The sequence below is a fragment of the Phymastichus coffea genome, unplaced genomic scaffold (genome assembly GCF_024137745.1).
Source record: "Phymastichus coffea isolate CEN01 unplaced genomic scaffold, Cenicafe_Pcof_1.1 PCOF00001, whole genome shotgun sequence".
NCBI lineage: Eukaryota > Metazoa > Arthropoda > Insecta > Hymenoptera > Eulophidae > Phymastichus > Phymastichus coffea.
The window spans coordinates 16,961,325-17,033,413 of record NW_026706812.1 but is presented as its reverse complement, the minus strand read 5'-3'; the positions used below and the strand labels follow the sequence as shown (position 1 = coordinate 17,033,413).

At 33.7% G+C, this 72,089-nt stretch overlaps 5 protein-coding genes across 5 annotated transcripts; 4 read left to right on the top strand and 1 right to left on the bottom strand.

Annotated features, from left to right (window-relative positions):
- The first annotated feature begins 14,269 nt into the window (after nucleotides 1-14,269).
- On the top strand, nucleotides 14,270-16,644 carry LOC131675427 (activin receptor type-1-like). Its single transcript, XM_058954408.1, has 7 exons — nucleotides 14,270-14,471; nucleotides 14,543-14,698; nucleotides 14,784-14,967; nucleotides 15,058-15,272; nucleotides 15,380-15,999; nucleotides 16,076-16,313; nucleotides 16,380-16,644. Exons 2-7 carry the CDS (start codon nucleotides 14,606-14,608, stop codon nucleotides 16,485-16,487), a joined length of 1,458 nt encoding a protein of 485 aa, XP_058810391.1. The 5' UTR covers nucleotides 14,270-14,471; nucleotides 14,543-14,605; the 3' UTR covers nucleotides 16,488-16,644.
- A 13,319-nt stretch (nucleotides 16,645-29,963) lies between these two features.
- LOC131674044 (small nuclear ribonucleoprotein-associated protein B) lies at nucleotides 29,964-32,895 on the top strand. Its single transcript, XM_058952536.1, has 4 exons — nucleotides 29,964-30,056; nucleotides 30,194-30,372; nucleotides 31,307-31,844; nucleotides 32,624-32,895. The coding sequence occupies exons 2-4, from the start codon at nucleotides 30,370-30,372 to the stop codon at nucleotides 32,734-32,736; spliced, it is 654 nt and encodes a 217-aa protein (XP_058808519.1). The 5' UTR covers nucleotides 29,964-30,056; nucleotides 30,194-30,369; the 3' UTR covers nucleotides 32,737-32,895.
- A 17,570-nt stretch (nucleotides 32,896-50,465) lies between these two features.
- On the top strand, nucleotides 50,466-52,432 carry LOC131672538 (uncharacterized). The gene is made up of 5 exons (XM_058949870.1): nucleotides 50,466-50,650; nucleotides 50,725-50,883; nucleotides 50,974-51,166; nucleotides 51,504-51,751; nucleotides 51,859-52,432. Exons 2-4 carry the CDS (start codon nucleotides 50,782-50,784, stop codon nucleotides 51,713-51,715), a joined length of 507 nt encoding a protein of 168 aa, XP_058805853.1. The 5' UTR covers nucleotides 50,466-50,650; nucleotides 50,725-50,781; the 3' UTR covers nucleotides 51,716-51,751; nucleotides 51,859-52,432.
- A 138-nt stretch (nucleotides 52,433-52,570) lies between these two features.
- LOC131672468 (S-phase kinase-associated protein 1-like) lies at nucleotides 52,571-54,574 on the bottom strand. The gene is made up of 3 exons (XM_058949741.1): nucleotides 54,347-54,574; nucleotides 53,537-53,815; nucleotides 52,571-53,293 (listed from the first exon to the last, which is right to left on the bottom strand). Exons 2-3 carry the CDS (start codon nucleotides 53,813-53,815, stop codon nucleotides 53,039-53,041), a joined length of 534 nt encoding a protein of 177 aa, XP_058805724.1. The 5' UTR covers nucleotides 54,347-54,574; the 3' UTR covers nucleotides 52,571-53,038.
- Nucleotides 54,575-62,316: 7,742 nt separating this feature from the next.
- LOC131672607 (S-phase kinase-associated protein 1-like) lies at nucleotides 62,317-64,396 on the top strand. Its single transcript, XM_058949992.1, has 3 exons — nucleotides 62,317-62,491; nucleotides 63,171-63,446; nucleotides 63,689-64,396. Exons 2-3 carry the CDS (start codon nucleotides 63,171-63,173, stop codon nucleotides 63,968-63,970), a joined length of 558 nt encoding a protein of 185 aa, XP_058805975.1. The 5' UTR covers nucleotides 62,317-62,491; the 3' UTR covers nucleotides 63,971-64,396.
- The last annotated feature ends 7,693 nt before the right edge of the window (nucleotides 64,397-72,089 follow it).

Sequence of the window (72,089 nt, the reverse complement as noted above, 5' to 3'; positions counted from 1 at the left end):
ATATTTTGTGCAACTGTGGCCAAATCTTGAGCATTTATAGTAAAGAGTTGTATTAATGACTTTTGTTATCTTTAATATGTTTGTATAGTGTTAATGTTACTTCGATTATTGCAGTTACTGAATTTGCTTTCTCATTCGTATATACATGTAGTGCTTTGCACTTATCACCATACTTGTTAAAGTTTCTTTGGTTAATATTTAATTCAATGTCTCTTTAATTAGTGGTGAATGCTTTGTAAATACCTGTGACTTTTACTGTAGGATTTTTATTTGTTTTTTTTCTACTTTGATACTGCAAGGTAATTTTGTGCTTAAAGTTCTTGTTATAGTATTTACATTATCTTCACTCGTGCAATTGACAATGATAGTGTCATTTTTCTTGTTCTGTGTAATTTTGTTTGTTTGTATATTTGTACCTTTTATGAGATGTATCTTTTACAGATATCAACATTCCACAGCAACGAAAAATTCAACTAACAAACAGCTACCAAATTTTATCAGATTGGAGCATACAAAAATTTATTTAGTTTTCTCTTTGTTAGAACTCTTTCTATACTATACCTTTCTCAGCGTTGATAAAAGAGTAGTGTATAGAAACGATACAGACACAAATAAATTAAGCCAAAAGCCAATAAGATGCAATATTACAAGTTGAGTTTGTGATCTCTTTGACACACTGGATTGATCTTTTGATCTAAAGGAAATTAAGAAAGAAGTTAGATTTTTTTAGTTTACGTAATAAATTATTTTCAATTTATTAATTTCACAATCTTGAGTTGAAAATTATTACTTGGTCTCTATGTTTAAACCACGTTTCATTTTTTTCAAAGATTGATAATGTAATTTTACTGTTACAAATTGTATTTAATCGACTTCAAATATTAATTTTTAATATTGCAATTAAGTTTGAAATTTAATATTGACCGACTATTTTCAAACGAAGATATGAATATTAAATTTTATACTTGTACAAAATCCATTCAAAACGTCTTATTGACTGTGGCCTCATCCACTGAAGGATTGAAAATGCTGCAAATTCTCCAGATTCAATAGCTCCATCCATCGTTCCAGGCCATTGCTTTGCATATTCACTACCAGCGAAAATTATTCTGCAAAACTAGTTATAGTTTAGAGTATGATTTATAAAGTGTAATTGAATATGCAACAATTAATCACTCAATTGATGCACCTTCCATGATTTTGTAATGACCAACAATTTAGTCTCCACTCTTTTGGTTTGAAAACATTCATTAAACTTCCGCTGCTAATAATAAACTTGTCGAATTTTAAAATTCTACAAGCACAGCATTTATTTATCACTTCAATAAGTGTTGAAACTTGAGTTTCAATATTTGATAAAAATCCTGAAAAATGTAGTTCCTTATCATCGAAACAAGTTGCATCGTAGATTAAAATGTTTTTGCTTGTTTCCCCATGTACGAGTATATTTTTCACAGCGTTATGATACTCGTAAGATGATTCACACATTGCATTAAAAAAAAAATTCTTGTTTTCAATTTCGATTTGTTTTATACAAGAAGGTAAATCTGGCTCAATGACAACTTGACAATAGTTCGTAAAAGGCACAGCAAAAATCACATAATTACATCTGCAATTTAAAATAATAAAGCAATCATATTTCAAAAGCATATATCATTCTAATGTGGTGATGAATTTTGTTAACGTATAGAAGGGAAAATAGACGACCATTATTTTTATTTTGACAAACCGATTAAAACTATTCGTCTTGAAGTAACAATAATTACAGAATAAGGATTTTACTATGATTAAATTTAGCATGCTAGTAATGAATCAACAGCATTAGTTCATACGTTCATATGTATTAAAGCAATACTCGAAGATGAAATAACTAACACTTTTCTTGAAACGATGCTTTTATAGAAACCATGTTTTTCAATTTAGCGTCATATTGATTTTGCTCAATTGAGACGTGAATTTAAAGAATTTTTTATCATGACTGTCTTGTATTGAGGATCTTTATAAAAAAAGTAAAACTTCCTTTTTTATTTGACAAGACGTAGAGTTTGTAGTTAGAAAGTGGAAGCAGAGTTTCTTAGAATATATAACAGTCATAGAATTATAATTTAGCAGAATTTAATCTATGTGACACTTATATTCACCAACAAAATTAGAACTTAAAGGCAGAGAGTGTGAGCAGACACTTGCTTAAAACCTTACTGCAGTTTCAATGTAATGTTTTCTGGCTGGTGGCTTTCCAATATATTCTGTATATCTATTCAAATGATTTTTTGTTATAAGTTGGTAAAATTTGGAATAAAAAATTTTGTTAATTAAAGACTTCTCTTATTTAACGACGTAGATATTTTAGTTTATACATCGTAAATATAAATAACAAACAGTCTTTACTTCAAATTTGAACCTTGTGACTCTGCATCATGATGCTGAGGAAATGATATAATTCGATATAGATCAGGTGATAAAAGTACTTTATATCAATTTTAGCTCAATCAGTGCAGTTTTTCTACAAATTTTTTTGAAATAAGCTTTTGCACATAATCAAATCTCAAAATTAATAAGATAGAATTTCAGACACCTTTCAAAATTCATTTTCCTTTCAGTTTTAAAAAATATCAAACCGAACTTGACTAACAGTAATTCTTTTATCATAATAATAAATCAATATATATATATAGTTTTCTTAGATTATTATTGGATGAAAGATTGTCTATTATGTACATATCTAAAAATATGTGTGATAAAATATCAAAGTATTTGATATCGTAGGAAAATTAATTAAAAATGAATTTCTTTTTCTTCTCCACGTGGTGAGTTATACGAGTAGTAAATATAGAACATCAGTGTTTTCTGTTTTATTATAGAAGTTCAGTTTTGAAAAAAGCAGTTATTTACTTGTAATGAGTCGTTTCCGACCACACATGAGCGCGATCATCATTAAACTGAATTTTAATAACTTCTTCTCCGTAATGTATTTTGTTTTCACTTTCGATTTTACTTGCCAGTAAATGAACCAGGCTCATTGCTCCATCCTGAAATTTTTATCTCTACTCTAAATCTTGCTTATGATATTATAATATCATTTTTATAAAACTCTTGCCATAAATATCTTATATGCAATGTAACTCTTAACTTTTATGTAATAGCGACCGTTATCCCCTAAATTTATTCGCAATCTTTGAATAAAACCCCCAGCTCCACTTAACATGCGTAAGTACCAAAGGGCAGATATATTTTCCAAGTTATGTGTACCTGTTATAAAAATTATTCATAAAGATACTTAATTTATATTAATTTAAATTTATTTTGATCGTAATAATTATTACCGCATGTAATATGAATTAAAGTTCGACATAATTCACGAGATTTAGTAAAAAATATTAAGTTATTTAATACTTCTTCAACGCTCGAATTTGATAAGTTTATGTCATTCATGGTTTCTCTTAAAATATCCAGATTATTATTTTTACAAAAATCGTCCACCTGAAAAATAAGATATATCATTATGCAGCCGAAAGTTTTCTCTATTGATTGTATATAAGCGTATAGCAGTGCTTCAACAGCTGAAGATGTTTATTTAATGGTATTCAATATATTCAATATATTATACATATAAATATTAATCAATTCATATTCTCCTGATTTTTCTAGTTTAAAAAATATAAACTGAAAATAAATTAATAAAACCATAATAATCAGCATTAATTAAAAATATAACGTATCTTTAAAGTAACTTAACTGTTCTCACAAAATAGTAAATTTCGCCTACAATATAAAATGGTATGTGATTCTCCAATGTAATTGAGTTGCAGTAAATCAATCTGCGTGAATCAGATAACTTTTCTAATTTTTTTATTAGATCGAATTGTCTAATCAGTTTACCAATCATATGTTGGGATTCGTGTATATAATAAGATTTACTATGCTCTTCCGACATTAATCGCCCTCCTGAAAAGTCTAGAGTATAAATTATTTTCCAGATGTAGATATGTTTTTAAAGGTAATGAATAATTGAATATAATTATTACGTCTTTTTTCTATAAGTAAAGTATTTAATCCTGCTAGAATTAATCGGTTAGCAGCTGTTAATCCACTCAAACCAGCACCGACGATTATAATATCAAAATCATTATCATCCTCCTCAATTTCGATTTTTTGGTTATCAAGCGAATATGTCATTTTGTTTTCTATCGATATAATATATACAAATTTTTAATTAAATATAATTTTCACTTTTAAATGAATGATTAATATGTTTAAACTGATAATTTTGTTTTTTATAACTGATGTTATTAATTACAAAAAGCCAGTAACTGACGACACCTGAATGACAAGCAAAAGAAAAAATAATGACAATATTTATATTTATGATTATATTTGAAATCGACAAATTTATCCTGAAGGTGGAGCAAGTTGTAATGATGTTACGTGATGCGTCCGTATTTGTGAAAAGTTTAAGTTTATGAAAATAATGACGAACTATGTAGAAGCAACAATAAAAGGTAAAAATAAAAAAACCTATGAAAGTGAGGGCAGACATCTCACTGCTTTTCGTTTGGCCTGTCTCAAATTGTGTCTACGATGACATAGCGTAAGTTATGGTTGCAAGTTCCAACTTATTAAAGAGGACGCACTTAAAGTGTGTAATACTAATCGCGGTACACACGAAATGCCATTCACTCATTGTTACTTCCTTACAACAGCGAATAGGTCAGGAATAAGAAAATAAATCATAAGCGACAGAAAGTTTTTATTAGATTCAGAAGTGTGATCTTAATCTTTAAGTGACACCCGTGGACCAATTTTATTTTATGAGACAAGATTTTGTTTTTGACATTTTATATTTCGCTTTTGTACATGGAAAAATTAGATGCGTGTAATGTTACTGAATTTTTCTGACAAAAGTTCTGTGATATATGAGTTTTGTGTTCTGTGTAAAACAGAAAAGAAACAATTTTTTAAAATGAAGTGAATTATGAAAAATGAAAAGAAACAGATCGATGTCAAGTTGGTAAACAAGTGACAGAGGCAATATGGTGCCGAAGTTCTCATAAAAGTTTGACCAAATTTCCTTAGTAGTGACATTTTAGATATAATGAATCAGTAGCAATGTTACATCCCAAGCAAGCCAGACATCAGACGCTGATATGTTGTCGAAGTATCAGTTTGCGTGTGACTTTTAGTCTTTCTCACGCAAACGGCTATCTGCGCGGTTCCTTGCTTTCGGCAGCTTCGGTACGAATCGACCTCTGTACGGAATGTGCATGTAAGCCGATGCCGTTTCCCGCGAAGAATGGAAGTCGCGTTTAGCTTTCCGTCTAATATGCGCTTTTGACAAAAGCACGTCGCGAAAGCGGGAGAGACAGTTCTCTTTTCTCACGCATTCGCGAGAATTGCTGAATAGAATAAGGAACGATTCGCGAAGCTGATTGAACAATTAGCCCATTGGCCGGTGACATTAGTTAGTACGCCAGTGGGCGAGCCATTGCGGGGCTTTTTCCTCGATTGCAGAGAGAACTTGCGACACTCGGCAACCAGGAGCGAAACGGTAACAAGCTGTGCCGTTGATGCAGGCGTCTAAAATGCCTTTGAGAAATTGTACAACTAATATTATCATAAGGATTTCTGCTGAAATAGTGCCGAACTTCATAAAATTTCTCCAAGTTTTCTGTATTACCATTTCGGTAAAGTCTTCTATTACATTTTTGTTTAGTAGATTTCGAAGGTTTGATTCATCTGCAGGCGTTGTCATGCCATAAAACCTTCTTGCAATATTTTCTAACAATGCTGGTCGTTCGATGGGGAAATTCGTATGATGGTGTAGGCGAAATACCAGTAATTTCAGGCAATGAAACCTGGTTCCTTACTCCAAAAACACATATCCTCAAAAAAAAGGGTACTCCAATGAACTGCAACTCCATAATACATACATACTACAAAGTAAACAACAAATGGATAAAACTAACGTCCAAACCAATGGAAACAATAGCACCACAAGCACTCAAACCTAACACAAACATAAAATGGAAATTTGAATCCATAGATTCATTAGCAACTAGCGGCATATGTTACGTCTCACGACGCATCTTTACTCATTCACATTCTTTAAAAAGTGCAATCCCGAATTTCGTAAAATCAAAACTATGTACACATCCACCAGAAAACTACACGGCAGCAAAATACAAAGACCATACTCAGTATTTCACAACACACATTGAACTCAAAAGGAAAAATTACCCAACTACACAGAAACATCAGCGATTAATTGAGCACAAATCTATGTATATAAGGTGAACCACCTGTAAAGAGTTAGTCATCTTTTATTGTTACTCCGTACACGTCAGTTCGACAATTGACGAATAAACTTTACGTATCGACGCTACAGTCGCGTGCAAGCCTGTTCGACAATTTGGCTAACTATTCAATTATTACCTGGCAAACTATATTATTTGATCTCAATAAATACGCGATCCATTAAAAGTGAGAACGTTCAACTTCATTATTTAACCTATCCAAATACCGAGATCTACGATACTGAAAGTACTCTAGAGACTGTAAGTACAACAAAATAATAAACCACATTCATTCTTATTCATATATCGTATATTCCTCATTACTTGTAAGCCTTAACCAGCCACTAGTATTATATTGGTACGTTTCGCACATTCGCTATTCGTAGTTTATGCACGAGACGTAACACGTATATACTTACAACAAGAATTGGACCAACTACAACAACAAATAATGTTCCCCATGGAAAAAGCATCTCTGTTAAATATTATAGCTAAAGAAATATCAGGAGAAGGAACAACAAAGAACATTTTTACAGAAAATACACTTGCGAAATTGGCTAAAAGCACGTGGAATCACATGTTCAACAAACTAATCACGTGCGGATCAATCTCGTCAGTAATCATAATGATATTAATATTACTGCAAATAATAAAATTGACGATTGATATCATCATCAGAGGATATACGCTGCACATGGTTTATGGCTGGTCTATGAACCTACCATGGGTCTTCTTCAGCTCAATAACCCACCTGTTAGTGATACTAGGACGACAAAACCATGACAGTATGACAAAAAATAATAAACAAAACGCAGAAATTCAACTGGACACAGTACACACAAACCTGAACGACACAGACGTCAAGATACAAATTTACCCTGATACCCACTGTCCTATTCCTCAACAAAGCTTACCTCTCGAATCAACACTAGTCAAATACAAACATGACCTATTTTTAACAAAAGTCTAATTAATTGTCGTGTCGTTCAGTACCCCAAATGCTTTACGTCATGGCTACATTTTAAGCGGGGAGGGAAGCGAGATATTCGCTTTAAGATATTAGGCTAAGACAGCAAAAAAAAAAAAAAATTTTTTTACCTAAAAACAAAAGAAAAAAAAATATTTATGTTTACAAAATTACAATTATGTTTACAAATATAATTACACTTATATACAATTACAATTATATCGATGGTCCACACTTGGACCTATAATTACATTGTAAAAATCATTAAAAACCTCCACACATACTCGACGAAAACTGTTACAATATACTAACAAATCATAAAAAAATAATTCACGAAGATTTCAAGTATCTTCATCTGGACCGTACTTCCCCAAGAAGAAGGCCGCCCGTGTCACTCGGTCGCAATGCCTCAGAGTACGCACTAATTTCCATCTCTGAAACTAACAAGCAAACAGGAACTAAATTAATCAGATATATCAATATACCAATATACAAATATACATTGTAAAACACTTACATCTATTCTCACATATTTCCGGGTCCCGGGTTTAGGCGCGGCTGGTAAAGGCAAGCCCTTTCGTCTGGCTTTCTTTACCGCACGGGAATGCTGCCAACCCGCAAACTAAAAAAAGGAAAATATATAATGATAATAATAACAACAAGAACTAGAAACTAAGTAACAAGAACTACAATCAATTTGTAAAATACTTACGCAGACCATCGAATGACGCTCCCTTGGAAATCCAAACATTGTAAATTATAAGTCAAAATTGAACTGTACAAAGTCGAGCAACCACGCTCCTTATATACTAATTAAAGTGCACACATCGCAAAATTTCTGTATAAACCGCTAGTATCTTTGAATTTCAGAAGTATTTTTATGCAAACATTGCAATGTCTTAGGCTCTAGGGTGTTACGTCTTACGGCGCATCCTTTTTGTAACAAATGCACATTCGTGAAATTCAAAGCTGCTAAACTACTCGCACGTCAGCTGACGAAACGCGAGGTGAATGACACTCCGAAATAAAGTTGTTACGTCTTACGACGCATTCCTTTTGTAACAAATGCACATTCGTAAAAATTCAAAGCTGCTAAACTATTCGCACGTCAGCAAAAAGCTGACGAAATGCGAGGTAAATGACATTCCGAAATAAAGTCACCGAACGGAAGAATTTATATTCAGCAAAAACAAAATGTCAACCATATCGCAACACTGAGCTGAAAAGAGCTGTAAAAGATATAAAAAGAAATGAACAAAATTACTTACGGCAGTTGATCAGTAGTCCGTCAGTCAGTCAATAAGTACCTGTAAGACTCAACTCCGTACACACCGGTCCGACAATTGGTGATTACTTTACTTAATAAACTCGCGACTGTTACAAAGTAATATCGTGCAAGTATTATTCAACGACCTATCCAATACAATTCAACAAGCAGTTAGAGCCTGCTACATTTCTATCAACAATTAAAAACTACGATTATCAAGGTAATGCAATTATCGTATACACATATTTACATTTCCACATACATTTACTATAAGCGAGATATATCCAACCACTAGTCAACATATTGGAACGTCTCATTCATTAGCTATTCGTAGTTGATGCACGAGACGTAACAGTGTCATCAAAAGTCATAGTATTATCAGATGGTGGAATGAATCTCTGGGATACCTGCATTTGTCATCTAGAGGAGACTTCTATGAGAGAAAGACATATTGAGACACAGGGTGACGAAGAATATCTACTTAAGATTAGGAACCCAGAGAGCCCTTTCTGTCCTGACACCATTGAGAACATTAGCTACTCTAAAGAATTGGGTAGATTGATAACAACAAAAATTGAAACGCCAAGGACAATTTTTGATTTCATGAGGAGATTCAATAGAACGGCCAAAAATACATTGAAGAAGGACTTGTTCAACCAAGAGCTTATAAACTCTGAAGCAAATAAAATCATTAAAGCAATACTTCCAACAACTTTAATAAAATTGAAGAAAAAATTTATAAATGATTTAAAAAAGTGTATATTTTATATTTTGAAAAAATTAGTGTTGGGGACAGATGGGCAAAGTAACAAGGAATTTAATTTAACTACAAAATTTATAAATCAAATACACTTTAATTGTAGATAGATGACAACGCAAATTACTAATACAAACTAATTAAACAATAAAAAGTAAACATTCACACATGCACACACTTGATTTTACAAAACGAATGGTACAAAAAAAAACTCGGATAATCTTTAATTTGTACGCGCGCTGATTAGCCAAAGCTTAAGACTTGCCTGGTCAAGCCCTGAGATCAGTCTGACGTTGCTCCAAAAATTTTCTAGCAGAGGCCGCGCCCCTACCCTTTCTTCCACGCTTTTCCGTGCGGTCGGAAGTAAGTGCGACCTATAGGGCCCGTTGTTAAATATCGGTGGCTCATTTTTTGCTATCTCTTTTTCTTTCTCTCTGCCTTTTCTCGCGGGGCGCTGAATAGCCTCGGATTAACCCACGTGTTATGTCCGAGCCGTTAGACTGAATTTCCATCGGTAATAGTCTTATGACAGCCTCAAAACAACAATTGTTTTGAGCTGCTAGCGTGCACGGCCCTGGCTACTGCGAAGCATCAACCAGGCACGTTAGACGAGTCAAGCAGAGAGTAGATAAGAGCTCTCGCGCGCCGAGGTGTCCATGGCTAAAGGTGCCATCACGGTCACGACGCTGGCGACAACAATTTCCCTTCGATACAACAACGCTTTACTTAACCATTGAAGGACGAATCCCCAGCTGACCCCAGACTCCCGAACAGGCGATGCCTTAATCAAACCCCACTCCACTCCGCCAGGCAAGCCGCGCGCAACATTCAACTTTCCTCACAATTTCGCTAATTTTAGTAACATGTTTCAATCAAACTTTTGCCCGAGTTTGCGAGGAGACCCTCAATATCTGGTGCGCATAGAACGTTGTTTCTTTTTTCTTTAAAAACTAAGTACCCGAGAAGTCGCGACCGTTTGTCCCGTACATATGACGACCTCCTGACGGGCACGCCTGATGCCTCTGCCCGCCAGTTTACGACCGACAAGGATCGCCGTTTATCGCGTACAGATGTCGACCTCCTGACGGGCACGCCTGATACCTCTGCCCGCCAGTTTACGACCGAAAAGGATCGCAGTTTAGCAAAAAACCGAAAGGTTTATTGCCGTGATCGTCGCGGCCGTATTTGTTTGGCAGATGGGAAGCACGCGAACCATGCTTCGCTCTCTCTTCGGTTTTTTTTTTTTTTGGCAATGCCATCCGCAACAATTAGTATTTGAAGTAATGTAGCATCTTAAATATAAAATTTAATTTTAAACAGAACAGAAAGGCATAAAGTCTTATCTGTATTTATTTTGAGTATAATCAATTTCAATTTCTTAACTATTAATGAATGATTTTAGGAAAGCGGCGAGAATAGAAGTATTATATTCTCAAATACAGCGTTATCAATTAGCTACTTATACACATTCATTTGCTCGTATCTGAATCCATATTTATTAACGTTAAGTTATAGTAGAGAGGGAAATGTCCTTTTTCTATTCAAGAAAACAATTTACATAGATTCGATGTAGAGATAGTTGATGACGTTCAAGATGAAAATGGAAAATAATATACTGATATTTCATTCCTAGAGTATGATTTTGTAAGTCTTCAAAAGATCCATAAAATCACACGTTCTCCACATGATATAATTCAAAATAAATCCCAATGAATAAGTTTCAAATATTGTAATAATTATTTTTACATTTGTATCGGAATGACTTTTGTACATTTAAGAATCTTAAGATAAATACTTTTATAGTTCATTTCAAATGAAAATATATTCAGTGTGAATTCATTTTTTACTTATTTGATTTTTTTGTAAATTACTTTGAGGCAATAATCTAATTTTTTAATTAAAATTGTGAGTAATTTCTGGATAGGTTTGCCGTTTAGGATATAATTGTTGTTTGTTACAACATTTGAGGAACAAAGATAATGAAAAACTTACGATTAATCAGTCAATATCCAAGGCGAATATTCCATTTGCTTTGAAAGTTGAAAAATTACGTTTGGATTGCAGGACAAAATGAGGTCAAGTAAGAACAGGTGGTATCTTAGGCGTGGATATTGTAGAAAATGTAGGAATTATTTAAATTTCTCATGATTCAATCTTTTATGGGTCTTCTGCATTATTCTCTTTTTTAACTATATGTCTATATCCCTGATTATCGCTTAATTTTTCCAAAGCGATAAAATAGTCTATTATCTAACTAGTGCAGGAAAATAGATTATTGTCTCGTGTGAGATTCAAAACCAGATGATGCAAGAGTGGAAAGATACACTATATATATATAAAAGCTATACACTGCGGCTCACGTACTTTTACTCCTTTCCGAGAAAAATTGTTTAAACTTTAAAGTTTCATATGTTCCTTCAAAACTAACGTATATATCACGAGTACATTCAAATCGTTTTTCTGATTTTTTCAAATGATTATTTATTGATGAAAATTCTAAAATTTTAAGTATATTTCTGATCTTTTGTCAATTCTAAGGAAATAATCGCTGGAAAATTATTGATCAAATCATCTACCTAAATCACTGATTCAAAAATTATTTACATGAAATATGACTCGCGTTTGAGCATTTTTCTCGAAATTTTACGTTTTTCTTTCAAATGTTCATAACTCTCTAAGTTCAAATCATAGAAAAAAAATGCACATGAAAGAAAAAAGTAATACTTTCCGCACAGCGTTTTAAAAATATGTGTTAGTGAACTAAAATTGCTCCAAGTAGGTGTAAAAGCCACTATAATGCAGTGTATATCCTCTAATTACTGTGTCAATGACTAGCTTTTCAATGTGTAAGAGAATAGCAGTATAATTAATTTGACAAAATTAATCTGCATGTAATTACTGTCAGTCAGATGTTTTAGTGTTTTTGTGAGAATATGTTCGCATATGTTTCTTCTCCTGATATTTCTTTTGCTATAACGTTCTGTAGCAACGGTTTTTTCATCGGAAACATTATTTGTTGTAATAATTGATCCAACTCATCTTCAAATATATTGATTTGTAATACCGTTAAATATAAATTTTGTCCATTCAGTTATGAGTAAATTATATAAATTTATTTATATAAGTATCGATATAAATTTGTACACAGCATACTCAGCAACAGTTCGTATTGACGTGTGAATTACACATATAAATCCACTGCCAGATGTAATAATATTAATCTTACTTATTTTCATGTATATCATAACATCAGCTTTCTATAACAGAAAATGCTAATTCAAGATAAAACAAGTTTTTATAAATTGTGTTGAGAGTGGACACGTATTCTTTTGTTGATTTTAATTTTGGTAAAATCATTCTAGTAGATTTTCATATTTTCTTATATCAATTGATTCATATATTAAATCAAGATTTTCTGATAAATCTTCAATGTGCGAATCTAAATCAGTAAATATTCTATCATATTATCATTAAAAGTGTCTTTAAACTTTTCGGTGAGCATAGTGTACATTGCAGTATTCGTGATTTTCATATTCTTTTAGTTAAATTAACGCGTTTGAGAAAAGTATTTTTTATAATTGTAGTTTGATTACAAGTACACTGTGCCCCTCGTATTGTATTGTATATGACATCTATTTGTTTGTTGATTCTTTGAACGTCAAATGTTGACACATAGTATCGAATAAATAATGCTGTATTAGTCTGCGAACTGAAAACTACTCACTACTCTAAATAATTTTCGTTTTTCTCTATCATGACTACTGAATCAGAGTAATATATTAACTTGAAAATTGAATTCTGTTAATATTATTACGTACTGTCTTCAACGTCAAAGCATAATTATAATCATTTTTTGTACATAAATAATGTATGTGAATAATTCAAAAGGATAGAGATAAATATAATACAGCAAATAGTACTTGATGATCGTTCATTTTTTGCGAAAAAGAAAAACGTTAGAGTTTCAATAAGTCAAAGATATATATACTTACCGTATGATTGATAGATAAAGCAAACGATCAATTATCTTTTCATTATTTTAGTAAAATGTTAACTTTCTCAAATTATAAAGGTAAAATTTCAACGAAATGTATCGCATTCATTAATAACAAAAAAATTTTATGCAACGATAATAAATATATAAATTTTTTTTAAATACAAAAATATTTACTAGAGCCCGACATATATACAATTCGGCAAAGTGCTTGCGCGAACGTCTAACACAGCTTGATCTTCATGCGCGCAGTAACTTTGCAAGATCTTGAACTGTAATAAATATTTTTGAATGAGCATGAAAGAAATTAAGTCTTTAAGAAAGAACAAATTTTTTGATTCATGAATAGATTTTATAACTTTATGTAAAAAAAGGGGAAGGCGTATAAAACAATTGAATGCTTGGAAAATGCGCTTTCTTTGTTAATATTAAATTACAATATTTTTAATTCTGATAAAAAATTTTACAATTTTCACTAAGCAGCCGATTTCTCTTGAATTGCAGGTAAATTTGAGAGCTGAACGGTTATTCTAACTGTATTAAAATAAAATGTATAACAATTTAAGCAATTGAATTATGGGCAAACCCGTATATAGAATGGTTTAATGCGTGAATATATGTGTTGACGTTCAAAGAACATTAAAGTTAATATTATATCACACGTTCGGAAAATGGGCCTCGTGACTTTTTCTTAATACAATAATACAGAGTAATACTTCTTTGTATACATTTATATTACGCACATTGCTATCATGCTTATAAAATTCAAGTATTAAACGTATATATAATGTATATTAATACATGTATTACAAGATATAGATAGACGTCTATTTACCACTAGCCATTTAAAAACATTAATAGGATAAACAAGATTTCCAATAGGCTTGCAACAGACTTAATTTCCAATCGAAACTCAAGTACATAATCGGCGGGTTATAATACGTCGAAATCATATTTAGCAGATCGTATATAAGCTTATTGAGTCGTACTATAAGTCGAAAATATTCCTGTCACAGTCAAGCTGCTGATCACTCTGACGAATCTAACTTATTCTTGTTTCATCTGCGTGAAAGTGTTGTGACAGGTCTAGCATTAAATTAGCGAATAGTTTATTTTTATTTTCAACTGTAAAAGAAATATATCGACGCAAGCAATGATAGAATTGATCAAGATTTCTTTTGAAAATATCTAAAACGGTTTGTGAAATTTATGAATACTATCGCTCTACCAATGTCACGTTCTAATGTTAAATAACTATTTCATTTAGTACTAAAACTAGAATCTTAAAGGTATCGGATATAGTTAATTTTGTACATGCAAAAGGAAAATTATGATGCAATCTACTGTTAGTTGTTATGAGTGCGCTAAAGAAGACTGCGATCTTCCTGACGAACGATTGCGATTGTGCAAGACTGAAATTAATGTAAGAGAAAGCTCTCATTTATTTAAAATGCCAATTATTTATATCTCAAATTTTCAAATACCTAAAAATGTTTTCGGTATTTCAGTGCTGGAAATATTCCCACCGAGCATTCGAGGATGAGATACAATATTCTCGTGGATGCATCCGCAGCTTCACGCAGTACGAATTAATGTGCAATAATACCGAGCAGGATAACACCAGACATCATTATCAATGTTGTCTAGGAGAATTTTGTAACAATGGCGATTTTCCGTTACTAGAAAAGTATGGTAAGAATCAATTTTTTACATTGCATAAATGATTAGTATGTACGCTGTTATAACTAATAATAATTTTTATTTGATCAATGATCGATACAGGTGATGGTGTCGGCGCATTAACCATAGTTCTTATAGGACTAACATTGTTTTTCCTAAGTATTTGTGCTATAACGGCTTACCGTACCAAACCGAATAAGAACAATGCATCTTCAGCGCATTCTAGACGACGGCACGCAACAGTAATGTTTACAGCCAAGTCCAACTCTGACTCAATAGACACTGACTTTCCTTCTGTCGACGATAGCTCAAATCAGGTAATAACACAAAATACCAATTCCATTATTAACATTAATATAGTTCGTTTGCGAACTGGAAACTTCTGATTCTCATGTATAATGAATTTTGATACTATTCTTTGCAGGAATACTCCAATGATCCAAGTATAGGGAATGGGTCCGGGTTTGGTACTTCCGTATCAATACAAAATAATTTACCAAAGTATATATCTCTAGTCAAAAGCTTGAACAATAGTAAATATGGTCCGGAGCAATCGTTACTGTATCTCGGATGTAGGCAGGACGAATGTGTGATCGTAAAAACGTACCCGAGGATTGCAGAAACTAGATGGATCCGCGAAATTGAGATTTACACAAAACTATTACATTTCAAACATGATAACATACTTCAATATATTGCTAGTGATAAAAGTGGCCCACAACTATGGATTGTTACGCATTGCCCGTCGAGCGGCACACTTATTAATTACCTCAAGGAGGTACCTTTAACTGAACACGGAATGTTCCAAGCATGTAAAAGTTTGACTGACGGATTGTCGTACTTGCACAAAGAAATAAAAGGTAAAAAAGGTAAAGGGGCAATGGCGCATCGAAATCTCAGTGCGGAAAACGTATTCGTTGAGAAAAATACAGTGTGTGTAATTGGCGGCTTTGAATACGCTGCAACGAATGATTGGATCGCTGAATTTGACTTTCTTGAACATGCCTATAAACGGTATATGAGTCCTGAATTGCTTCGTCCAGAGTAAGTCTCGCATTTACGTTTTGTTTTCGTCATTCATTAGCTCAATGAATTTCATGAAACAATTATATACTTTTAGCTTTCACGATGAAATTTGGAGTTTAACAAGTTTTCAACAAGCCGACATCTACAGCTTGAGCCTTATATTCTGGGAGATATGTCGCATGTACGATACAGAAAGTGATAGTGTTATCTATGTAGCTCCGTTTTCCGAATGGCTTACTAATTATTCACGAGAGCCCACAATTCAGGAGATGCGCGAATTGATTGCCGATGATCGAAAACCTGGAATTCCTGATCATTGGCAAAAGGACCCGGTATGTTGAAAAAGACAATCTTATTACCGTTCAAATCTTTAACTTAAATGATGTTTGACTTTTCAGATAATGAATTCGTTGAAAAGTATGATTGAAGCCTGCTGGGACACGAACGTATCAGAACGTTGGTCGCTTGAACGAATCAAAAAGATGCTTTTGACACTTACAAGATGATAATTTTTTAATTTACTTTGACGATAATCTCATTGAAAAATAGTTCATACCTGTAAAAATTATTTTTGATTCGAAACGACTATTCCAAAACACATTTCTTTAATTTCTAATATTTATTCAATAAACCTTTAACCCTATAACCTATTATCTTATAACACTGTAATAATTTGAATTTTCTAAAACGAAAATTCATATTTCAAGTTATTACCTATTCTTGTCATCTACATGGCAATAAAATTATATGATAATAAAAATTATGATGATGTGACTTGCGTAAGTCTCTACGTTAAGTGATCTATTTATTAACTTATTTTTATAAGACTGAATATTAAAAATTGTTAGTCAATGTCAAATTAAAATAAATATCTATTTATCGAAACACAAAGTAATAATAATAGTAATAATAACCCAATAAATAATCAAATTTATCAACTTTCATTTGTCTGCTCTTTCCTAATCTAATTAGTTGAATTAAGAAAACAGAAAAAAATAAAAATATGTGCAAATGTCATTAATAGTCCAGTAAAAATAGGCCTGAAATGTTTTTGTCACGGAAGTGGATGCATTTTTGATATATGGTAAATTGAGGTCGAAAAAGACGATTCTGAAATTTGCAGAGTTCTAGGTCCAGGGGTTCTATGAGAAAATCACATTTGAAACTTGTTTTCGCCTGTATCTCGCGAACGGCTGAACATACGACAAAATAACATGCACCAATCGAAAGAGCGTGAAATTTTACATTAGAAACAATGTTTAACTCGACATCGATGAGTGGAAAATGTTGGGATAAAAAATAAATAAGAAACTTTACGTGAATAAGGTAGAAGGGGAAGGTGGGGAAAACGTGGTATAGTTTCGCTCTCCTCCGCCGCCCCTCCAAGCGTGCGCAGACAGTCGACGACACTCGGCAATCAATGAAATTACCTAAATCAATGAAAATTACCTAGAAATGAAATTAATGATTAATTTTTTTATCTCGATAACAATTATATTAATGTATAATTTTGGATTATTATTCCGGGCACATAAAAAATAATTAATCTAAAAGCTCTTTGGAATAAAAATATAATCAAATTTAAGGACGAGGACCCAATATCGGACATTACTCAATATCGGCCATCTATCGAATCTCGAATTCATGCACTAAATGACCGCTCGAAGCTCATAAATTATGTTTATAGTGTTAATTTATGAAATTTCCATACATTAAAATCAGTCCGGAACACCAATTCCGATTTCTAGAACCTATTTTGTGCTCGAGAGCAGCGAATTTCTGGAGTCTTCTAAATCTCCTTAGCAGACTATCTCCGATTCAAGACATTCTAATAACTTTACTTATAAGAAGTCATATATCATTTAATTCGGCTTCTCCCGTCTTGTAAAATGTATCTTTCAAAATGCATTTTCAAATACCGGACATTACAAAGCATCTGTATAAACGAGTTATAATTATACTTTTTCATTTCCTTACATCTTTAAGACTAATAGAAATTGCTATTTGAAGCCATTTTCATGTTTTAGATGTAATTTTCAATTTCAAAAATACCTTTTTCACCATAATCCGGTATTATAAATTATAATTATATTTTTTTGATCGCTTACATCTTTCAGTATAACAGGAATTGATATTGAAAGCAATTTTCAGGATTTACACACGATTTTCAATTTCAAAAATACTTTATTCATCAAAGTCCGATATAGGGTACCCTCACATTTTTGTATCGAAAAAATGTAGTTTATTTAAAAGAGCAATAGCTCGAGCTGACCATCTCCGAATTGATGTGTCCAACATTGAGTCCCCGGACCTTATATATTTTATTTCTGGATAATCTAATATTACTCACCAGCGCTATTAACCCTTTAGGTGCAACTGGTTCTGTGTTCACTATAGGTATCATCATATTACTCGTTCTTTTCCATCCCCATAATACTGGATCTAATTCAAAATCAAGCCAAATTTGCATTTGGTAGTATACTCGTTTAGCATGCTCTCTCAATACTGCAGCTGTAGGTGGTAAATATTTTAAAGAAAAATTTTTTTTTTGCTGTTGCTGTAGATTTCGAAAAAATTGTATATCTTAACTCCTGCAGAGATTGGCTTTCTTTATATGCACCATATAATTTCATGATAAGTTTTTCAGCAACTTTACATATATCATCAATAGCTTGATTTGGCTTATAGTAGATGTTTATTAATTTTTGCAATTCTTCATCTTTTTGTAATAGTGCGATGATGCTTTTATTGCCTTGGTTATATTAGCACTGGTAGAATCGCACCCGGCAAAGGCATGAGTAAATAGAATATATTTTTGGAATTGCAAGTTTTCTTTACTAGAATATAATTCCTTTTTTGAGTTCGATAGTCTTTAATAAAAATATACATCATAACCGTCAGATTGTGTAATTAGTAAAATTATTAAATCAACATCATTACCAACTACTGCAACCACATTGTCAGTATTATCTTTTAATTCTATAGCCGTTCAAACAATAACTGTATCTGCATCTTCATCAGAAATTTTCGTAGCAATATTGTTTCTTTGCAGATATTTTGCAAGTAAGTCCACAAAAGCAAGTTTATTACAAATGTTTAAGAGAAATTTCTTCTGACTGATAGGTATTATTTTATCTTGAGAAATTTGTACATCAGCTCCAAAATTTTTTTTTTCTACAATATCTTTCGTATAATTTTACTCCAATTAATTCATTGTTATATCCATCAAAAACGACTGTAATATTTTTTCCAAAGTGCCTGAGATATAATAAATATGATTTATAAACGTCTTGATATGTCGAGTTGTGGGGCCAAACTACAGTATTCAATAGCCAGCCCCCATCTATTACACAAATCGTATCTGAATCCATTAACTGTAATTTATCATTACAAGATTTTAGCAAATCGTATATTTTCGATTTCTGTGATTTTCTCATCAAACCTTTTTCATTAAATAAACTTAAGGGAAAGGTGTAAGTTCATATGCAAAAGCTTCAAGTGTTTTTTGGGGATCCTCACGAACAGTATTACAAATCCTTTGAAATAATAAATGTGTATCTATAGTAGATAATCCACTATCATTTTCAAGGTGTGTACCAGTAGCAACACTTGCCAGAGTTTTCACTTTATAAATACGTGACAGTGAAATATTGTTAGTATTTTTACCAACCATATCTTCCATTCCCAACAGCCTCTTTTCGACTCCTTTGTAACAATCTATCTCTGGTCCACCAATAATTCCCGTAGAAAGCGATACTACGCCATGTTTATTTTGGTTGAAAGGATTATGATTCTGAAACCATGTTACAAATTCATTGATATCATTCGTATCCCTTTTCATTCTGCTATCAGAAAGATCGACGTGCTGTTCACTAGTGTACGATTTTAATCCACAATAATTTTCTAAACACTCCATTACATTGAAAACCGACGGCATAGAAAATAAATAACGTGCCACAACGCTAGGAGTGACGCTTCGGCCATGCTTCAAGTCCGTTCCAAAAAATCTATTCAATGTTTGTTCGATAATCATATCGCTCCATACACCAGACCATGCCTTGTCTGATCTACAAATGGTGAAATAGCCATCCTTAGTATAACGTTCAAATTCATAATGGTCCATCGACATATCTAATATTTCCATATCTTGAAGATAAATTTGAGCACATTTTGCATAAGCGCAATGGCCACTGGAATAAAATATTGGTAGCATATCTTTAATACTCTCTAAATGCAATTTCCAGTCGCCTAAGCGTTCTGCTTCTATAAACTGCAAAGCTATGATAACACATTTAAAATATTGTATCCACAATTTAGCAGTTGAGCTCTTTTTCTCCAAAACATCGAGTTTTTCTACCAATTCTCGGGATAAATGTTTCATGAAGTTATTATTCTTAATATTCTTTATCGACAAAGATTTATTCGCAAATTCACCAACATATTCTTCAAAGAGTTCATCTATACCAGCGGTGTTTGTGATTGATTTACAAATGAGGATAGCTATAGCAGAAAAACTTAAAATATGGGCTCGCATTGCTCTTGAAAACGTATGCCCGGTGAGCATTTTTTTACTGATTCTGACGCATATTGTTACGTCAAAATTCACGAAAAATGTAGAAAGGGGGACTTAGCTGATTTGAGTCGATTCGGCAGCAATATCGAGTAGACTGGCAGAAGATCCGAAAGGGCGTGGTGGAGTTCGTCGACGCCAAGTAGTCCTTAATCGCTCAGGTAGGGCAGATTGCCTCTGCGAAACTCGGGTCCTAGGTTCGGGTTGGAATGTCGCTGTCACCGTTTCTGTTTATTGGATGGTGCTGGGCAGGAGTCCCAGCAGTGATGTCGATGGTTCTTGTACTAATCGCTCGATAACTTGATCGATGAGGAAGGTATCGCACGAAATTAATAACGCGAAAAATAGAATTCAATGTCGCTTTATTCCGTGAACATCTTAATCAAGTAAAAGGTACGAGGAAGATACAAAGATATACGATAATAGAACTGTACGCACGCAAGTAGCGAAGAATGTAAAGTTAAAGGGAACGTCCGACCGAGTCAAGTGATGGGTACTGACTAACTTTTTACTGCTCTCCGAGTTGACTCGGACAAGGGTTCCGCTATTCCTTGGTTGGATGCAGTCAGCATTTTCTCCTTGGAAAGCAGTTTGATCTTGCGAAGCGTCTAGACTTGATAAGCTCATCTTCCAGATGGATTTGGTAGCACCCGGGTCGTCTCTGTTAAGGTGAGCGCGGAGTGCAAATTGGCGGAATGACGTTTATACTACGAGTTGCTACTGTGCGAGTATATATGTGTTATGTAAGCGATTCTGTTACTGAAATGGTGTATGCGTGCGTGTGTATTCTCTAGACATTAATTATAAACAGTTAACGATAATGATAGGGCGAGTTGGTGTCCTTATATCTATTATCCATTTTATATGTCGGTGTATAGTAGAAATTTCCACTATGCGGATTATATAACATTTTATATTTTATTATAATAACATTGTATTAGATTATATTATAGTAACATTGCTTATCGGGGTAATACTAATACTAAATAATAATAATACTAATGCTAATAATGGTAAGTGGTCATTCAAAGAAATCATATGGCCAATAGATTGCTTTTTATTCGGAAGGTGACTCATAAAGAAAAGGAACTCGCGCACGAAAAAGGGCAGCCATCGTAACAATATACCATCGATCACATTTCCTCAAGTCCACTTCCGTCCATGATGTAACCAATTGCTCCTAAGTAGGACATTAATAAATTAAAACCTCCTAAGCGAACAATGACGTTTCTCAATTCATTAAACATCGATTGTGTAATAATACAACGGGCTTTCCAGTACAATAGTTGATCAAATGTGACAAATGTGGTTTTTTTACTGATCTTATGAGTTTCCGTAGCTGCATAATGTAATGCAGTATTCAAGGTTGTTAATTTAGAAGGCGGCAGATTAATAAATGGTAAAGATATTATATTAGAGAGTGAACAATCGATATCTGCTGATATAATCTCCATGAACCCTTTCCAAGATGGTAGCTTTTTATTTTGTAATGCTTTACCCCATGCATATGCTGCATAACGTACTGAAAAAATTGGTGGATTTCGGAGGTGAAGCGTCTGTACAGATTTGAATTCTATGTTTTCTAATGCAGCTGATTCTATTACGCTGAAGGGTATTGTTTGAATTTTTTTCCTCTTTGATATTTCTTCCGCGGTTGGCATTTTCGTACATTTTTCAGAACCACTCTCTACTATAACATGAAAATCAGGCGTATCGACTGCGATACCCCCTAAACAATGAAAAGTTTCGCGACCATCTAATGTTCCAACATTGTGATCGGTATTATCGAATATAAATTGAACAAATGCACTATCAACATGATGAATCGGCGGGTTGATGATTGATGAGGCTTCATATAATTGAATAGATGAATATGATGCGCATACTCCAAATTTCGAAAGAAGGTCAATTACGATTCGCGATCCCGTTTTTCTATAAACATACAATCCTAGAGCCAGCTGTAAATTCGAAAGAAAAGCTCTTGGACGTGTGTAAGTCACTATACTATGTGCAATCATGTCGATTTTCTCTTGATTTTCTTCGACACTTCTCTTTCTTCCTTTACTATTTAAAACGCCGTCGAGGAAGTTTTTTAATAATTGTGGAATTTCTGAATTCACGTTATCAAGAAATTTTTCAGCTGGTGGGTACAAAGAATTTTGATATTTTGTGTTCAAAATTTCAGACCGCAGAATTTCAGCAGCAAAATTTATGACGGCGTTCTTTTCGAAACCGCTTATTGACTTGTTACTGACCCAATCGCTAGATATTTGAGTGAAATTAATTTTTTTATAGTAAATAAATGTTTCCCGACCAGGATGTTTCAAAATAAAAATATCATCGTTGTATTTATCTTGCAATCTATTATAATAGTTTATTACTGATTTTTTTTTCATTCAAACCATGCCATTCCGATAAAGTAAATTGAAATTTGCCACTTTTCTCAATGTAACTACATATATTATCAATTACACGATCTCTTTCAATGTCAACATTAGAAGGTACGGGTTCTTCGTCATATGGATCGGTTATTTGTTCTGAATGTTCTTCTTCTAACGATACTTCCGAAGGTTTACGCCAGAAATTAATATAACACACATAATGGTATTGAAAGAATTTTTCCTTAAAGGACGTGTTACGAAGTCAATTCCATACTGCTCCACCAAGTTCATCATTTTTTGTAGAAGCTACTTTTAAAATATTCTGGTAAGTATATAAATGTTGTAAAGTAGAAACTTTTTTGTGATAACGGTCTAATAATTTATTGCAAATAAAGCAAAATCCATCAATATTAAAATCATTTGAATCGTTAGAAGTTGTGGGTGAATATAAGGAAGGTATGGAAGATTCTCTTATTCTTTTTGTTATGTCGCGACTACGTAGCCGTGACGTGTAGTTTTAGAATATGTATGATCATTCATTTATTAGTAATTATTATAGTGACAGGAATTTACCTGGGTTATTATTTGGAGTCAAATTGGCTGCTTAGCTCTATCTCGATGAAGTATATATGAGGTCGGTTGGTAATGATGCACGAACACTCGATTCAAGTAATTATTTATTTATTCAAAGACAGAAATGATTTCTCAAAAATAACAATAGGTGAATTATACGTTATTCGGCTGTCGCGCGTCGCGAATCAGCTCGTAAGAACTTTAACAAATTTTAATGTTATTGAGTAGTTGCGCGTCGCGAATCAACTGGCGAAAAGTCGAGTCTTCTGTTCTTATATTGACTCTTCGGCCCATATTAATGTGTTAAGTAATCAAAAAAATCAAAATATCGGGCGCCCCAAATTTTCGGAATACTCATCTTTTAATTTCGCTGAGTTTGTATTTTGTAAAAATGCCGTTCGTCGTTTATACATTATTTCGTTTTTCAATTGATTGCTGATGAAATCAAAATGAAGAAATAGTTACGTCTCGGGACGTAACACCTCCGTGGCTAGATCGTTGTATATCGGTGTGATATCAACGCAAAATAAACAGAGAGAAATGAGAGAGAGAAAAAAAAAAAATAAATAAATAAATGTGCGTTACTTTTAGTTATTCGGCAATCGATTGAATACCCTTTAATTTTACCTTAATAGTACTTTTAATATTACGCGGACAATAATACTCCGTATCACGGTATAGTAGAGCTTCATTTCAGGATTCGATATGTATATATATAACAGATTTGTGTTTTTAACTAATGTGATTCTAATGTGAAAATTGGGATATGTTGCTTCTTTCTGGTGGAAATTTCTTTAGGAGTAGGGACGGGGGGTGTGGTGTTTGAGGTCTGATTCGTGAATGGGGTTATTGCTTGTGGGTTCTCATTTTTTTGTTTGTCTATTACTATTTCATCCAATGCATATTCTTCTTCTTTCGATGGAGTTTGGTTTCTCTGTTTGAGCAGTGGTTTGTTCAGTGCCACCAGTAATTGTGTTATTGAACTAAATATGGCTCCTAGCAAATATGCAGAAATTCCATATATAGAGTGTAGAGTGTAGCCTCTGATTATTACATTGATTAAACTTTTACCGCATTGAAATATAATGGCGGTCATTATGATGGCAGAACTTATAGAACCAAATTTAGTTAGTTTGGTGATGAACTTATTCCATGTGCTTCCAGCGATGTTGGTTAGTGTTTGTTCTGTCAGTATTAGGTTTGATACTAATCCTCCCTCTACACTTTAGTCGCCTCGCATACTTCTTGCGATTACGTTGAGGAGTGATGCTTTCTCCATGGGAAAGAGGATGTGATTTTGTAGTTTTTGTAGGTCTTCTTGGGAATAGATCCCACTGGTCGCCAATGATTCTAGTTCCGTCGGTTTCCATGTTATTTTGGTGGTCGGTTTCAAGGTCAGAACTGCGTTGGTTGTTCTTCTCGGAGTTGGTGTCAAATTTATCCATTCGTTTCCTATTTTGTAGTATTGGGGAATGATTGTGTTACTATATGCATAAGCCATTACTTTGGCATTTTGTTGATTGACCATAATATTTTGGTCTATGAATAAAATTGCATTTTTAGACCGTTCAGAACCAAGAAGTGTACCAACAGAATGTATTAGAAAATATAAATTTGGATTGATAGACCCAGAATAATAAGTTTTGGACACTATACCCAAATCTGATTGATATGGGAAATAAGAATCTATAACAGCTAACTCTTGTCCCTCATGGATAATTTGGATCAATTCGTCGGCCAATTTTTCTGTGTACATCCAGTCAGCAAGGAATGCTTCATCCCGGATACTAAGCAATTTTGTTATATAACCGATAGAGAGCATTCCCACACAGTCCTTATACCTAGACCTCAGTGTTCCAATTCTATATGATGCATACTTACTCGTCGATTTCAACGCAGAATAACGTTTTCTACAGCTTTCGTGAAAATTGACACTTTATTTCCCTTCCCATAGTATGTGTTTTTCATCTTCTCTACTTTTACTTTTATCTATAAAAGTTTTTAAACCTCGACAATGCACTTGTACGATTGCATCTATATTATTTTCTAGGGGTTCGTCAAAGATAGTGCACGTGGTTCCATCTTCCATTGTTAAAGAAAACTAAAAATTATTATACATTCTGTAATAAATCTACGATAAATAAGATTTGACGAAATATTTATAGCAAAGAATCTTATGGCATATGAAATCTAACATATAACTGACATAACTAATATAAAGGTAGTTTGCTCTTATTGAAATAATGAATAACTCTGAGTATTGATCAGAAATGTTTATTCTTTTATAAAACATAGTTAAATTAATTGTTATTCTCTGAGGATGGTAGACTAACTTGATTATAGCGAACTACTGATTGAACATTTTCGGATCGGACAGTAGTTACATTGTTTCCCTCTCTTTGGGTGGACGATTCTGCCGGGGTTTCGATAAATCTTTCATAGAATGCAAGATAATTTGGACATAATCTAAGTACGCACTCTTTAGAAGCACATACACAATTTTTACAAACACAATGGAAGCTTAAATAAAATACAAAGTATTGCAATTGTGGCAATAGTATACATAGTATTGTGACGTCTGGGTCACTCTCTCAGGTACGTCTGAGGCGGACGTTTTCTCAGGTGCTCTATTTGGTTTGCGTGCGTACGCTTAAACCGGGACGAGCAATTGGAGTATTAGAGCTTTTCTATTTCGCGTTTCGCGTTGAAAGAGAGAAAAATAAAATTGGACTACAAGTCTCCCATCAAACACCAGGATCCAATGGAATCGGGACTTGCATATGAATATCCCAGACCTTGCTGGAATTGTCACATAAAAGAATTTAATTTTTCTTTAACGGCGCGACTGTCTTATAGAAAAGTATCCCAATCCTTGTTGAAATACTCTTCGAAGACTTGTTTTTTCGAATTCCGGTCTAACTATTTTAATAGAAAGGAAGAGGAAAGATAGCAATAAAAAATTTTGTTTAAACTTACTTTTGTTTTATTTAATGGAGTTGACTGGTACTTGGAGAGTCTGGACCTGACACTTGGTCGAACTTCGTACAATGTAGTAAAACTTATGAAGCTTGCGAGGAGCGAGAGAGTGGGCGATTTTCGCTTGCGCACGCCCTTTTAAACCCTGGGGGTGGTTGGGAAGAAAATCCCTCTTTCAGTCCCTTAAAATTTGGGAAGAGTGGAAATGCCAGTAAATTCTAATTGGCTGACTGAGATTTTCCCTCCTTTTCTCTTTCGGATTTCGGGCCCTAATTGGTTCAGGGGCGTGGTGAGAATTGGGGGCGCGCGTTCAAGAGTTTGGGCCCTATCTCGTTAGATGGCTCTCCAAGCACCATTTTCATTACAGATTTTCTTATAATTATTAATTTATTTGTTACGTAAAATTGTTACAATCAATTCTTAATAATAACGCAAGTTTCTTAATATTTAACATATTACGAGATTTCGATAAATAAAAATGTACGTAACATCACGAAACTATATAAAAATTGTATATGTACTCTGTGAATGTTGAGTCAATAGCAATAGGCTCATTTTTAATGCTGTCAAATATGTAATATTGTGTCCATCCTGACATGGGTATTGGTGTAAATTTATACACAGTATAATCAGCACCAGTTGGTATCGGTGTATGAATTACATATATGAGTCGAGTACCTGAAATAATAACATTAATCTTACTTAGTTTCATGTAGAATATGTATTATATATGTAGAATAATTTTCTCTTAACGGAAATGGTAATTGTGGGTAAAACAAATTTTTATAAATAGTATTCAGAGCGGACATAAAATTTCTTGGGGATATTAATCTTGAAGACACAATCCCCAATTTTTCATCATTGATTAAGTCATAAACTAAATCAATGTTTTCTGTTAAGTCCTCCATGTGTATATTTAGATCATATATACATTCCAGCATATTGTTATTAAAGGCCACTCTGAAAGTACTTTGAAAAAAAAAGTTGCATTGTAGCATTCAGTGTGGTACGCATTGGTATGTAATTTATATAGTCTATAGGGCCAAATTTTAATAAGGCCTTATTTGCCATTGCTTCGGTCCAATTATAGGGTAATAGAAAGTGAAGCCTATTTAAGCGATGGTGCTTAGGGCCAAGGTTTTTCGTTTGGAGGACCAGTGCGTCTTTCGAGTGAGTACAAACGCGTACAAATCGCTAAAAATTTTGATAGTGCAAACAACAAAAAATTTTTACTATTCCTCGCATGCCCCAAACAAACACACTTACTCTCGGAACAAACGTATCATAACGCTATATTATTGAAGGTTATGATTAGGGATTGTGTATGATGTTACAATTAGGGATTGTGTCTCCAAGATTAATATCCCCAAGAAATTTTATGTCCGCTCTGAATACTATTTATAAAAATTTGTTTTACCCACAATTACCATGTCCGTTAAGAGAAAATTATTACATAGTCTACATGAAACTAAGTAAGATTAATGTTATTATTTCAGGTACTCGACTCATATATGTAATTCATACACCGATACCAACTGGTGCTGATTATACTGTGTATAAATTTACACCAATACCCATGTCAGGATGGACACAATATTACATATTTGACAGCATTAAAAATGAGCCTATTGCTATTGACTCAACATTCACAGAGTACATATACAATTTTTATATAGTTTCGTGATGTTACGTACATTTTTATTTATCGAAATCTGTATTATTTCATCTTAAATTTTAGTATGTAAAGCGGGTAGAAGGACAATAACTATATAATCGGACTTCACGGACTGTCGTTATTGCACATAACTCCATTCATTCATATACTCTCTTTAAAACTTTTACTAATGTCTCTCTCTTGTATATCTTAAATCCCAACTCTCCCAGAGTTGTGATCAGGGAACACGAATTCGGACATCGGGTATTCCTCCGAATCCCGATGTACTGTTCGCGGGAACAAGTATTTAAGGACTTGGCAACCTGTGGGACTCTGAACTATATGTATTTTACGCCTATCACGACATATGGTTCGCATTTCCATTTGACCTGCAGTGTGCGATTTGTGTCCAAGGGTTCTGCTGCTGAGGCTGTCCGACTATACCATAGGGTATATGGAGCCAAGTTAAACGAACTAGAAAGGATTGTCCCCCTGTCCCTGCATAACAAGAACCAGTACATTCTTCATGCACAATGCAAAAGCATTGTCATGAAGAAGGATTTCGAAGTCCATAAAAACCTATGTAACATGCAAATAGGTAAGGATTGGATGAAACATTGGCTATGTGACAAATCCTTCGAAAAACGAAGCTTTTACCTCCATCTACGTCAGTGTTAATATGAGGACTGGGTGGAACCAGAGCAGTCCGAAGAATCTATGGGCCAAAACCTGGTATTCACCACCATGCTGGAAAACATTTTGGACGAGTTGGCAGCAATGCCCATAAACGCTACCAACCTTTAACTTTAATTTTCAATCCTTAAAACTCTTTTTTTTTTCTCCTATCTTTATAAAAAAAAAAAAAAAAAAAAAATATAATAAAAAAAAAAATATATATATATATATATAATATTTACCAAATGGGTGTATAATTTATACCCATGATACCGTCCCCGAAATAAATAGTAACATTAAATAACGCGTAATAAACTACGTTACGTTAACGATTTATAAGAACGCACGTTCGGAATATTAAGTTTTAGCTAATTAAGTATATATATCCTAAATCATATATATATATACACATATATGTGTTTAACTATATACCTATCTTAAATCGGTAAGCGATCCCTATGATAACGTTTTGAATACGTTAAAATAGGAGGATAATATTATACGATTAGTGTAGAAATCAGGAATAAGACTGATAGTACACATTCGCATTACTTAACAAAACAAAATGGACCCTACCAGCAGCACGCAGCGTAAATGTTCTTTGAAATCACTCTGAAGTTCAGAACATCAGAACATTATACCTCTTTAAGGCTCCACAAAGCAAGCGAAGCAAGATTCAACACCTATAGACATCCGTGTTCTATATGTGAATACCTGTTTTCACAACCCGAGATAGTAGAATCTTCAGATTTTATAACATATAGAATTTTGATAGAGTCTAATATATATGAGACAATAGAGTGTTCTACTGTATTGTCAGGAGAAATCTATTACTGCCTAGAAAGTTATTCCGAAATAAGAGATGGCAGATTTAGACTTACCCGATGGAACCACTGTTAAAGGGTGGATACCATCTTGCTCTTTAAGTCATACACTTGTTCATACCTTTGAGATGACAGGTATAACTCTGCAGGATTTCTGCAAACAGCATAGTGGAGCAGAATTTGACTTTGAGACTTTGAAGGTTAACTTCAAGAACTACGCCCTCGTACGCGCACATATGCGCATATGTGGCGAGGGCCTCAGAGAGGAACATACGTCTAGTTCGACACTTTGCCGATACGGGGCGCTTGAACCAGTCGCTCAGATCTGGCACGCACAAAAGCATTGCGGTTAGCAATCTCAACTAATGGTGGCAGTACAGTGGCCGTAGAATTAGCGTCAGTAAATAAGCCGGGTTTGATCTGTAAGTATGACTATTAATATTTTATTAATATAAAATAATAATAATATAAAAGCTATAAATATTATATTGAAAAGTTTAAATGCAATATCTACTTTGGTAAATTAGAACTTATGATTTATCTGGTTCTTTTGTTCCAGGCTAAATTGTGGCATCAAAAATAATTTATAAAGCTAACAAACCTTAAGTAGCTGTAGTCCATCTGTAACGCAGTAAATGTATTGAAATCAAGTTTTTCTTTCATACTCGTGTATAGTGTATGAAAAATATATTCTGTTAAACATATTCCAGACAAATAAACTACAAATAATTCATCATGGTAAGTTTAAATATACTTTTTAAATTTTTTATAAGATATTAAGTTACCATATTATGTGGAAGCACTTAGCTCTTGGCGCTTAAAAAAAGAGCTGTTGGCACGTTTTTATATACATAACCTTTATTTCGTTTTTTCTGACTAATTATTTTAATTATCTGTAAATGTAATTAATAGTTTGAAATTAAAAATTAATTTCAAATGTTTAAAATTGTATCTACTGTGAATAGTTGTAAAAATATATTATTTTTCTAATTAAATTGAACTATTAAATATGAATATGTTTGTCGCAATGTCTACTTATGAAAGAGATGTTTAATTATTTTGCTGAAAAATATTTAAAATATTCAATGTTTCCATTTCATTGTAAATCATTTGTCTCTTAACTTTTTTATAAATGATTTTTATTATGTCTGTTAAAAAAAATCTTTAGAATTTGTAATTTTCCTTTAATTGACCATGTTCTTGTATGTAAATAAAAGATCGTTAATGCTTGATTGTTGTATAGATAAAATGATATTGTCTATTTCTCATTGTATATTATTATTAATATATATATGTATGTTCATTAGTTTGTTAATAATTTTTTTTTAATTAGTGATTCCAATTCTACTTAAAATTACTTTTTATAATTAATAAGAAATCATTTTTGTATAAAGGTCTAAAGCTACCTAAATAATATACTTATTAACTAAAAATATTAGAATAAGTAGTGGAATTTTAAATCAGATTGATAGTAAAATACTTGAAAGTAATGTTTACTTTTGCAAATAATATTAATGTTCTTAAAATAATTTTTAAATCTATCTTGATAAATAACAATTTCTAATTATTGTATTTTAATAAATAAATTGATAAAAATATTAAGAAATTTTAAGATAACATAAGAATTATTTGTATTATATTTTTGTACTGATATTCTATTTTAATTTTTCAGACTATCGGAAAGAATAATAAGATGTTGCAGCATATCAATTACAGGGTACGCATAATTCTTCAAGACTCAAGAACATTTATTGGGACATTTAAAGCATTTGATAAACACATGAATTTAATACTTGGAGACTGTGAAGAATTCAGAAAACTAAAACCAAAAAACACAAAACAACCAGAAAGAGAAGAGAAAAGAGTCCTAGGGTTTGTGTTACTGAGAGGAGAGAATATAGTGTCATTAACAGTTGAAGGTCCACCACCTCCAGAAGAAGGATTGCCACGAGTTCCAATTCCTGGAGCTGCTACAGGACCTGGTATGGGTCGTGCTGTTGGTCGTGGAATGCCAGCCAATATTGCTGGAATCCCAGCTGGTTTGCAAGGACCAGTCAGAGGCATTGGTGGACCGTCTCAGCAGATTATGACACCTGGAATTAGAGGTCAAGTGTCAGCACCACCTCAAATGCACAGTGGACCATCACCAGGAATGCCAGGTCCTGGAGGACCCCCGCCGGGAATGCTAGGACCACCTCCTGGAATGATGGGTGAATACCAACAATTTCATTAATCACTTATGCAAATCATTTAAGTTTTTATATAATATATACTAGCATGCAATTTATCTCTATAAATGTTCGATATGCCTTCTACATTTTTTCTCTTAATTACAAATGGTATTGATAATTAAAGTATTTTAGAAATTGATAAAAAATTCTCCATTTTACTTCTCAATTAATACTCTTATTACTTTATTAATAACCTAACTAAAATTTTTTATCACTGTTTTCGATGTACGAAAGTCCTTGTACACATGAATTCTATTATGTGTGAAATTATTTAATAGTTTTGATTCTAATTTCTCTCTTTCCCTTTCTCTATATCTTTAAACTGTTTGGCTCTTTCACTCACCATCAATAGAGTATGATGCTTTTTCCTTGCCCCCCATTTGTACTTTTCTCTTTATAAACTTCCCAGAAGCATTGACTTACAGCATTCTAAAGCTGTCAATTTTTCACTTCTATAGTATAATCTTAACTTGTCTGAAGGACTCTAATCCTATTTTTTTTATCTATAGTTTAAGATGAGTTCTGAACTACTAAAGTTGCTTTGTTAATTTTGGTTTGGTATATACACTTTTTGAAAAAAGTCATTGGTGATTGCAAAAGATTGAACCCAGGCCTTTCACATAGAGATTCTGTTCTATGAGCTTTCTTAGTTCGTTAAATTATTTAATAATTTTGTAATATTTATTCAGTTTGATTTATTTTAATATAAACTTGATCCAACTGATTTCTCATAATATATCTTTTCATAATATTTGCAGGATTACCGCCAGGTATGCCTCCAATGGGACGCCCTGGACCACCAATGGCACCACCAAATATACGAGGACCCCCTCCTGGAATGATGCGTGGAGTTCCTCCTCGACCATACTAATTTATCCTTTGCTCATTATAAAATTAGAATTCAATTCAAATATTGAAAAGTTGAGTAAATATTTTAGAGTTAATAAATTCGTGATTGCTAAAACTGGAATATTGTATTCTTCTCATTCACGCAGTGTAAATGAGTTATAAAGATATAATCAGATAAGATTCAATAAATTTTTTCATCATATCTCTTATTATTTTTTCTATCGAAAAAATACACATATCTCTAGTTGGATATTTGTAATCTTTTAGGTACAAACTTGATTATTGAGTGGATTTGTTAGTGTTATTTACACTTGTATAAGCAATTGCAAGTCTGAGGTGAATCGAAAAATTATAATAAATTAATAAGTTACAATATCGTAACATATCATGAATAAGAAAGTTAATCTTTCAATTACCAGTATAAGTCATAGACTAACAAGCGTAAGTGTAAAATAAATACAGTCATTTATTTCCTAACAGCATGCGTAAAATGTTCGTTTTCCATACTGTCACTTTCATACTTGATTTGAACAAGTTTAAATTAGTATATTTCGATACCAGTGCGATCAAAAAGTAATTTCAGCCTCGTGTGGACGTTTGCACCCGAACTAAGCGATGTGGAATCACTTTCTCGCATGTATCTAACTTTATTATTCGATACATGTGTGGAATAAAATTTTAAACATACTTGATTTCTTGAGTGTACGTAAAGTCAAGTACCCACGCACGAATGGTCGAAATTAATACATTTCGATACTGCAGTGCAAAAAAGTAATCTTAGCATCGCGTTTACGCTCGAGCGAAGCGAGAGTGAAAAGGCTACACGAAGATAGAATCGCTTTCTCGTACATGTACCTAACTTTACTTTTCAATAACATGTTTGTGGGACGAAATTTCAAGCACTTTCGATTTCTTAAGCGTGCATAAAGTCGAGTTTCCGAGCATGGAATGATGAAAAAAATGAACATCTTTGCCTCTACACCCTTTCACTCTTTCAGTCGTCTCCGCATTTCGTAATTTGTTAGGAAAAATAGTATGCGATACTTGTGCGCTCGTAATAAATGTCTTCAGGACAATTAACGTAGCTCATCTACTGTAATCACCTACTTCACGCACGCGTATCGTAACGTACACTTTTTAAATTGCTATTAATTATATATATATATATATATATATATATAAACAATTGATTATGCTCAATATTGGGAATTTCATGGTTTAACCGCATAACATAAAGTCGAAATAAGTAAAAATGATAAGCGACAAATGTAAATAAACTGTATATCACAGAAAGCACTTTTATTCGTGTATTATTACAATGATTATACGTGGTGCTATGTGATGATAAAATAGACACGATGTGTTAGATATTAAATAATATAATCACTACAGTTTGTATACGTGCGGTAGAAGTATAGCTTATAAGATTTTGAAAATGTATAATAGCCACTCGACAACAAGCGGTTGTCATATGTAACAGACAGTTGCCAAAATTTATGATACGTCTGTAACGGTTGCCGAGTTGCGTTAATTTACGATGGCATCAGATGGTATATGCAGGACAATTCAAACTACTTGAAAAAAGGACTGACGAGAAAGTCAGTTACAACTGCTGATGAAGTTAGTTGTTCGCTGTACATTAAACGAGCAACATTGCTCTTGAAATAAACCAGTATTTTTCCATCCATATTCAAATATTTATTTAAACAATCGCATCATTATTCTTACTAAAACACGAATCTTGTCTATTACGAATTAGTTTTCGTGAGAACGTACTAATGTTTAGTATAGTGATTCATATCACAGGAATTAAAATACTGATAAATATTTGAAATGAAAATTTGAATTATTATTTTTATTTTTGTTATTATTGCTGTTTTTCTTTTTATTTCTTATATGAATACTGTCTTTAGCTTTCCCAAAATGATCTTATTCAATTGTTCATAACAATTGTTCATAACACTTTTACAGAAAGTATTAATTTTAAAAAGTCCTTGTTACGTCTTGTTTTTGTGTTATAATTTGTGTATCCGCGCAAATAGCGAATTGTTTAAGGAATATTACCTTCAATAATGTGGAAACAATAAAGTTAAAAAGAATATTATTAATAAAATAAAATAATAAACAAAAATGTAACTTTAGGTAATGAGATTTTAGCTCTCATTAACTATAGATATGTTGGATGAATTCCGTAAGTTGAATTTACTATTTTTGTTCGGTTGGTGTTGTATATCAATAATAACTTGGAGATTGGAACTTAATAACAGATTTATTCATAGAAAAATACGATATGGCTCTTAGTTTTATTTTAATAAAATAATCTTGCATAGCAACGAAGAAAATAAACAAAAGTATGTTCTAATGTTTTTCAAATGTTTACAACAATACATTAAATTCCTCCCCCTTAGATAAAATATCATCTTTAATTTATTATTACAAATCAAGAATGTCCCTCGGCTTAACAATTCTAGTAGAACGTCGCAAAATGGTTGGTGCTGGTATTATAACACAGGTCTTAGGTTCTACACATTCGTTTCGTACCATTTTACAAGATTTTTAACTACTTGAATTTTCTGTAGTTTTTTCTAATTGATTATCACTCTTAACCTTTTCCAAATTATTCTCATGCACACTCAAATTATCATTATGATTCAAATCACTCTCACCAACAATAGTTTTGTTACATTTTTCTGGTGTTCGAATACTATTACTATTACTATTATTCATCGACAAATTACAAGCTCTCTACATGACGTTTCCATACTCGTTGATCATCGGTAGCAACGTTGTAAGTAACAGGACCAAGTTGCTCACTTCAGCTTTTCTCCAATTACCTTTTGCATAATCTTTAGTTATCACAACATCTTCATCGAAGCTCACGTCTCTGTTACCTTTAAAAAATTTTCTCTGATCTTGTTGCTTATGCGAAACATGATTACTAACCTTTTTTTTAAGTAAGTCCCAACAAGTACGAAATTTTCTTCCCATCTGTAATTCAGCTGGACTCATACCTGTCGTACAGTGTGGAGACGAACGATAATAGAATAAATATTTAGCAAGAGCTTCTTTTTTCGTTGAAACTTCTGAAACCAAAAGTTTAAAATTAGCCTTGAAAGTTTTTATTGCATTTTCAGTTGCTCCGTTACTGGAAGGATGGTTAAGTGCAATTCTTTGATGAATCACTTCATTAGAACACACGAAATCTTCTTACTCTTTTGAACAAAAACTCGTACCATTATCAGTAACTAATGTGTGAGGAATACCCTAAGTAGCCAAATAATTTCTAAAAACATCAATTATAGATCTTGTGTTAACATTATTCATTTCACGAATATCAATCCACTTTGAATGACTATCTAAAATTACAAGGTACATTTTTCTAAATATTTGTCCACAAAAATCTGCATACAACCGAAAATTCGGACTCTCCAGCCAACTCTAAACATGAAGTGACGCTTTTGGTGGATTTGATGCATTTTTCAAACAAAATTCACAACGTTTACATTTATCTTTGATCTGAAAATCTAACGCTGGTCACCAAATATAAGAGCAAGCCAATATTTTTATGCGTACACTACCCATGTGTAAACTGTGAAGTTCATTCAGCATTTCTTTTCTAAGAGATGCTGCACACATACATGATGACCCCACATTACACAGCCATTTTCTAAGGTTAATTCCCGTTCTTTGCTTTTGAAAATTAACAAACTATCACGCACTTCTTTAGACCAACCTTGAAATAAATATTTTGTAACTAAATTCAAAATTAGATCTTTGTCAGTCTCAGTGCGAATAGTATCTAACGAAAACGTTTTTACTCCTTCATTTACGAGAACATTTCATTCCTTTATTTACAGTTTATTACTATTCTTCATGAGCGAACGTTTGTCGATTATAGTAGATATACAATACATCTTGTCAGTAACTGAGGTTGGAGAACTTTTTTATTTTTAACAATGTGGATGTGTTTGGCAAGAGTTTGTGCGGTCAAACTACTTATACTCTAGAAAGATTTTGCAATGAAATATTTGCAAAGATATTCTATCCTATTTACTATGAGGGGCATTTTAGATTCTGCTGATATTAGGTTGTTTGGTGTGCTATTTCTGTATCCTAGTGCTGCTCTGATTGCAGTTCGCAGAATAACTTTAAGCTCTCTATCAATTCACGCCGTTTTGGAAAGTACGCAAATGAACCAAATTAGGTCTATAATTGAATACAGTTATAGACCTAATATAGCTCTTACACAAATGCAGTAGAGTTATAGGGGGTGCTTCCCACCACGTACCTCTTAAAAATTTTATCACTGTTAGGGTGAGAAGGACGAAGAGAGTGGAAGTTTAAAAATATTAGATATAAGAACGCCGGATTTATTTAACTCACAATAAAACAATTTAAAGATAACAAATAAACCGGAAAGCTCGGAATCAAAGTAAGTTTACAATTAAAACTAACGATACAAATTACATTTATAAAGATTCGAAATCTCAATCGCAAACTAAATTAGTCAAAATTAAGAAAGGATTAACGTTATGTCGGCACGGAAATCGTATCTCTAAATTTTACAAAGTCCAATTAACGGAAGTACAAATAACGCACGCGAGCTCAACGATAAGCGACTTGCCTTTTTAAGAGCCGGGTCTAGAATGATTGAAACGCGTCGCCGCGCCAGCTGAGTCCGATGCAAAAAGTTTTTTCTTATCTCAATTCCCTTTCCTCGCACGAAGGTCGAAGGCGTGAACTTATTGACCTCCTGCCAATGGGGTTTCATTATTCACGTATCAACTGCTCCTTACTCCAGTTGATTGGCTCGAGTCGAAATCTGTGATGATTCCGACCGCGCGCTAAAGATTGTGCCGTGTTTTGGTGGCTCGTGTTGCGTTGTTTGATATTGCCGGCTTTCGGCTCAAACAACGGGGGTGACGGACGCTCAATGTCCGTCGTCGGCAATCAACTTTGATAGGTAACCTTTCAACCAGTGTGATTGCCACAATGCATTTGCCATCTTTTTTAGCGATGTATGTATTTTGGCGAGTTTGGAGGCAGTGATCATAGCAATGTTAAATAGTAAAATTTGATTCTAAATCGTAACTCAGCTTGATGCGGCGCACGCTTCTCTCACACGCTTATTTGAAAGTAAACAATATTCGTAATGTTGCTTAAGTTTCGAGTTTCGAAGAGGCTATAATTGAATTTAAACAAAGGGACCAACCGACAAATATCGGCAGATAAAAGATTCTTTTAGAAATAAGAGTGTCGATGCCGCGACGCATGGTCAGTCGATCTTGATTTCGAGTTCGATATCGCACGCGCGCATCGATTAGCAAAACAGTAATGAAATGATCTAAGCGCAATGTCTTTGACCGAAAATTGTTTGAGAGCGTATTTCAAAATAAATCCGTAACAATCACGTTTGAAGCTTTCAAGCATTATTTGATAATCGATTTGGTTTGCCGTATGAATGAGAGTTTGTAGTCAAAAATACCTCCAAGAAAACGAACTGTTTCACATGATTTTAATTAACATCCGTCTAAGTTAATGTCAATCGTTCCAGGTAGGATATTTTTGTTATTGAAGTGCATGAACTTAGTCTTGTGCACTGTAAATTCCAAATTGATTACATCTAAATTTATTTTAATTTTTTTTATGGCATTAGTTAAAATTCGTTTACCCCTTTTAACTGAACTGCATTTGATATAAAGAGCAATGTAGTCCGCAAATTGGGTTACATTAACGCTTTTTTGTAGACCTGTGAGTATTTTCGCTACATATAATATATGCAATAGAGGGCTCAAAACACCTCCTTGAGGAACTCCCTTGACGTAAAGTCGATAGTCATTTTGTAGTATTTCGATAAAAATAAATCTGCCATAAGTTAAAAATTTGATAAAACTTACAGTTTTTTCGAACAATTAATTTCAGCTAATTTTATTAACAAAATGTCAATATTTATACTATCGAAGGCCCCTTGAACGTCAAGGAAAGCCGCCAGATGTTTTTTCTCTATGAACGTCTTATCAATTTTGAGGGTCAGTGTAATGAGGTTGCCGGCACAAGATTTGTTTTTAAGAAATCCACTTTGACTATTGGGTAACAAAAGCTTCTCCTACTCCTTGGTTAGATATCGTCAGCACTTTCTCGTTGGCAACAAAGGAGCTTCCCAGGCCCAGTTGGAACTTTTTAAATTAAAAGTATTTTTTTCATATTTAAATTTTTTAGTGTTTATTCCAACAGTTATTGGATAGTGGTCAGAACCCAAAAGCTCATCCTTGACACAAACAGTAGTGTTACAACTTAGCTCGGGTGTTATTATTAAATCGATATTAAAAAAGTAACTACGATGGATATCTACGTATGTTTTTATATCAAAATTATGTAAATAAGCTCATGGGACTCTATAAGCATTCGCAATTGTCATCAGTTTCATGACAATTCCAGGCTATATTGTGTGCGTTGAAATCGCCAACAAGCAAGAATTGAGAGCGATTGATTACGTTATTTAGTAAAGAATCCCATTTTCTCTGAGTCAATGTACGGCCAGAGATAACAAGCGATAATGTCTATCGGCGAACTTACATTGTTTATACATATACCATACAACTCTACCGTGTTATCAGGAGTCACCAGATCTTGAATTTTGTAGAATGCAAGGTTCTTTCGGACTAGAAACAGTATTCCTCCTGTTTTGTCAGCTGTCTATCTTTTCTTACTCGTAAAAATGCAGGGTGCTGTATTGTATGTTTTCCTTTTAGCCACTATTCCATACAGATAAAAATATCTACTTCTTTCAAAATAAGATCAATTTCAGTTTTTCTTTTTATAAAGCTTTTAGTATTCCAATAGACGATTTTAATATTAAAGTTCTTTAATTTTTGATCCATTTTTTTTACACCTCTGAAACTTCATCCGCACTAGATTCATCGTTACCTTGCATTTCTCGTTTTTCAAACTTACATTGGTTTTCTTTGAGAGAATTTTTCTTTTTTATTTTTTTAATTATTTTGTTTATTCTTGAATTTAGATTTTTTTTCTATAATCATATCTCACGTTTTTTTAGCAACGAAATTAAGCCAGTCGTATCCTTTGTATATTTGTCAGCTTCACCAGCAAAATTTTTGTTTGCATGTGACGTGACTAAAAACTTTACAAAGTCTTCAAAGCTTAGTTATCAAAACAGTTTTCCAACAAATTATTTTTCATATACAAATTAAGACGTATCACATCAAAGAAATTTAATTTTAACGAACTAGAAATTACATGAAAATAATTTATTACACCTCATAAAATTACACATTTATATGTACTTAGTACTTTATAAAAGTAACTTATCGCTTAACAATTGTTTTTCATTAACACTAAATTTTTGTAATGCGGTTCGCCGTAAATGTAATTACCAAGAGAAACTGATTATTTATAAAAAAATCTGCTTATTTATTATTATCGTATATTTAAATGTGATCATACTTTATGATATGATAAATAATATTTTTATTGTTAATTTATTTAAATTAACATTGGTTTTGTAACAGACACGATCGGCGCACAATGCACTGCGCAATGTCCAAGTGCGCATGACCAGCATCATCACAATAAGGCTCCAGGAGGGTATGTTATTGGAATTGGGTTGTGTTTTCTGGGATGCCCACCACGTGCACCGATTTTTACTGTTGACGGCTGACACCGGGGCTATACCCCGCACCGGACCCCCCTCTCATCCGCCAAACTATCGGCGGCGGAGCGGGCGAGGGAGCTGCTTCGGAGGTCCCATAACCATAGGACCTCCGATGACGTGGTCGACACGGACCTACGCCTGGTCGTGACGTCACCAGCGAGTTTCGTCAGAGGTTTCTAATTCTGTCGGTTAATTTATTGATTAAATTTAACGGGGTATTTGTCGCTCGCTATTATAATGGGGGTTAGTCAGTCGCATGCGAATTTTTATAATTCGGTATTTCTTTCATGTTCATTTTCTAATTATAATTTTAATTTTAGTTCGTTGTGAATAAATATATAATGTACGTCGTCTCAATTGTAGCGGGAGTAATAGGGAATCTCATTAATACTGTTATGGATTCTGGGCTAGTGAGATGGCTCTTGTGGTTATCAATCTTTTGTGGTGTCTTACGCATCTTGTGCTTCATAAGTTTTGTAATCATGATCCTAAAGGCTAGACTTTGGATGGTGTTTTGTAAACCTGATACAATAAGAGACTATCAGTCAGTCCTACTCAGCAAATGTCTAGAGTTAAGCAACAATCAAATAGTGTAATCAAAGATATAAAGAAAACATCCTGCAGTTGTCTCTATATCTATTGGCTACTCTCTTAACTAGCTGTCTATCGATGATAGCATATGATTGCACTAAGCCAAGGATATCACATCGATACTCTATTAAGACAGATGTAAAGTGCAAGAGCACCAATTATGGAGACTACCAGTCCTCCCCCTGGGAAGGTACCATTCTCCAGTTACCTAAGGAGATAAGGAAAGAGCACAGAACATGCTCACTTAGGCTCCTCTCTAGGATGATGTACTGCACTTATTATAGGAACCCTACTCAGTTAGAACTGAATTCAGATGACATCTTCCTGGTCAATCACCAGATCAGTGAGCAAGATAGTCTAGATGCCTGGAACAAGAGTGTCTTTCAGTAAATGTGGCTCAAGATACCCCTGAAGGCACCCGGAGTCACTAAGATACTGATAGGAGCTGATTTAGATGCAGAGGGATTCTGCAAGACATCCAAGGAGATAACCAAGGTGGTGAAGGGGTATCTGGACCTACTATGGTCCACAGTAGTGGATTTCCCTGATCTTAAGGTTAACCTAGCAGTGAGGTAGATAGATGGTGAAATATTGGAGTGGAATGCCGGAAGAGGCTCTTCCAAGACAGCTAGTGGAATACTGGCCTTGAGCAACATTCCTGTCACACACACCTGCAGCTGGTCTATTCTATACCAGGGGAGTAGGGAGATGCTGTTCAATCAGAAAGCTGATCGGTATTTAGCAGTAAGAGAACTGAGCAGTGGATTCAAGCTAACCTCTTAGATAACTGTGTGTGGTTTAAAGGTACTTCAGACCGAAGATAAGAGTGACTTCATAGTGAATTCTACTGCTATAGATATACCATGGTTGGACAATAACTTTGATGGGAGACTTAGTAGTGTGATATCATCTGGTCTACTAGTACTCAATCTTATGGTGCAGTCTAGTATATAAAGTACAGGAAGAACCATTATGGAAAATCAATGTATACTAAAGTATATGGTCAGACAAAACACAATACAACTAGCAATTAAACATCCAACTGCTGCTGCCCATGCTTTAACGGGATCTTTAGGTTGGATCCTGATAGTTGCAGGAGAAAGTGTTGTACTCAAGAGATGCAGGGAGGTAGAGGTACAGTTGGCCCCCTCTGATGTGTGCCACACAAACATCCCTATCAAGATAGTGAACTCATCTACTAGTGTGTTTGCAGACCCTATCACCAGAGTAATCAAGATGTCTAGCCACACTATTGACTGCAAAGATAAATCTAACCTTATCTTCAAGATTTGTAGCACTTATTATCAAATGACTCCTGACCCTAAAGTAGCACTGGTAGTGGACCCCTCCCCAGTCGGCTACAACAAGCGAACATGTCATGTACTAGACCAAGTGAAGGATTGTATCCATAAGAGGTTATCTACCACATTGAGTCATCATTGGATCATGTGTGCAGGAAAGAAGAGATAGAATGGCAATTAGTCAAAATAGGAGGAGATAACTTTAGAACAGTACATGATGGAGTGGGTGGGATGAGGTGGACAGACCAGCGTCCACTTCTTCCGGGTCCGGTTGGGACCGAAACCCAACACAGGAGCCCCGCCGCCAAGATCAAGCAGCCTAGCTGAGCTCGTACCCTCGGGAGACGGAGGACCCTCCACCATCTTACCTGGAGGCAACCCGATGCCGAGCTTAATACCGGGAAAGGTCGGAGAGGGAGAGGCCTGACGGCTGACACCGGAGCTATACCCCGCACCGGACCCCCCGCTTCATCCGCCAGACTATCGGTGGAGGAGCGGACGAGGGAGCTGCTTCGGAGGTCCTATAACCATAGGACCTCCGATGACGAGGTCGACACGGACCTACGCCTGGTCGTGACGTCACCAGCGAGTTTCGTCAGAGGTTCGAATTCTGTCGGTTCATTTATTGATTAAATTTAACGGGGTATTTGTCGCTCGCTATTATAATAGGGGGTGTCAATAGTCAAAAAAGGAGTGGAATCACCAGATCAGTGAGCAAGATTGTCTAGATGCCTGGAACAAGGGTGTCTCACGACCACGTGTTGCCGACCGGCGGAAGAAAAACGAAAAACTTCACTGGGAAATGCAACGGAAATGCATGTTGATTACACATGCAAATCCGTTACACTCCCAGACACCAACACCAACACTCATAGAGCACTGACACCCCTGGGGCGAGCAGAAAATCGCCGATGAGGTGGCAGCCGGCAATCAGCTGTGTCGGGCTGCCGAACACCATCGCCGACATCCTGAGCGCCACACACACTCACAACGGTGACCATATATATATATATGGTGACCATATATATATATACAAATACCCGGGAATACGTCACTTAACCGACACGGGAGCGCCCCAGGAGGCGCTCCAACGACCATTACGGGAACATGAGGTGTACACGCGAGAAACCGAGCGGCAATTTTGAAGCGCCGAGATGAACTGAGCATGAGCATGCGAGACCTACTGAGAGCGAGCAAGACAGACTGAGACAGAGCGAGCGAGCGAGACAGAGCGAGCGAGATAAACTAAATAAGAGCGAGCAAAACAGACTGAGAGCGAGCGAGCGAAACAGAGCGAGCGAAATAGACTAAACAAGAGCGAGCGATACAAATTACATGAAATGATGAATAGAATTATATGTAAATGCGAAGATAGGGGCGCTACAATTGAGACGACGTACATTATATATTTATTCACAACGAACTAAAATTAAAATTATAACACAGGCCGACAAAAAATTTTACCAAGAACCCGAGTATAGTTTTCCGAAGGTTTTTTGCGCGCTGAATCCGAATCCGAGGTCAGAATTACTCTGGTGGCTCCGGTTTTCGAGATATCCTAACCTTAAAGTGCAAAAAACGCGATTTTTTCCTATATTTGAGGTTATGTAGCAAAGAAAAGAAATTTTTTTTCAAAAAACTGTATACATCAAATTAAAGTATGAGTTTTCTTCTTTCAAATGCCGTTGAGTATGCTCGGATATCTTTTTTTTTCACGAAGTTACACAAATTTGAAATAAAAAGCACTTGGCTAACTTGCTCTACCCAGCGTCATGTGGGTGTGCCTGCTTAGGGGTTGGGAGGGCTGGTTTTAAAGGGTTGAGGAGGTATTTGGGGATGAAGCCTATCTAGATCATATTAGTACGCATACCTGTGATTAGAAAATGAGTTTTTTTATCAAAAAGCAGTTAATTAAACTTGCTCTACCCAGGGATATGTGGGTGAGCCTGTTTAGGGGTTGGCAGGGGTGGTTTCTACCCGTAAGAGAGCATTTTGTAAATAGAAGCACGATGCTCACAATATTTTTTAGTGTTTTGTCATATTTCCAAGTTTGGTTTAAATTGGTGAGTGGCTCTTTAATATGGTTACTTGTTAGATAGCTTGGGCTGAATGATGTGGTGCTTTTTAAATTTATAAAATTTGAAATTTTCAAATTTGTGTAACTTCGTGAAAAAAAAAAGATATCCGAGCATACTCAACGGCATTTGAAAGAAGAAAACTCATACTTTAATTTGATGTATACAGTTTTTTGAAAAAAAATTTCTTTTCTTTGCTACATAACCTCAAATATAGGCAAAAATCGCGTTTTTTGCACTTTAAGGTTAGGATATCTCGAAAACCGGAGCCACCAGAGTAATTCTGACCTCGGATTCGGATTCAGCGCGCAAAAAACCTTCGGAAAACTATACTCGGGTTCTTGGTAAAATATTTTTGTCAAATTCTGTCGGCCTGTGTAATTAGAAAATGAACATGAAAGAAATACCGAATTATAAAAATTCGCATGCGACCGACACACCCCCCATTATAATAGCGAGCGACAAATACCCCATTAAATTTATTCAATAAATAAACCGACAGAATTCGAACCTCTGACGAAACTCGCTGGTGACGTCACGACCAGGCGTAGATCCGTGTCGACCTTGTCATCGGAGGTCCTATGGTTATGGGACCTCCGAAGCAGCTCCCTCGCCCGCTCCTCCACCGATAGTCTGGCGGATGAAGCGGGGGATCCGGTGCGGGGTATAGCTCCGGTGTCAGCCGTCAAGCCTCTCCCTCTCCGACCTTTCCCGGTATTGAGCTCGGCCTCGGGTTGCCTCCAGGTAAGACGGTGGAGGGTCCTCCGTCTCTCGAGGGTACGAGCTAGGCTGCCTGATCTTGGCGGCGGGGCTCCTGTGTTGGGTTTCGGTCCCAACCGGACCCGGAAGAAGTGGACGCTGGTCTGTCCACCTCATCCCACCCACTCCATCATGTACTGTTCTAAAGTCATCTCCTCCTATTTTGACTAATTGCCTTTCTATCTCTTCTTTCCTGCTCACATGATCCAATGATGACTCAATGTGGTAGATAACCTCTTCTGGATACAATCCTTCACTTGGTCTAGTACATGACATGTTCGCTTGTTGTAGCCGACTGGGGAGGGGCTCCACGACCAGTGCTACTTTAGGGTCAGGAGTCATTTGATAATAAGTGCTACAAATCTTGAAGATAAGGTTAGATTCATCTTTGCAGTCAATAGTGTGGCTGGACATCTTGATTACTCTGGTGATAGGGTCTGCAAACACACTAGTAGATGAGTTCACTATCTTGATAGGGATGTTTGTGTGGCACACATCAGAGGGGGCCAACTGTACCTCTACCTCCCTGCATCTCTTGAGTACAACACTTTCTCCTGCAACTATCAGGATCCAACCCAAAGATCCCGTTAAAGCATGGGCAGCAGCAGTTGGATGTTTAATTGCTAGTTGCATTGTGTTTTGTCTGACCATATACTCTAGTATACATTGATTTTCCATAATGGTTCTTCCTGTACTTTATATACTAGACTGCACCATAAGATTGAGTACTAGTAGACCAGATGATATCACACTACTAAGTCTCCCATCAAAGTTATTGTCCAACCATGGTATATCTATAGCAGTAGAATTCACTATGAAGTCACTCTTATCTTCGGTCTGAAGTACCTTTAAACCACACACAGTTATCTAAGAGGTTAGCTTGAATCCACTGCTCAGTTCTCTTACTGCTAAATACCGATCAGCTTTCTGATTGAACAGCATCTCCCTACTCCCCTGGTATAGAATAGACCAGCTGCAGGTGTGTGTGACAGGAATGTTGCTCAAGGCCAGTATTCCACTAGCTGTCTTGGAAGAGCCTCTTCCGGCATTCCACTCCAATATTTCACCATCTATCTACCTCACTGCTGGGTTAACCTTAAGATCAGGGAACTCCACTACTGTGGACCATAGTAGGTCCAGATACCCCTTCACCACCTTGGTTATCTCCTTGGATGTCTTGCGGAATCCCTCTGCATCTAAATCAGCTCCTATCAGTATCTTAGTGACTCCGGGTACCTTCACGGGTATCTTGAGCCACATTTACTGAAAGACACCCTTGTTCCAGGCATCTAGACTATCTTGCTCACTGATCTGGTGATTGACCAGGAAGATATCATCTGAATTCAGTTCTAACTGAGTAGGGTTCCTATAATAAGTGCAGTACATCATCCTAGAGAGGAGCCTAAGTGAGCATGTTCTGTGCTCTTTCCTTATCTCCTTAGGTAACTGGAGAATGGTACCTTCCCAGGGGGAGGACTGGTAGTCTCCATAATTGGTGCTCTTGCACTTTACATCTGTCTTAATAGAGTATCGATGTGATATCCTTGGCTTAGTGCAATCATATGCTATCATCGATAGACAGCTAGTTAAGAGAGTAGCCAATAGATATAGAGACAACTGCAGGATGTTTTCTTTATATCTTTGATTACACTATTTGATTGTTGCTTAACTCTAGACATTTGCTGAGTAGGACTGACTGATAGTCTCTTACTGTATCAGGTTTACAAAACACCATCCAAAGTCTAGCCTTTAGGATCATGATTACAAAACTTATGAAGCACAAGATGCGTAAGACACCACAAAAGATTGATAACCACAAGAGCCATCTCACTAGCCCAGAATCCATAACAGTATTAATGAGATTCCCTATTACTCCCGCTACAATTGAGACGACGTACATTATATATTTATTCACAACGAACTAAAATTAAAATTATAATTAGAAAATGAACATGAAAGAAATACCGAATTATAAAAATTCGCATGCGACCGACTAACCCCCATTATAATAGCGAGCGACAAATACCCCGTTAAATTTAATCAATAAATTAACCGACAGAATTAGAAACCTCTGACGAAACTCGCTGGTGACGTCACGACCAATAAGCGAATTAGAATAAAATTTGATTTCCGTCTGGATAGAAAAATAGATAAGAGTAGGGGTAGATCTTTCCCATCAATTAATGATAGCTATCTTAGTGGGGGGTGAGAGAGGGTAAATAACGACGAAGGTAGCTATTGCGAGTGTTAGGATCAGACGAAAGAGAAATAGTCATTAATTAATTCGCGCTAACCTTTCGCCAAAATAGTAATTTATTGCGAATATTGGGAGTAGATGAATTAAAACTCGTAATTTAAAGTATTCGCGCTAACTTTTGGCCAAAATAGTAATTTATTGCGAATATTGGAAGTGGACGAATTGAAACCCGTGAATTAATTATTTGCGCTGACTCTTCCGCCATTTTCGTCAATTAAAGACCGACCGGAAGAATATTAGTTTCGACTATTTCGTAGTCTCATAATTATACAGAATCATACTGACCTTAATTAATCCGACCACCTGCTTATGCATTATAAAATAAGCCAATAAAAGTGATCAATTGTTCTTTACATAAATTTTACTTTTGTCACCCTGCCTTATTTGCATGCTGATTATTTTCAGCCGCGAGCGGTTATATTCGGGTAACGCTGATTCGTTATATTTTCGGGTCCCACGATAGGTAACATACGCGCGAATTCGAACGGACTTTCGACCTGAAATCTGAGCTGCCGGCATATCATAAGCGAGGAGACAAAGGGGAAACGAATTGTTGGACACCGAGGCCTGGAGAAGAGGAGATCGCGAGTACTCGCCTGTTTGCCCATCCGGTGCAGTCGCCGTGAAAGCAAATCGGGATACGCGACGACCGATAGGCCCTACCCCCGACGATCGCCTTAATTAGACGGCGGTCTGGCGCCCTAAAAATCCGGGAGTAATGAGCCGGCCAGGCCTTGTGGCGGAAGAAATTCGGTAACGCGGTTAAAACCCCCGAAATTTCCCAATTTCTGTAATGTGGTTCGCCGTAAATGTAATTACCAAGAGAAACTGATTATTTATAAAAAAATCTGCTTATTTATTATTATCGTATATTTAAATGTGATCATACTTTATGATATGATAAATAATATTTTTATTGTTAATTTATTTAAATTAACATTGGTTTTGTAACAGACACGATCGGCGCACAATGCACTGCGCAATGTCCAAGTGCGCATGACCAGCATCATTACAATAAGGCTCCAGGAGGGTATGTTATTGGAATTGGGTTGTGTTTTCTGGGATGCCCGCCACGTGCACCGGTTTTTAACTACCGTCTGTCACGACATCATTAAGAAATCTAATCGCGCACTAAATTCAATAACAGTGAGGATACTTTCCTTGCATAAATTTGAAAAATTCAGAACATCATTACGAATTGTATAATAAGTAATGTGGTATAAATTAAATTTTAAGAAATTGTGTTAAGATATAACTAAATTTATGTTAAATAAGTGGAAAGCAAAGCGATGCGACGCAAGACCTGGAATACGACTGAACTGAGTTACTTAATTGAAACTCACCAGAAACACAGTATAAAAGACCAAGTAATCAATGATATCGCATACTGCAAATCGTCATACTTTGTGTTAACGACGTACTCAGTCTTTGCAAATAAATACTTTGTCGTAAATTAATTCTTACACGTTTAAGCAGTAATTTTAATGCTGTTTTCCAAAAAATAAATATAGTGAATCAAGAAACAACCTAGGAAAGCTTCAAGATTCATATAATGCGTATTAAATGACTTATGCTGTAGGTTACTGTACTGAACATTCAGAAACTTCCTCTACTTATTTCTGAAAAAAGAAAAGCATTTCAATGAGCTTTCATAGTTGGGATATATATATATATATATGGCAAGTATCCTATGCTACCCGTGAACACAAATTATCTATGTAAACAAAAAATGTTGTTTACAAGACATTACAGTTATAAGTTGACTACGCTATTTCAATAAATATTCCAAGCATTGATAGATTATTAGAAAAAAGATATTATATTTATATGATATTTTTTTCGATATTTCCAAATGACAACAAATATAAATTACGATAAATGTATGTGTAAATAAATGAATAGTACAATTAAAATGAAATTGTTTTATTTAACTTATACACATAATGTTTGTAACCACGAAAACTGAAATTACACCAATGGATTTAGTAATAGTTGTAACTATAAATGATTAAATATTTGAAAAATGTATTAGTATAGTTGACATAAATTTAAAATGAATTGATTGATTTAATATCATACAAACCTCAAAATAAAAACTGACTGATACCTCAAGAGGGAAATTAATTAAACTTTGGTCTATGCAAAAGTTTAGGGTCAAATAAACAAAAAAGGCAATAAAAGATCAATAGATTATCACTATAAAATATTGTACAATGATTATTAACTAAAAAATTAATTTTATTAAGTTACGTAAAATATTGGAAAATGGTTTGGAAATACACTAATTATTACAACCATGAACGTCTACTAAAGTATATTAAGTACATGTTATTTACATCATAAAAAATTATAATGTTTTTAGAACTTATATTACATTTTTTAACTTATTTTTCAAACTTTGACACGAAAATTTTTCAACACAAAACATCAGATGATTAAAGCTTAATACTTTATTTATAACATTTTTTAATCATGAGTATCTATGTAACTCCGTATTTATTAACTAATAAATAATATTATCGGTTATATCTCATATCAAATCAAAGGAATATTTATATCTATATTAATTTTTAGAATTTTCAATTTCGACAATAAAAGCTCTAATCTATACTTGTGCATTAAAATGAATGCGAAAAAAAAATGAGCGGCAAAGCGCGCTAGATATGACTAGTATTTAAAAAGCTAGGATTTTAAATTGAATTATTGTATAATTTATCATAACTCATGTTTTATATAAATAGAACTTATAACTTTTTCTTTATATGTTACAACACGTATTTATATTTATGTATTTTTGTCATGCTCATTAGTTCCATACTTGTAAAATCCAAGATTTAAATATATAATACAAGTTAATATGTGCATTCTAAATATTGATAGTCCTGTCGGTTTCACTAGTCGTATAAATCCACCTACGGGATAAATAAGGTTTCAAATAGGCTTTCAACAAACTAAATAAATTCCAAATGACACTCAAGTACATCAGTCGATCAGATTTAATCTTGTTTAGCAGGTCGCCTATAAGCTTTTATATAAGGTATATAATGTATAAGCCTACTATAATACTATAAGACAGAAATTAATATACTTCTGAAAGTCAAGGTGATAATCACAGACAAATTTACCTCATTCTTGTACCATTTACGTGGTAGTGCTTTAGTAGGTCTGGTATTCACTTAATGAATAGTTTATTTTTATTTTCAACTGTGAAAGAGATATATATCCACGCTATTGGTGACAAGATTGATCAAGGTTCTTCTAATTTAAAAATATCACAAACGGTTCGTGAAATTCATGAATATTAAATCATATTATCTACATCATGTTACTAATAATCAATAACTATTCCATTTAGGAATGAAATTATAATCTCAAATTTACCTTGTATAATAGTTTATTGTGCGTACCCAAAATGCTAATTACGACAGATTTAAGTTTTCATTGCTATGAGTGTGCTGACGGTAAGTGCGAAATACCAGACGAAAAATTGTCAGTTTGCAAGACTATAATTGGCGTAAGTAAAAGCTTTCAATTACTTCATCTGCGAATTAACCCTTTATGTCTTAAGTTTGCAAATATATAGCAAATGTTTTCGGAATTTTAGTGCTTCAAATCCTCCGTTAAAGAACTCGGGGGCATCGGACAATCTTCTCGCGGATGCATCTTAACACCAGAGCAAGATCGAGATATTTGTAGCAATGTATTACAGGCGAAAGGCATCGGTTATCGTTATAAGTGCTGTGAAGAAGAATTATGCAACAGCAGTGATTTTCTAGTACCAGACAATTCTGAAAATTGTAAGTAACGCTTTATTTTATATTGAATAAATACTTAGGAACTTCCTACATAAAAGCCATCGGACACCGGATGTTGCACAAATACTAAGGTAAAAAACAAATTATTTGTTTGTCATTATCTTACCAAAGATTTAGGCGTGGTCTGAAAAGACCATGTTCAACACATATTTTTATTTTACAAATTAATGTCAAATAATTAATTCATTTTTACACCTTTGTGCACGTCTGATATTCGATGTTCGATATCCAATGGCTCTTATGTAGAGAGTCGCTTAATAAATATGATAACTGATAATAAATAATTGAATAATTTTTGTTTGATAAATGATTGATACAGATGGGGATATAGCTTCTTACTATCTGGCAATAATAATCTTGGGAACAATAGTAATCATCATGGGCATGGGTATCGCAATAGCCACAATTTACTATTACAAATGTAGAGACAGACCCTTGTTAAACAGAGTTACAGTGCAACAAAGACAACCGGAAGTGATATCATTAGATGTAATCGCAAATGCAAAAAACGGCACTGCCACACCGATCTAGAGACTAAAATCGCTTGTCACTTATAGCACTGATCAGGTAATTATAAAAAGTACCAAGTCTTTTACAAACGATAATATAATTCGTTTGTCAACATGAGAACTCTTATTTTTATTTGTGATTAATTGATATACGATTTTTTATAGAAACGCTTCAATGATTATAGTTTATGGAACGGTTTGGGCTCAGGTAATCAAAGCACGTACCTTTACAAAGCATACATCATTCGTTATTCGTCACTTTTATCAATCTGATGAACCAACTGTAAGCTTTCGGCTTTCATGATCAAATTTGGAACTTAAATATTTTCCAACAAACTGACGTAACTTGAGCCTAATATTCTGGAAGATATGTCGCAACAGAGATTAAAAGGATTGTATTATTTTTAATATCCGATCCCATATACATCAAAGGCCGCAGGATATGACTGTCGTTCAAGTGGTTAGCCAATGACGAACAAGAACTGACAATTACCAAAAAGATACGAAAATTGATTACTGATAAATAATTGAACGCAATAGAGCATTGGCCAATTCGACAAGTTAAGAAGCGACGCTTTAGACGCTTGCAAAAAATGAATTATTTAATCTATTTTGACGATAATTTCATTGTTAAATAACTCTTACGATGTGTAGTTTCTAAATAAAGTAAACAGTGTGATCAAAACAATAATTTTGATTATCGTACTAATAATACAAATGATAAGAAACAGAAAATAAATGTAGTAACTCATTATTTTATCTAACTTTCAAATCTATCTATTTATATAAATCTATATCATCTGCTTATTTTCTTATGCCACATTTTAGCTAATAATTGTAATACTAAATTTAATGAAAATCTGAACATTTTTATGGCTGAGAGAGTTAAAAAAACTAGTTTAGAAATCCATTAATTGTAAAAATTTGACAATGTTTAAAATGATTAATGTTTTTTTCTTCAAATTATTTAGACAATATTTTTCGTTATACCATTTGTTAAATGAAATTGGTAGAAATTACAGCTTGATTTTATGAAATAGCATTTAATGTATTTTTTTTACCACATTAAAATAAAAATCTAATCTAGCAATTCAATTTTTTTTATTAAACAGACGAAGTCTCAAACTATTTTAGACTTATTTGTAACTATATAAAATGTAATATAAAATGTTTAAGGATCATAAATTATTAAAAATAAAGCAGAATAATATCAATAGTTGAACACTTCATCTTGATAAAAGTCTTGATAATTTTGTTTTAGAAAAAAACATCATACTACATTTTCATCTTTAATTTTTTGTACATGTCTGAATGCTTCTTTCATGACTTCATTTACTGTATTACACTAAACTTCTTCAATCTTTTCTACGAGTTTTTTGAGCTCCTCGTTGTTAATATTTTGTGTTTCTTGCTCAGATTCAGATTCATCAGAGTTTTCTTCTTTTCTAGCCATTTGATTAAATTTAAAAGCTCTACGAATCTCATCTGATGTCTTGCCTTTAATTACATTAGCTATAGCCTTGGAACTAATATCGATTAGACCCTTTATTTCAAGATAGTTTGCAGCAAGAAGTAGTTCAAATAATGTTTCCTTATTGACCTGTACAAAAGTAACAAATTATAGTTTGTACTGTAAATTAATGAAAGTTGTATAAATTATCTGGTATTATCACATTATTGTGATTCGTATTATATATATATGATCCATTTCATTTATCACATTTTTAAGTACTTTCTAAAAATAAATGTTATCAAAATGTTGATAAAAGTGTTAGAACTTATTGTAATCATTAATTAAAAACAATGGTTACAAAATGTTGTGTATTCATAAAATAAAACTTACCGACAAGTATTTCTTGTCCCATTGATTTGTGATATCAGTCCTCTTTTCTAAATTTCCTACCTCATTTAATGATGGATCATTTTTATGATAAGTCATCCATTCTGTAATCTTTTTTAAAATAGGGCCATTAATATTAGGTAAAGGAATTACTTCATTTTCATCTTCTTCGGTTGAACACATACTATCCAGCATAGTCTTGATAGTGATTGACTGTTCAGCTGCTTTGCGTTCAACTTTGAAGATTTGTTTATCGGAACTTTCAAGATTGATCATAGACATCTGACGATGAAAAATTTTATTTATTAATGACATAACATCTATACAAATATTTTTACAAAGCAAAAGAATATTTTCCACATTTCTGTTTGTAAATTATTTATAACAAAACCAAATTAAAGTTTTAAATAATTAAAGAAATATGTAGTCATCACTCACAAACAAAATGCATAGCAATAATGACATAGATATATGTTTAAATAATTATTATCTTTGATAGGACAGGCTAACTACAGTAACGAAGTAATTTTTGGCTTTGGGTAATTGAATTTTATATTTTATGGTTATGTTTTAGCACACTGAAATTGCAAAGTCAGGTGATTATAAGAAATTTATAAATAATATACATAATAACTAATATATAACAGTAGAGCGCACAAAAAATATGTATAAGGCATGTGACCTTGATATTTTTTAATATATATTTTTTGTAAATTAGAAATTAAAAAATAAAAATTTACAATTCCAAGTTCCAACTGGACATTAAAAGCGTCTTAGTAGATATTTTGGAATAAGAGTATGTCGGAAACTTACTTTGTAGAGAATGATGACAATTGTAGAATCGGTAAATAGCAATAATTTGATGCTTTTTGTAGCACACAAAGTAAAAGTATAATACCTAATTAATATACTACCTAGTATATACTACTGAGAGAACAAATTATCTTCTTTTGTTGTACAAACCGTCCTGCAGCCTTGTGCCAAAACCAAGATCTGGACAACTCAACTGCCTGTGCGTGATCAGTGTTGGGTTCGAGAAATTTCCCGAACTAAAACGCTAAGTTCAGAGCTCAGGAAAAATAAGTCGATCGGAGTAGCACCAATCACGTCGTTTCATTTTACGAGCGCTGATTTACTCTATTCCGTTGTTTCTTTTCAATTGAATTTTCAGAGAATGAATTTGATTTTTCGACATTCCGTGCGCAAAGTGTGTCTTTCCCGCATGCTCGGCAGAAAACGTGCGTTGAAAATCGCACTTTCCACACATCGTATCAAAAACTATGGTACGGTATATGTTCGGCAAAGAGTTTCTCGTTTCGTGTACCTTTCCACCCTCGCTTCGCTAGGGCGTAAACACCACACGAGACAAGAATCTACTTTCCCGCACTTGTATCGTAATGTACTATTTAGCAACTAAATCTATTGATGCGTGCAGAAAGCACGTACTTTCCGCACACTCGACCAAAAACGAGCATTCCACGCATCGTATCGAAATAGTACATTATGATACAAGAGCGAAAAAGTAGATTGTTGTCTCATGCAGTGTTTACGCCCGAGCGAAGCGAGGGTGGAAAGGTACATGAGACGAGAAACTTTTTCCTGAACATATATGTGTCGTACCGTATTTTTTGATACGACGTGTGGAAAGTGCGATTTTCAACGCACATTTTCTGCCGTGCGTGCAAGAAAGACACACTTTGTGCATGGAATGTCAAAAAATAAGGTACGACACATGTTCGGGAAAGAGTATTTCTCGTCTCGTGTATCTTTCTACCTTAGCTTCGCTCGGGCTTAAACGCCACACGAGACAACAGTCTACTTTTACACACTTGTATCGTAATGTACTATTATTATCTATTACACTTTCTAGTTCCCGTACACAGTTGAGAATAATAAATACAAAAGATGATCAGAAATAAATACGCTAATTAAGTATAAATTTTCACATTGAAATCCAATTAAGTTAGTCGATCACTTATGAAGTGAGTTCTTAATCTATAAATGAAGAAAGATAAAATCAATGAATTATTTAGCATAAAAATTTAACGTAACGTTTTGTAATTACTATTAGAAATATAATCAAAATTTCTGTTGATTATTTGAACAGCAAGGGCCTGATAACAATTTAGTCTAATAACCTAATAACTCACTGTAGGAATTCTGAAATAACTTTACTCCGATCAATTGCCTTTTCCAAATCCTTGGATTAGAAAATTGAACAATATTATTAACAAGAACGTCTGGAATTAATGTATATAAATAAGAGAGATTGATGTTTCAATTCACGTACTTCATTCGATGTCTGTTGTAGAAGATAGAACATGTGTTAGTCATAGTTAATAAATACAGGAGTCCGTGATAAGAGTGGATAAAAAAAGAGTGTTAAATTACATTTTCGTTTTTCCACAATCGTCAATATTAATTGGTAATACTTTCTTCTTGTAAGTATATAAATATTCTGTATACTTTCAACATTTTTTTCAAAGCTTGATGACCAACTTTGTACAATACAAGTAAAAAAAGGCTTTTTATTTTAACGGAAGCGTGGGTCATGAAAGCATAAATCACATAAAAATGATATTATTATCACTGATGCTGGAACAACGGTGATGAGCATTTCTACGGTAAAAAATACAAGTAGCCGATATTTAATTCTGTGATTTGCTGAAACAATGCTGATATACGTTTGTCATATCCTTCGAATTATCTACCAAATTCTGTGCAATTTTTTTGCAATATTTCAGTGGGTTGAAATTTAAATCGAATGACTTTTATATCCAACAGCAAGCATTATATCTAATCAATATACACTTTTCTCTGAAAAATTCAAACTTCCATTTTTTACGCGTATTAAATTTGCGATTGACTTGATTAATTTATTATTCAAATATGCTTTGAACCTGGTGAAATACGTTTGTAAACATGAACTTTTTTCTGTAGAATTTCCTAATGGATCTACGTGAGTCCACGTTTCATTAACAGTATGAATAATAAATACCGTCCAATGTTCTGGACTTTCAACAGGCATTAATATTTTTCCATAAAAATCTTGATGTAGGTGATACATGACCCAATTTGATATTTTGGTAACTTAATTAACAAAAGTTTAATTTGTTGAGTAGGAATAAAAATTATATTTTACCAATATTTTTCATGAACAGCAGCTATAGCATCAATAATATCACCATCGAGAAATCGTCAACCAGCATTAGATAAAGTTCGGAATTCTCGTGAAAATAATAGAAATTCGTGATTTGGTGTAAATATCGTTGGTTATTCTCTTTCATTCGCTTTATTAATAAAGAATGTTCGTCGATCTCTAATGGGATGATTTGAAGCTCCGTTATATCTTTCAACAGTAAATATATCAACATTTACCATGCAATAATCAAAATTTGACATAAGATAGTTCGGCAGTATTTTCATCGGCTTAGGTAATATATTACTATCACTTTCTATGAAAAACTGTTACTTTCATTGTTAGAACGTTCTTTTAATTATTCATGAATTGATTCTTCGAATTTTCTGGTACGACTGTTGAAATTTTACTTGATGTTACATTGTCTTCAGCTTTGTTTCCTGATTTTAGGCTAATACGTCTGTGACCTAATGTCTGCAAGTACTTATCTGCGTAATAAAGTGTTGCTGTAAATTCTCCGTCACAATCTTTATACTTCTAGTGATTCTAGTGAAAGTTATATATGAATACTTGGGATTTTAATGCAATATTGATTCTTTCATATTGACACGTCATTTATTTATGTTTCGTCCAGAATTTACAAATATTTATTTTCCCTTTTAAATCTCGAGTATATCCGTAATTTGCTGGGAAAATTGGTATAGAGATAGCGAAGCTAGGTAGGACTATCGAAAGAAAAACCCCGTCGTGGTAGGTTACCCTTCATCACCCTTGGTCTAAATGTAATATGCCTAAAGCACCACTTACAGCGTCACACTTTACAAGTCGAGAGGGGAATGAACGGAATGTTTCGGTTCGAGTTAAAACTTCACTGATTTTTAATAGTATCGTTTGAGAGCGAGGAACCGCGTAGTTAGTCGTTTGCGTGAGAAAAACTGAAAGTCGCACGCAAACTGCTGTTTCGACAATATTTCAGCGTCCGATGTCTGACTTTCTTGGGACGTAATACCTCCCCTATTATTTAAAAAAGTGTGAAGCTTGTTAAAGAAGCTCCCACTTTTGAAGTGATGAATATTGCAATGTGCCACTTCAGACACTGAGATGCGTGTTTTTAATTAAGATAAAACAACTTAACAAATCTATTAGTCTCCTGTGTATTTATTAATGACCTAAGTCTGATAGCGTTAACCGTTTTATATCATCAAAAGGGGACACGTTGTATTCTTAGGTCCCTAGGTTACATTCTTTTAAATGCTGGTCCCAATCGGAGAGATATACAGCTTTTCCACAGAACCAATGAGTTTTTAGTACTTTTCTATTCTAATATTGAAAAATTATTTTGTGTACTTCCAGCTCTGTTTTGGTCACGTAATGTTTACAGGTACTATGGTAAATATATATGGACCTATTACGAAGCTTTACTGCTACTTGGTGAGGTGATGAATGTTTCGCCTTGTAACGTTTGTCCAGCTTCGACAATGCCGAGGTGACACTCTAACTATATATATACTTGATCACCGCCATAGGTCCATAAGAGCCTTGCCATATTTTTATGTAGTCTATCGGTCCAAACCGTGCGAAGTCATCATGGACTCGCTGCTCTGACCATGGTTTTCGTTGTTCGTCATGAGGCGGTATAAGGAAGTGTAAGCGTCAGTCAGCATCATTTTCCCTTGTATGGGCCGATGTAGTTGGTTGTGGCGTCAATTTAATCGGGTCTATTTTCTCCTCCTTTTCGTCCTCCGTAGAAGGGTCGTCTGCACTCTGACTCAGGCGTTATGTCGCGACTCCGTAGCCGTGACATGTATTTATTTAAATCAATGAATTTCAATTTTAAGACGGTATGATCGATACATATATATATATAATGGCAGGACTTACCTGAGTTGTTGATTGTCAAGCAATATTATTTCCAACTCTTACTTTGTTGCTGGATAATCTGGATCGTTCTTTATTAGAGGAATATTATTTCCGATTCTTATTCTCGTTGATGGATGTCTTCCTATTAATCCCAATGGAAGTGGTAACAATGAATTTTAAACACAATATTTAAGAGCACTAGTAAAATCCCACTTTATTTAATAAATAGAATTTACTCCGTGAGCGATAATTGAATTAATACAATGGAATTATAACAATGAATTTTAAACACAATATTTAAGAACACTAATAAAATCTTATTTTATTTGATAAATAGACAACGATCCCCTGTTTTGCGGGAAAGGAACGGCCTGGTTGTATATCTACTATAAAAAGTTTGGCTTGTTCGGTGGAAATGAGGCGGTATCCGCATAGATCAAATGAACTTTCAACGGCTAATCCGAATTGTATATTTCCGGTTGAGTTGGTGAAATACACATCTGGAGCATGCGTGATGTTATCAGACACTGTAGTGCTATATCCTTGATACAAAGTCTCATACATATTATAATCACACTAAGGTTCCGGGTTTATTTCCCAAAAAGCATAGTATTCCTCATTGGTGAAACAATGACCATCAGTATAAGTACATCGAGTACGAAGAGGAAGATATATTTCATTTTTCTCTGTTTTCGCACTCACGTAAAATACCTGAACTGTGATTGTAAGTTCTGAGTATTCGTGTGCAGTTTTGTACTCAATGCCATTTATTACTAAACGAACGCCTTAACATTTTCCCTCACTGAATAACGAGCCATGGCTGGTGACAGTTTCAATAATTGTTGCGTTTACTCTGATGTTTCTTATGATGGCTTCTTCAAGTTTGAACTCACCGTATCGTGCTATGTCGAAGCAATCATCTGATGAGACCCCTTTTTATGTAATTTTCAATGCCGCGTTCAACCTTAGAATTGTGTGAAAGCATGCCGCAGTGACACGCTGTAAGTTTAACTTGGATCTTACACTGTGTTATAAAGATCTTTTTGTATTTAATTAATTGTAATAGTTGGATGTATATAGATGTTTGCGTTGGCTTAATGTCTTCGAAATCACAAGACCCGATATCGACAAGAGAGACGGTCGTTATGTTAGGTTTATAGTCCCCACACCTATAGACGGTGAGTTTGACAGTGTGGTGGTGCTGATGACTGCGAGGAAGATAAATACCGAAAGGATTTCCATTTCGTATCGTTTCTTTGTATATTCTGTTTGAACTCTAGATGAAAAAGAAACGGTAAAGAAAGAAGAAAAAGATTAAGAAAATTAATACTTTTTTAAATTATGTGGCGTATTAATTAATACTTATTCCAATGAAAAGAAATGCAATGCAGCTAAAAAAATTTAGTTTTTTCATGCTCTGCCAAGTTAATTACTTACGTGATGCCTGGCGCATTTATTTTGCCTAAAATACCTCGGGAAATGCAAAATATACATTTCCGGTTATTGAAAAATGTGTTTTCATATTAATTGTGTCCTATTCCATCAACAAAATGCCTTAATTGCAGTGAAAAGTTTGGTTAATGAACGCCTTGTTCGTACTGCGAAGTTCAGAAACCTCTTGAAAATGAAAATATGCATTTCCTGTTTTTGATATAATAACTTTTGATCTAATTATTTCTCTATCAAAATGTAGGAAAATGAATATATACAACAATTGTGCAAAGTTTGAAAAATTTCGTCACTCAGTGTTCCTGAGCTAATTGAAATAGCTAAGAAATACCCGTATGTGTAATCGTACTGCATGTCATAATTTAATTTTTTTATCATGATAGATTAGTATCTATAAAAAAACTTACTTTTAAATACAATGACATTTAATTGATAGAAAAAAGTTTTAAATTCTTAAAAGGTAAAAATTCGCCAATTCATGGAAAATGGCGTAAAAACAGTTTTGCATTAGTGCGTATAACTTTTCAACAGATTAAAATTTTGTTCTTTCCTGACCCCGGAGCCGTCTCCGTCTGAGATTTTATATGCACACGCCATCTCTTTAACTTCGAGCTTGGTGGCAAGTTTCATAATGAATGCGAGATACGCATCTTTATCTATGAACTCGAAATTATAGAGATGGTGTGCGCATACAGAAACTTGGACCGGGACGGCCTCGGGGTCAGGAAGGAAGAGGGACCCTGTATAGACACTCCTTTAAGCGGGACGTTACATGTTAAGCATTAAATTTATCAATGAGTAGTACTTATTTTTCCTAATTAATTTTTATATAGTTTACTATTTTGAATATTTGTAAGTGCAGTATGATTCATACTAAATGAATGGTCTAATGTTAAGTCTAGGCATAAAAATTCTTTTTCTCTTTCTTTTTCTCCTTCAGTACATATTGGACTGCTGCAATTATGTGTTTTAAAGAGTCATAGAGTATTTCACCTTTTTAATTCAAATCATCTCTGCATAAAACTATTTACGTTCCAGGTAGCGAGTTTTAAACTGTTTGTAGTACCATTTTATTTACTAGTAAGGTTAATAGATTTAGAACAGTGCCATTCTTTGCATTAGTTGCTCCATCATACGCTCAAGTTTATTTTGATCGTTCTTGTGTGTACTTGGTTCTGACTGTGTATATGTTCGTTTTGATTCTTCTGTCTCACTCTATTCGTTTTGTTTTGTCGTTACTTGGGCGTATGTTTTGGTTGATCTGACTCTGTATTTATATTTAAATTTGTTTAAGCTTGACTGAAAGATTTTTTCTTGAATTGGGAAATAATTTTTGTTGCAGCTGTTTGAGGAATTGGACTTTCTTTGTAACTTGCAATATAGTTACCATGACAATTTTCTTATCTTATTTCTTTAATTTTTTTAGATTGGACACTCTTTAGTTACGTTTCGTTTTTCGCATTTCACACAGACTGCACTATTATAACCAATTTTTTGTATGTCTCTTTTTTGTATGTAACATTGGGTAGTCAATATTGAACAATTATAGTTAGAAGTTTGTTGACTGTATAGATATTTTAATTTTTATTATGATGTTCTATTTTAATGAAGCATAACGACAATTTTAATTATGTAATGCGATGTCAAATATTATCGATGCTGATTACTTTATGCTTGTGTTCCTCTATGGTATTTTTTAATTCATTAGAATCAACTAACGAGTGGATGGTTCCTAGTACGATTTTAAATTCTTTAAATCCTTTGCCTTCTTATCCTGATATGTATAGAATTTTACAATACAGTTATGTTAACTATGTTCACGTAACAGTTGAAGATTTGTTAATAATGTAAGTTGATCCGAATATTGTTAACAAAGAAAAATGCATTAACCTTGGAAATGGTTTATCTGATGAATGAGGGTTTTGAAAAAGGTTACTCTATTAGCAATATGTTAGTTTTAGTGTACGCCTGAAAAATGAAACTAGTTTAGCTGGATTTCTTTTATAATTTCTTTACACTATCTCTAATATTAGCAGAAGAATCCTAGGTTCTTCATGAAAGCCTCAAACGCACTATCCTTGTCTTTATTTATAATAATATTGCATGGCAGTTTATAAAGATATATTGATTGTTAAATACTCTTGTGAAATTTTAATAGCTTTCCAAGCAACCAGTACAATTTGATTTAATTTAATAGATTTCTTTTTCACTCATTTGAATTTTAAACTACTCTACTGCATTTTAACGCTATATATGACCTTCGATTATCGAACGTAAACGTCGATTAAGACTCGAGAGTCGAAATAAAGGCAAATAAAGGTAGGGATTGTGATTAAATTGTGAATGCGGAGAGCAAGAAGCTTGTTTGTTCCAGTCGAAGGCGCTAACCACTTTAGTGTTGAAGGCTCAAGGAAATCATAAGACATTTTACCGTAACTACTGACATCATCACGTGGATAGTACACTGACATTATTAACATTATTATTATATTTGCAACTACTAATTCAAGGTGAGTTACGTACGCATTTTATATTGACATCCGGAAATTTTTCGATGTTTTTGTATTGAATTTAGGTCTCAAATAATGTTGCCTTTGGTTGATTTGTTATTCGAATAAATTTATTCGAGAGAAAATATTTATTTTTGTTTCCAAAATTGCAGACAAGCGTTTAATGTATTTTACAATTGTTCGTTCATTTCATTATTAACGCATATTTTGTTTATTTTAATTTCTCTCATTTGACAATTTGTGACTGTAATTAATTTTTGTTTGTTTATCTTGGGACTTAAATTTGTTGCTTTTTCGGTCATCGTAATACAGCCAGTTATCTTTAACGCTAATAACTTTTTTTCATAATATATATCGCAAATCTCATAATACAATATTAATTTCATTGTTGATTTCTAAAAGTCTATCGAATCTACTATTACTTTGTTTTGCTATGAGTACCGTATATAGTATGCTTAGTACATATGTAACTGAATTACATATCATCTTTCATTATATACAAACATGCATTATGCACGATTATTATATAATTTTAAAACTTCATGAGTATAAAAACATTTAGTGCTGTTCCTTTTGATGAAATACATTTTTATTAAGTACTGTAATGTACATGATCAATTAGAATTTTCAAACTTATTTTACACGCTAATCAATAATAAGAATTATTCATCAATCACAGATGATGATCAACTTGCAAAGTTCTGACGGTCAAATCTTTCACGTTGATTTCGAGACTATCCAGCAATCTACGACCATCAAAACCATGTTGGAAGACTTGGGTTCTATCGACAATACAGATAGTAATCCAATCGTTTTGTCCATTGTTAAAGGCTCCATTTTGGAGAAGGTTCTTGAGTGGTGTGAATATCACAAAAATGATCCACCCTACGACGAGACTGAAGATATTGAAAAGAATGCAACCAATATTATACCATGGGATAAAAGGTTTATGGAAGTAAGTTCGGCTTTATGATTAAATGAGTTTAAATTGGATTTACGTTGATTTTGGATTTTACGCCCTGTTAGATTTAAATTTGTTGCATAAATCTTTCATGCGTTGTTGTTTTGAAATTCAACTTAAAACTATTCACAGTTTGTTTTGCAAACAACTGTTTTGTATGTAGATATTAAAAAATATTATTGAAATATTTTATTTTATATTTAAAAATTTCAATATTAAAAATATTTATTATACAGGTTGAAAACAATATATTATTCAATATCATCCTCGCCGCTAACTACCTCGATATTAAAGGCTTACTCGACGTAGGTTGTAAAACTGTTGCCAATATGATCAAAGGCAAATCGCTTGAAGAGATTCGACAAGCTTTTACAACCAAGGAAAATAAAGGTATTAACGAAAAAGAAGAAAAGAATGACTGTGAAAGACCAAAAAAAACTGAAAATCGAGGTAAAATCAACTCTAAAGAAGATATGGAAGAACACGAACCCAAGAAATTAAAAAAAGATAAATTATAGTAAGTGGAACAAAAAAATAAAGGTTCCTTTAAGGTGAAACAGCATTATGTTTTTGTTAAATTGACTAATGAAATAATCTTTACTTTATGTATAATTAGAAATTCCTAATAATTAAGTATGTGTAATGTACTCAATGTAAATTTTTATTATTTTAAACTCTTGCATTAAAAAAGTTTTCATTTTATGTAAAAAACTTTTGCATTGAAAGTATATTTGACCATGAGTATTCATATTGTTATCTCTAATAAAGCTAGGATTAATTACAATAAATTAATTAAAGTATACTCTATATTGTCAATGTTTTAAATAATATTACTCCATTAGCGAATAAAAATTGTATATCATATTAATTAATTTTGATGGCGATTATAATTACATCAACAACTACTAATTTAAGATACAACTTTACTTTTATTTTGTAACTTTAAAATGAATTTTCTACAGTATCATTATTTGTCATTACTTTATATGATTAAATTTGATTATATTGTTTCTATTCCTATATTAACAACTTGTAATCTCTTTTAATTATTACGTCTTTAATATCAATAAACAATTTGTTATAACTACGACTAGCGTGCAATATTTATACAATTTATACTATATATTTAATTATTAGCAAGAAATTATATTGGCATACTATCTGATGGATTTATGCAGGGAAATACAGAAATTCTGTGCATGTTAATTAATAAAGGATACTTTTATAGAGAGGTAAGTTTAATTAAGTCTTTACTGGGCGATGTCGAGATTGGAAGTGAAGCGAACGAAATCCGTTACTAATCAAACCTATTCAAATCATCTAACTACTGTAACCCAAGCGGGATATTTAAATGATTGATTGACATATAGGGTTACTTGAATTATATTATGTCCCTTTAATCAATGACATAACTCGATGTTCTTATTCACATACAAAATCTCTCCCAAATACAACCTGTATAAAAACTATATTAAGTTATTTATAGAAATCAAAGTCTACTGTAACGGTCTAGTCTGATCTGTTTCTTTTTTCACTTTTCACTATGCAATAGCAACCCGCCACACATTCAAAATCTGAGAAAATACGCTATCAAAACTAAAGCGTTAACTCACCTACACTCCTGAATGTGTTAGCACTTGATCTAAATCAAGACGATATATAGAGAGTGACGTCACAGACATGAGAAAATTATTGTTTACTGTACAAAATCGATAATTACATGCTCTTAAAATAAATAAAATCACTTTTTTAATCAACTTCAATGCGCTAATCTTGAATTTCAACTTATTATGATCATTTATTAGGTACCAGTTAACATAATAAATTAAATTTAATATCGAATGAAATTTAAATAATTATAATTTGCAAGTAAATATGATTAACAGTTTTACAATAGATAAATGTAATACGAATTTAAATATAAAACAGAGATAATAGCACTTTACGAAAGAGAAGCAAGAATTCGACACATTGATAACTGATTTTTTAACAAAGTTATGCTTATTTTGCGTAAATTTGTTCTTTTTTTTTAATAAAGTGCCAATTATTAAAAAAAATGTTTGTGTACTTTTTTTCTCTTTTAATCTACTATTTTGTATTTTAATGTTAAATTTTATTTTGATAAAAAAAAAATCTGTTCCAGTTAATTGAAAATTTATATAATTTAATATAAAATAATATTTAATTTATATATATATATAGTTCAAGTTAATTGAAAATTTATATAAATTAATATAAAATAATATTTAAATTTGTGGCGGGGTCTTTCGGAGGGTTTTAGCCGCAATCTCGAAGCTCTTCCGCCACAAGGCCTGATTGGCTCTTTATCCTTGATTATTTATTAGGGCGCCAGACCGCCGTGTGATTAGGGCGATCGTCGGGGATAGGGCCTATGTATCGCGACGTATTCCTGTTTGCTTACAATGCGACTACGCAGTGTCGACAAATGTACGTGGACCCGCGATTTCCTCTAATTCAGGCCTTTGATGTCCAACAATTTGGTTTCTTTCCGTCCTCTCGTCCGTAAAATGCCAGCAGCTCAGGTTGTGACGCTTTATCTCGGTTCGGAGATTCGTTCGAATTCGCGCGTATGTCACCTATCGTTAGAACCGAAAATGACGAACCAGTGTTTCCCGATTACAACCGTTCGCGGCTGAAAATAATCAGCATGCAAGGAAGAGAGGGTAACAAGGCGCAAAATTATTAAAAACTGATCACTCTTTATTATTTATTACAACCTACATATAGTAAAAGTGGTCTAATTAGCGAAGGGTCAGTATAACTCAACACGACTCTACACGCAATAGTACGGATGCGAATTAATTGAGACTAAAATTCTCTTCGTTTGATCTTCAACTGAAAGAAAATGGTTTCGTCAGTTTACCCATTTGCTTTATCATGCCCTCACATTCTTTATTTAATAAGAATAACAGAATCTTTTTTAATCTAAAGAACATATATACTCTTATCATTATAAAATTTATGTATAACTCATACCATTATATCAATAAATTAATAAAATTTAAATATAATTTAATACAATGGTATAATAATGCAATATAATAGTATAATGGTATTAATTATATATAAATTTTATAATAATAACATATCAGTTTACATTTAAATGATTCTGTTCTTTATATCATAAAAACAGAATAAGAGAGAGAGAGAGAGAGTAAAAGAGAATGAAAATATGTACTTACAATATTGATGGTGAAGGTGTCAGCAGCATCCGAATAGTTGCAGCTTCGTGGATGTCGTTTCTCCTCAGTGTTGGTGTTCTCGGCTGTTCGACGACTTCGTCTACCGCTGCTTCCATCGGTGACACCAACACTCCGAAGACTTCATCTTCGAAGAGATCACAGTCATCGTCTAATGCTGCCATAACTCCGTCCAGCACGTTTTGCCACGGTACATCGTCCGACGAAAACAATTGTTCTAACAATTCCTCACTCACTGCACTATCGTCTTCACGCTGCATTTTTCTTCACCAAACTTTACTTCACGGCAAAAAAAATCATAATGACGTATCGTTGCGAGACGATCGAATTTTTATTCATTTCCGAAAACACTAGCCGCGTATCGGTCATTGGTCGAAGAATTGGGAGTGGGAGTGGGAGACAACGCGACAGCACTGATTTTGTCGCGTATATAATACGATAATAATTAATGGTGAGAGTAGCTAAAACAATAGTGATTAGTACGGAGAAGAGACGCGAATGTGTATTAATACAGGCTCGCGATAGCGCGTGCGCTTTTCTTCATGTAACGGACGAATCGTAGGTGGTAGCAAGCCGTTGGTAGTGACAAGTTCCAGCGAACGATCGGCCCATGTCAGGGCCACCTTTTTCAAATTGGCGAAATTATACAATCCCGACAGTTGACTGATATCATCGATTAATATAAATCTAAAACTGCATTTTCAGTGCTAAATTTCAATTATAGACAAACTATTTGTTCAATAAAGCAAAACTTATATAAATTTTATAAATCAGCACTTTCAAGTGCTATTCAAACATACGTTAACGTACGGTATCGCCAAATTATGTTATTGAATTTGTTACTATTGTGCGCTCGTATAGCCTCGATTAAATTATTTTTCTTCCTATGAATACTAGATATTTCCAAGATTTCTTTGTAGCTCTTGAGATCATTTAAACTGATTAAACTTTGATTAGGTTGCTTTGCTACCAGTAACTCCATTAAACCCTGTGTTTTTGGATACTTGAAATCATCGACGTCTACGTTATTTTTGTTAAAAATCACCGGGATTTACCAAGCGTGTATGATCCATTTCGTTCTTTACGTACTCCAGAAATCAAGTCCACAAAATTCGAATCACTTTTATCCAATGTATTCGTGTACTTGTCGCCAGCTTAATACTCATCCTCGCTCGACTCGGATAAACTGTTATAAATCTGTGTAGTATTGTGCGTGACCGTAGCATCGCTATCTTCGCCACTAGACTGAACGGTGTTGTACTTATCGACGTTATCAGCAAAATAATTGATTTCATATTTTGATTTTTTTTGTTTAGAAATTTCGGCTTTTTAACTGTGACAAGAGCTTCGGGAAGATTTTCCTTCTCACTTATAAAATTTTTGAGTGGATCCACTTCTTGAGGCACAATCTTCGTCTTGAGGCTGTTTCTTCACTTATTTTGATTTATTTGGATTATGTGACTGACGAGGAGGAGTTGTTGTGTGGGTCCTTGAAGTAGTATGTCCGTTGCCTCTAGTTTAGTATCTCTGTATTGTGGAGATCTGTATTAGTTGGTCAACTTCACTAAATGAAATTAATAAGAAATTTTTTCTAATTCTGTTAATAAAATATAATTTTATTTTCAATGAAAGTTCATAAAAAATGATTCCTCTCAGAAAATTTCAAATACTTTTCAAAGCCTTTTCTTAAGCAACTTAATTTTCTTTATTTTTCTCTAATTTATTTATTCATTTACCCACTCAAATTTCAATAATTTTCTAAATTAATATATTCTTTGTTGCAAAATAAATCCCATTAATTTTCCAATAACACAAAGAAATTTCTAGCTTCAATTCAAATAAACTCCAATTAATTTTCACTTTCAATTTAAGCTATCTTCTTGCTTAAAACAAAACTTATTTTTATTTTCTTAATTAAATCAGTGATTTTCTTCCTAATAAATTTGTATTCTTAAAAGAAAAATTTTATTTCTTTACTTTTTAATTTATTCTTCACAGATTTCAAATTCAACAAAACTTTAACTATATCAACTTTTTACTTTTTTTTTTACTCTGATTAATCACTGATATAATTTAAAGAAAGGAAAATCCTAACAATTTTTTTCTTAACATGTAAGAAAGAATATTTCTAAATTTTCGAATGTAATTCCACCGGGGCCTCCAAAATTTATAGGTGACGTCGGGGTCACTCTCAGGTGCACCTGAGGCTTGGCGCAGTCTCAGGGTTCTGTTGTTGCTAGTCTGCGATTTCTCGCATAAACTAGCGGGATCACTATTCGAAAATTATTAACACCGAAGGGGACAGTGCCACTAAACCTGTGCTTCTGCTCTTGGATCAATAGTTGAATCAATAGTTGTAATCCGAGAGCGGGAAGTACCCCGGGTCCTATCAATAGTAGAACCCGGTTTTCCTAATATAAATTGTATTTGGAGCCTATCAAAAGTAGTCTCCAAATACGACAAAGGTAAAATTTTTTATTTGCGTTCGGTCTACTTGGACTTTACATTGAATCACTTGTGCAGTTTCATAGTTATTTAACTGTAATAATTGAATGTATTTTCTTGTTACGTTTATTATTGTTGAAGGCATTTCACATTCTTCCACATTTAATAAAGATATAGTGGTTATATTAAGTGATCTTGCTCCGCAGTCGTATCCTATGATGGCTGTAACTGGATTAGTTATTGTTAAGAATATCAGTGATAACAGAGAAGAATGCATCATGTTTTTGGTTCTGTAATTAGAAAATATTTCATTATATGTTCATTTTGTTTAATTATTTATTGTTTGTTTCGCAATATATATGTATATACTTTATTTTATTTATCTTTTTTTCATTTTTTTTTTTCAAGGTTAGAAATGTCTCTTTACATAATCTCCTATAGTACCTTCTCGCACTTTACCCAAATTACTTTTAGCTTTTTCTATATAACTAACCATGATAGATGGCAATTGAAAATCCATAGATCTCATATATACATACCATTGCAAACCGTCAGGTATTTTTGGCATTTCATCATCAGAGGTATCTTCAGACAAGTCTGGTTTAAGAGTTTCACCACCTTTGAAGAAAGGTTTCGTTAATTCGAAACCATGACTAAAAGCATAAGCCATGATCTTAGCATTCTGTTGATTAATCATAAAATTTTGATTTGCAAAAAGTATAGCATTTTTTGAACGTTCTGAACCTAATAAAGCTCCTACTCAATAAATTAAAAAATACAAATTAGGATTGATAGATCCTGAGTAGTATGTCTTTAGAACTAATCGTAAGTCTGATTGATAAGGAAAATATTAATCAACTCTATCTAGTTCCTGTCCTGGTTTTATAATCTGAACTAATTCATCAGCTAACTGTTCTGTGTACATCCAATCTGCTAAAAATGCTTCATCTCTAATACTTAATAATTTGGTTATGTAACCTATGGACAACATACCAACACAATCTTTATATCTTGATCTTAAAGTACCTATTCTGAAGGACGAATATTTCTTTATAGGAAATTTCATAAAAAACATATCCACAGCTGCAATCATTTTGAAGAAGGAAGTATCTAATACCCAATTTGCCTAGAATGATTCCGGTGGATATGTATTAATTTTACCACCATTTGCATTGATCATTTTGACTAATTTATCTCTTAACAAATCTATATATTGCATTTGTTGAATATTAGCTAGACGTGCTGTTGAAAGTAACAAACACAACATCCGATCTTCATCCTTTTATCGCTCAGCAGAATCTACAGTAATTCCATTAACCTCTTCATCTACTTTTGCTTTAATAGGTCAAGCTTTAATACGTCAAAGAATAAAGGTCCTCAAAAGTCTTGGGTTGGGTTGGGTTAAGAGTAGTTACTGGTGGAAAATTGCCTAATTTCTTTTTTTGCTGCTTTCAACGAAACAATGGAGAACATTTTAGAAATACAGTCACCTGTCGTCTTCGATGAATCTTTGGCTCATTACGAGATCCACGCTCATCAATCTTTAACCAATTCATCGTTTAAAAATAGTGACGAGATTCGTATATCAATTTAACATCAAGACTTATGTCTTTTACCATCTCGCAGCTCGTTACACATTTGTGGACAATTATGTAGCAACAATAACACTTTGTTAACAAATATTAATTTTGTTAATAATGCCATTTGTCACATGTTTGAAGAAATTAAGTATGAGCTGAACGCTATAGAAATAGATACATGTAAGAACGATGGTCTTACAACAGTTATGTAGAACTGGTTATCTCTCACTCCAAGTCAAACTTTAATTGCCGAAAATTCCGGATAGATAAATATAGAACGAGAGGACCATAAAATAACTAATGCGAATGACGACTTTGATATATTGATTCCTCTGAGCTTCATACTTGAATTCGCTGAGGACTATCGCCAAGTGCTAGTGAATATGAAACATGAATTAATTCTCATAAGATCGAGTACCATTGAAAATACAGTTTATCAAACGAAGAAGACCATCAACGACGTTGAAGCTTACGAAAAATTCAAGATTGATGTAACACGTCTCGAATGGCTTATGCCCTATGTGACTGCATCAAATGCATAGAAAATACGTTTAATCAACTTTTTAAAAAGTGAACGAAGTATTTTAATAAGTTTTCGTAGTTGGGAACTGTACGAATATCCAGCGCTGCCTGTAAACACAAATCACGTCTGGACAGTTAAAACGACAAATCAGTTGGAGAAATCACGCTACGTCATCTTAGCATTCCAAACTCTAACGCTAGTATATTTTATCATTGTAACATCAGAAATGTAAAACTGTACCTCAACTCTCAGTGCTATCCATATGGCAATCTCCACATTGATTTCAGTAAAAACTAGTAAGCAATGTTGTACGATATGTATGCCAATTTTCATATAATACGGTAAAGATGCCGAACCGATGCTCAAAAAACTCGAATATAAAAATTACATGCCACTCGTAGTGATTGACTGTTCGAAATAAAACAAATCACTAAAGACATTAAAGTAGATGTGCACTTAGTAAAGGGGGGAGGGGAGGTAGGGAGGTGAGTTAACAGTGCCAAACATAGAACGCACGGTCAGCTCAGTAAAGGGGGGGGGGGCGACGACAGTGCCGAAGCACGTAATAGAAGAGGAGGTGAGTTGACAGTGCTGAGCTGAAGATACAGTGAGATGATATTCCCTGAGCTGAGGCCTCTCTTGTTTACCTACTCTCAGAAATATCTGATATGCATTTCACGTCTATGCGTGTGAGTCGAGCTTAAAGGACGGAACCGGCTATGCGAATTTTTGGTCGCATTTATCCAAGCACGGGGCAAACTCACGTAATGGCGAAAAACGGACGTATTCCCTTCAGATTATGCAATATTTCCTACTAAATTGTATAATTATCTACGCACGTTGATTCACTCTATTTGGCGCATTACAT

Coding starts and splice junctions, on each gene's coding strand:
- LOC131675427 (XM_058954408.1), top strand. CDS start 14,606: ATGATGCAATCTACTGTTAGTTGTTATGAGTGCGCTAAAGAAGACTGC. Junction 14,699..14,783: donor TGTGCAAGACTGAAATTAAT/GTAAGAGAAAGC, acceptor TCGGTATTTCAG/TGCTGGAAATATTCCCACCG. Junction 16,000..16,075: donor CCTGAATTGCTTCGTCCAGA/GTAAGTCTCGCA, acceptor ATATACTTTTAG/CTTTCACGATGAAATTTGGA.
- LOC131674044 (XM_058952536.1), top strand. Junction 31,845..32,623: donor ACCACCTCCTGGAATGATGG/GTGAATACCAAC, acceptor TAATATTTGCAG/GATTACCGCCAGGTATGCCT.
- LOC131672538 (XM_058949870.1), top strand. CDS start 50,782: ATGCTAATTACGACAGATTTAAGTTTTCATTGCTATGAGTGTGCTGAC. Junction 50,884..50,973: donor TTTGCAAGACTATAATTGGC/GTAAGTAAAAGC, acceptor TCGGAATTTTAG/TGCTTCAAATCCTCCGTTAA. Junction 51,167..51,503: donor ACCAGACAATTCTGAAAATT/GTAAGTAACGCT, acceptor TGATTGATACAG/ATGGGGATATAGCTTCTTAC.
- LOC131672468 (XM_058949741.1), bottom strand. CDS start 53,815: ATGTCTATGATCAATCTTGAAAGTTCCGATAAACAAATCTTCAAAGTT. Junction 53,294..53,536: donor GGGACAAGAAATACTTGTCG/GTAAGTTTTATT, acceptor ACTTTTGTACAG/GTCAATAAGGAAACATTATT.
- LOC131672607 (XM_058949992.1), top strand. CDS start 63,171: ATGATGATCAACTTGCAAAGTTCTGACGGTCAAATCTTTCACGTTGAT. Junction 63,447..63,688: donor GGGATAAAAGGTTTATGGAA/GTAAGTTCGGCT, acceptor TTTATTATACAG/GTTGAAAACAATATATTATT.